This window comes from Lygodium microphyllum, chromosome 27 (assembly GCF_053477565.2).
Source record: "Lygodium microphyllum isolate KBCC chromosome 27, Lygodium_microphyllum_v1.1.10, whole genome shotgun sequence".
NCBI lineage: Eukaryota > Viridiplantae > Streptophyta > Polypodiopsida > Schizaeales > Lygodiaceae > Lygodium > Lygodium microphyllum.
Window position 1 is genome coordinate 45,067,048 of NC_141161.1, and position 72,089 is coordinate 45,139,136.

Below are 72,089 nucleotides of genomic sequence, written 5' to 3' on the forward strand. Positions count from 1 at the left end.
TGCAAGAACAAATTTTCCCTCTCGAGTGCCATTGAAAGTACGTAATTTGAAATTTCTTTTACTTATCTTTGATTCCTTGCGGATGGTTTGAGCTTCGAGGGTTGCATCGATGGTACGTCGGATAAGATCTTCAGATTGAGGTTCTTCTTTGTCGGTAGACGATCTTTGTAAATTTTCCAATTGAACTTGCAATGCTTGCCTAGCCCGTCGTTCTTCATCCAATTGCATCATAATTAAGTCCAGCTTTTGCTCCATCGTAGGTTCAGGTAGGTCGCCTTCAGCCATTAAATCATCCATATGTGATTCCGTCATCCTGCAAAACTCAAAAGACCTTTCACTCTCAAAATCAAGTTAGTGGGATGAGCGTAGCTCAAGTTCGGGAATACAAGGCTTATATGTTTTTTTTTTTTTTTTGGGTGTGGCTTTCACAATCTTCGAAAAGTCTGCGTTTTATCCTTCTTCGTATGTTGAAAATGCTTCAGCAAACCTGCGTATGCGTAGAGTACCTTCCAATGAACAACTTTACAGTTCGGAGTTTCTGCGCAGGAACAACCCTTCTATGAGTTTTGAACAGAAGTCAGTTTTGACTCCAGTTTCTTGTCTGACTTGCAGAGTACCAGACTAATGTGACTTGCAGAGTCTATTGACTTGCAGAACTTAGTTGCTTTGTGGAACTTGCAGGACTTCGACTTAGAATACTTGCAGAATCTGATTGGTTGTGTGTGACTTGAAGTTTGTTATGACTTGATTGATTGAAGCTTAAGTGATTAAGCTTGGTAGTATGGCAGGCAGCAAGTCGTCGAAATCGTGGGGGGGGGCATTTTTTTCAGCCGGCGCAAAAATCGGAGGTCTCTTCACAGCTCATGATGTCGTTTTGAAGCTTTTAAGCTTCTTTTAAGCTTCCTAAGCTTTAATTTTTAAAGCTTGAAGATATGGAGTTATAACTTATCTCTCTGTTCTTGACGACTTGATGTAGGAGATGTAGGAGTCGTCCTCCGTCTCTGCAGACCGGTCCCTCGCAGTTTGATGATGGAAACAGGGGTTCTTGATCGCCAGGAATCTGCCTGTATCGACCGTTCGTGACGAGATTGACCGTAGAGCCCGATCGTTCCAGGAGCTCCACCTTCGCACAAGATGGGTAGCGATTGGAAGCTCTTGATCTCATCTTTGCTCTGATACCACTGCTGCGTAGATCGGATGCTGTACGCTCGCGTAGTGAATGCCGGAAGGTCCCCAAGAACAATAGAACTCTACTTTTTGCACAAATTACAAGGTAAAAAGCATGAATGACATGAACAAGAGACCAATTGGGTGCAATCTCCCCCCATGCCTTGTGTGAGCGCTCCACAAAGCATGTATTTTATGTATTATTCATCTTCAAGCTCAAATAATAGCCCAAATTACAAAATAGCAAGCTTTTAGCTTTTGAGTTTGCTTTAACACAAAATAGGAATAAAGCTAATGGACGGTGCCCAAAGAGTCTGGCGTGCCCAATACAATGTCCAAGTAGAAATAACATAATCGTGCGCCCATGCGCATACAAAATAATAATAAATATCCAATGCCTCAATAAATAGGCGTGATAAAATATAGGCATGGCGCCCATCAAAATATAATCAATAAATCGAATACTCGCTATCCTCCAATGCTTTCCTCCGCCACTGCTGCTATCTCTACATATCAACTGAAGCATTCACAATCGTTAGTAAAATAATACAATTAAATCGACAAAAGTGAATACCTAGCAATCTTCAGCTACATAAATAAATCAACTGGTTAGAAATAAATCCTAACCTTAATTTATTACGAGTGCGCACTCTAAACTCATAAACGTTTATTAATTTAATATGCATTTTGCGGAATCACCCGCTATGGAATCACCCATGTACACACTAAATTAATGAAACGCCCGAAAAGGATAGGCGTCCCCATCAACTTCTTGCACAAAGAATCCACTTTGTGTATGAGCCCCGGTCATCAAAGTTTACGGAATCCACCGTAAAACCTCACGGAATCCACCGTGAAATATGCCTCCTGGCATTAGTATTCGTGAGTTTTCTACTAGCAAAGCTCACTGGATAGTCTAAATTGTGTTCACCCAGCTGGCACAACACAACAACCACAATAGACTTTGAGATGTCAATATGAATATGGTAGGTTTGTTGAGATATCGAGCTCCACTCGTGATATGCCAGGGTGACCGTTGTGCATTTATGTCACTGACGTGTCAGTTGCAGATGCGGTTGGTACACCGCCCATGAATAATAGCTACATGATAGCTATCCTTATCTATTCTAGTTTGTGGCTCAGTTAGTATGCCACCTTAGTTAGTTGAGTTTGGTTTGAGACCCACATATAGGGTTCTTCTATTTCTTTGTATGAGAGTTCTTTTGGCTTACATAAACTAAGAAGAGAAAAACTGTTTTCAGCCTCCACCCTTCTGTGTATTCCCCCATTGTGCAAGCAAGAAAGCTACAAGTGAGACTCCTTCCTTCTCTCCCACAATCTTGACATGGTATCAGAGCCTTGTTCGTGGTAAGGAGCTCAAGAAAGCAAGCCAAGCTCGCGGTGTTCTGGTAAGAGGAGCAGTGCTGCTTTCATTTTCTGTTTTGGGAGCAGATCTCTGCAGGTAGCACAGCCGGAAATTGCAAGAGTGCATTGTCTCAGGTTGAGACGCCCTTCGCGGTGAAGCAAGAGGGCAGTATATGCTGCGGGTGGGGGCTTTAGCCCTCAGCGACCCTGTTTTTTTGATTTGAGGCCATTTCGGGGCCTGTTTTGGAGGCGGAAGTTTTCTGCACGCACTCAGGAAAAGGCCCAGTTTTATGCTGTGCATCCACTGTTCTACAGGTCGGTGAAAAGTTACTGTAGAAATTGCATCGTATGCTTGTGCGCAGAGACATTGGGAGTTACAGAATCATCCCTGTTGCCTGTTGATGCAAAATCGTCACTAGGAAGTGACTGTGTGGTCAAATACCACTTTCGTCAGTTTTGCAGATTTGCCTTTGTGAGGCTGAAGCTGTGTTCTTTGCAGTGACATAATTTTTTGCAGTGTTCTGTAATGGCGTCTGATTCTCTTTCACAGATTGTCACTGAAAATCTTGACAAGAACAACTTCCAAGCATGGAAGTTTAGAATGACGAATTTCCTTATGGGAAAATGATATTGGGAATTTGTTGCAGGAAATGAAGAAGAACCAGTTCTTCCTGATGTTCCCAATCAACAGCAAATGCAGGCATTCAAAGCATGGCATGAGAGAGCCATAAAAGTTATGTATTGGCTGTCTATCAGCATTTCAGATTCTATGATTGTGCATATTCAGGATGCAAGTACGCCAAAGGAGGCATGGGATACTTTGTCAAAAATGTATAGCACAAATACGCAAGCCAGGAAAATGCAGCTCAAGCAAGAGTTACATAATGTGCAAAGAGAAAGTATGAGTATCAATGACTACCACATGAAGGTGAAGAAGATTGCAGATGCACTTGCTTCCATTGGGTCGCCAGTGGAAGATGATGATTTAGTTTCTGTGACCTTGAATGGTCTAGGAAAGGATTATGCACAGTTTTGGACATCCATTTCAGTTCGTGAAAGATTTCCTGATTTTGAGGAGTTGATTGCTCTTCTAATTTCTGAGGAGCAGAGAAATGGTGGTGCATCTTCTTCAGGAGGAACTTCAAAAGAAGCTGTCTTCTACTCAAATGCTGGAAGAGGTAGAGGCAGAGGTAGAGGAGGCCGATTTGGAGGCCGTGGTAGAAATCAGAATATGCAGCAAACTCAAGAAAACCAGTCCTATGGAGGAGAACGTGGTAACTCTAGAGGCAGGGGGAGCCAAAGAGGTCGTGGTGGATGGCAAAGAGGTCAAAATGCAAACAGTAATGTTGAATGCTACTACTGTGGTAAAATGGGTCATATGGCTAAAGACTGCTATAAAAAGCAGAATGACATCATGAATGGAAAACTGCAACAAGGGAATTATGCATCTTCTAGTAGACAGGGTGATGACAGAAATGAGCATTTGTTCATGGTGCAGCACATGAACAATTCTGTGACAAGTGCAGAAGAAAGCAATGATGTATGGTATGTTGACTCAGGTGCATCAAACCACATGACAGGTCATGCAGAATGGATGGAGGATGCAAGGAAAATGGAAAGACCAGGATTTGTGGAGACTGGTGATGATACTGCACATCCTATTGTGCAGATTGGAAAAATTCCTTTGTCTATGCAGGATGGGAAAAAGAAATACCTGTCCTATGTATTTCATGTCCCGAATATCACCAAGAATCTGGTTTCTGTTGGTCAAATGGTTGAGCAGGGCTTGCAGGTCAGATTTAATCCTCATGGATACTTTGTTGAGGATATGAAAAATAAAGGTCGCTTGATAGCAAAAGGAAAGAAGAAGGGCAGAATGTTTACATTGGATGTAGACATGCCTGAATTGAGTGCAGCAATGTTTGCACATGGGACCGGTGTAGTTGCAGATATTGATATCTGGCATAAACGCATTGGTCATGTTAATATACAATGACTTAAATCAATGCAGGCCCAAAAAGTTATTGCAGGATTGCCTAAGTTCAAGGTTGCAGAAATGCATAAGGTATGTGAAGCCTGTCAGTTTGGAAAACAGGCAAGGAAACCATTTCCTAGACATGTTCAAGAGAGTAAGAAGCCATTGGAATTAATCCACTCTGATGTGTGGACTACTAAAGCTGCATCTCTTGGAGGCTGTCATTATTTTGTCACTTTTATTGATGACTATAGCAGAAAAGTTTGGGTGTATTTTATGAAAAAGAAAAGTGAAGTTTTTGGGCATTTCAAAACTCTTAAAGCTATGGTTGAAAAAGAAACAGGTCTGCAGATAAAATGCCTAAGGTCAGATGGAGGGGGAGAGTACCTCTCAAATGAGTTTGCAAGGTTCTTGCAGGAGCATGGCATAAAGCAGCAATATTCATGCAGTCATACCCCACAGCAAAATGGAATTGCAGAAAGAAAAAACAGACATATTGGAGAGGTGTCTTGTGCCATGCTCAATGAAAAAGACCTGCCAGATTTTTATTGGGCTGAAGCAGTTGCTACATCAGTCTACATAATGAACAGGACTCCCACTGCAGCAATACATGGAATGACTCCAGAGGAGAGGTATATTGGTAGGAAACCAGATATTTCTCATTTGAAAATTTTTGGTTGCATTGCCTATGTACATGTGCCAGATGAGTTGAGATCCAAGTTGGATCCAAAAGCTGAGAAGTGCATCTTTATTGGTTACTCTCTGCAGCAAAAAGGGTATAGATGCTATAACCCTTCTACTCGTAAGTTTACAGTGAGCAGAGATGTTGTTTTTGATGAGATGAGTAGCTGGTATAAACCAGTAAATGTGATTGATGATGTAGATGCACAAAATGGTAATGCTGCACAGAATTCACAGCAGCAGTCACAAAATATTAGTGGACCTGGAGCGTCCTCTAGCAGTGGTTCACATTCTTCGCCATGGACAGGTAGATTGAGATCAGGAGAATCTTCTCAAAGCAATGCAGATAGTGGTATGCAGGTATCACGAAAAGGAAAAGAGAAGGTTGATCAGCCCATGTTTGATGTGAATGCAGGTCACTCTTATGTGGATGGTGAATCCAGTGGTTCAGAACAGAGCATTGATGATGAGTTGGGTATTCCTTCTATTGTTACACCTGGAGTAAGGAAGACCAGGGATGTTTTGAGAGCACCTGGGAGTGAACCAACTTTGCGCAGGTCTACCAGAGTTAGGTATCCTGTGGATAGGTTGAAATATGATGGATTTACAGCCATTCACTATGCATATATGGTCAAGGTGATACAGGAACCAGAACCCACTTCTTTTGAGCAAGCCATGGGAAAAGAAAAATGGGAGAAAGCCATGGATGAAGAAATGGATGCCTTGGAAGCAAATGCTACATGGGAATTGGTACCTTTGCCTAAAGGTAAGAATGCAATTGGCTGTAAGTGGGTTTATAAGGTGAAGCACAATGCAGATGGTTCTGTGAACAGATACAAGGCAAGATTAGTAGTCAAGGAGTATGCACAAACATATGGCATTGACTATGAAGAAACATTCAGTCCGGTTGCAAGGATGGCAACCGTAAGAGCAGTCATTGCTATGGCTGCATCAAAGGGATGGTCTTTACATCAGATGGATGTAAAGAATGCCTTCTTGCATGGTGATTTGCAAGAAGAGGTCTATATGGAGCAGCCACCAGGTTATGTGCATGCTGTTCATCCTGAGTTTGTTTGCAGGTTGAAGAAAGCCTTGTATGGCTTGAAGCAAGCACCTAGAGCATGGTCTGACAAGATAGGGCAGTATCTTGTCACTATTGGCTTTCAGATTTCCAAGGCAGATTTCTCACTTTATGTGAGAAAGACAGAGAAAGGTATTATGCTGCTTGTCATTTATGTTGATGATTTGATTATGACAGGTGACAGTGATGAAGATATCCTTCATGTGAAAATGCTATTGAAGCAAAAGTTTGAGATGAAGGATTTGGGAGAGCTGCGTTATTTCTTGGGCATTGAGGTGATTAGATCACCAAGTGGGATACAGCTCTTGCAGAGGCAGTATGGATTGGACATGCTGTCCAAATATGGAATGACAGGCTGTAAGCCTATTTCAGTTCCTTTGGAGCAGAATGTGAAGCTGAGCACAGATGCAGGTGAGCTTTTGGAAGACCCTACTATGTACAGACGCATAGTGGGAAGTTTGATTTATATGACTATTACCAGGCCAGATTTGAGCTATGCTGTTGGATTGGTAAGTCAGTTTATGCAGGCTCCAAGGAAACCGCATTTGGATGCGGCTAGACGCATACTCAGGTATGTGAAGTCCACATTGCAGTATGGACTATTTTATGAGACTGGGGTTCAGATACAGTTGCATGGATACACTGATGCTGATTGGGCTGGTATTATTTCTGATAGACGATCTACCAGTGGATATATGTTCTCTTTTGGGAGTGCTCCAGTCACTTGGAGCAGCAAGAAACAGCCTACAGTTGCCTTATCGAGTACAGAGGCTGAGTACAGGGGTGCAGCAATGGCTGCATGTGAGGTAGCTTGGTTGCATAAGCTACTTTATGATATGCATCAGTTTACAGATGGGCCAGTTGTCATTTATTGTGACAACATGAGTAGTATACACTTGGCAAATAACCCAGTCTATCATGCTAGAACAAAGCACATTGAGGTGCATTATCACTATGTGCGAGAGAGGGTTTTACTAGGTCTTATTGATCTAGTTTATGTCAGCACAGAGGATCAGGTAGTTGACATATTCACAAAGGCATTGGGCGCAGAGAAGTTGCGCAAGTTCAGAGACCTGCTTGGTGTGCAGGAATTGGGATTGAGCTCGAGGGGGAGTGTTGAGATATCGAGCTCCACTCGTGATATGCCAGGGTGACCGTTGTGCATTTATGTCACCGACATGTCAGTTGCAGATGTGGTTGGTACACCGCCCATGAATAATAGCTACATGATAGCTATCCTTATCTATTCTAGTTCGTGGCTCAGTTAGTATGCCACCTTAGTTAGTTGAGTTTGGTTTGAGACCCACATATAGGGTTCTTCTATTTCTTTGTATGAGAGTTCTTTTGGCTTACACAAACTAAGAAGAGAAAAACTGTTTTCAGCCTCCACCCTTGTGTGTATTCCCCCATTGTGCAAGCAAGAAAGCTACAAGTGAGACTCCTTCCTTCTCTCCCACAATCTTGACAAGGTTATGGTCCAATCTAGGGTTCATAAGATTGGTGTCGTGGTTAGAGCCTTCTTCACTTCTTTGTATGTGCATTGGCATTCCTCGGTCCATTCAAATATCACCAACAATTTGTATAGAGGTCGAGCGATCAATGCATAATTTAACACAAATCGTCAGTAGTATCCTGTATGCCCAAGGAAGCACTACACTCCTATAGTTGGCTGGTGGTGGAAGATTGACGTCAACCGTGGCTTTAGAGAAGTTGGTGGCAATGTCATTCTTTGACACCACGTGCCCTAGGATGCATTTCAACTTCATCCAGAACTGGAATTTCAAGGGGTTGTCACCGAGACACGATACAGTATACATCTATCAAAGAGACTACTTGGAGCTTGCCCAAGTATGCTTTCCAAGTGGAGTGGACACATAGATCGTTGATAAATACCTCTAACCCTTGTCAGAGCATGTCTTTGAAAATGGTACACATGAGCTTTTGAAATGTGGCTGATGTGTTTGTCAACCCAAAGGGCATGACTATGTAGGCAAAGACACCCCACTTAGTAGCAAAGGTGGTCTTGTGCCTAGCATCGGGATGTACTTGGATTTGGTTGTAACCAGAGAAGCTATCCAGGAAACTGTAGGCCCCTTTACTAGCCACCATCTTGAGCATATGCTTAGTGTATGGTAGCGGATAATTGTCTCTCTTTGTGGCATCATTGACTTTCTTATAGTTGATGCACACTGATTTTTCCATTCTTCTTCATTACAATCACTATCGGTGATGCCCAATCCGTGTCCTCAATCTCATAAATGAATCTTTCTCTTAGTATCTTATCAAATTTCTCATTGATAGCATGATCATGTTTGGGATTCATTGGATACAGTCACTGCTTTTGACTGGTGTTGCGTCGAATGTCATTGGGATGTTATTAGTCACTACACTTGAATCTACCCCTCTTAGCTTGTTCTAGGTGAATACGTCTATGTATTCTCGCAAGAGAGCAATGAGAGTTTCCTCCTCTTCCTTGGTCAAGTCATCAGCCACATAAAAATAGGCCGGGGTGTCTCCTCTTCCTCAGCTAGGTTGACCTCCTTGAATTTGGCAGGTCCTTCTATAGGCTCACTCACTTGCCCTCGTCTTTTGGCCCCTAGCAAGACCACCACCCTCTTGTCCTTCTTAAATCTCATGAATCATTTTGATAGGTCTTTCAGCTTCTTGTGCTCCTCAGCTTGCGGATCCCTAGGCTATTTCCTCTTTTTCTCCTTCAACCCTCAGTGCCTAGGTGAACTGGTAGGTCCCCTTTAATGTGCCTGGTCCTAGGTGGATCAAGGTATCTCAAGGTCACTATCTGAGCTTAGCTCTAACTCAGAGTCAAACTCTCTGTCCTTGCTAGAAGAAGAAGTGTCTCCAACGGGTCGTAGCTCAGATGGTGATTCCATTTTCTTCATTAGGAAAGATATGCTTGTTTGTAATCAATAGCTCTTATGTACTCCAACCAGGTGCGATCGCAACCCATTTGCATGATTCCTTTCACGATTGAACACTATATTAGGGAATTTGGGAATTCTCATATAGTTTGGGAATTTTCAATATAGTTAATATTTGGCCACATGGTCAAATCTTGTCCCCTTACTTGAAAGTGGAGTCTACCTTGATTACTGTATAGATTATCTTTCCAAGTCCCACTTTGAAACATGCATTAAGATTTAGCCACATGGCCAAATCTTTACCCCCTATTTGAAAGTGGGACTTGGGAGATTCCCAAATTCTCTAATATGGTGTTATTAAGAAGAGGATCTTTTTCTATGGTTTGGATTCTATCCGTATTTATTCAATCCCATGCCCCTTTGTGTCGTACTCTATCATGTTGATCTCTTCTCCACTCTCCTCTCATTGGAGGAACAACAGTCTTTGTACTCATCGTTGGACTCGTCCTCATCTGAGCACTTGTCATTTTCCACGTGCGGTTTCTTGTCATTAGTGGTTAGAGCCCGATTGTACATCAAGTTTAAGTCATGAACCTTGGTCCATTTCCACTTGGGTTCATCGAAGAGTTCCTTGAGTGGTTTAAGATTTGCAGCTAAGTTACCAGCTAATTTGTCTGTCATGTGCTCTAAGATCTCATGGAGGTCTCGTTTGTTGTTAGGGATGTGAAACATGATAGAGGCAGGTCACCCATGCAAGCTCCTAGCCATCATGGAGATTGCCACTAAGGGGATGTCTTTGAGCTAATTGACTGCCTTAGTAGCTTGCTTGTATTTCTCATTATATAAGAATGACAGATAGATTGTAGCTAACACATGCATCCAATCTTGCTCATCCTTCGGGCAAGGGATATACTTGGTCATATCCATCTCCACTCTTACCACTTCCATTTGATTGCCTAAGAAGATCAGACCATTACCCCAATCTTCTATGACTCATGTGTTGTGCATCCATGGTCGGTTGAACATGATATCATAGTCCACTCCTTTCATGACTATAAAGTCCACAAAGAACCAGACTCCTGCAATCCTCAATGGACAATTTCTCAGCACTCTAGATGGCTTCACTTTCATTTCATTAGCTAACATGACATTAAACATAGCACCCTCGACAAGTAGGTTACCCCAATCCTAGAGTATTGCGTGGCTGAGTACACTAACTCATGTCCTTGTGTCTACAATTCCTTTCCTCACAGTGTCACCTAGTGATAGGACTCGTAAGATTGGGTGCATTTCAATGCCTTCCTAGAAAGCACTAATATGCAATAATTTGGACACTGAGTGTAGCGTTAGGCTCAATATTTGCATTACTACTTCGTGGTCTTACAAGTTGATGGTAGCTTGCTCCCCGGATCCTTCCACCCACTGCTTTAACTCCTGCCACCATAGTGTCCGATGCTGCTACCTAAGCTGAGGGTTACAGGGGTGGTTACCAATGTTGTGAGAAGATTGATCACCATTTATTTGTCCCCTAATTCTGTGCTTCTTGGCCTATAGTCTCGAATGGTTTGCCAGCCCTTGGCTTCCAACCTCTATCTAGGCGGCACAATTTGAGGTGCAGACATGCCTCTCAGTCGTGTGGGAGAGACCCCTTGACCTTTTCTATGGTTTTGAGTTGGTGCTTTGGATTGGGGTAATCCCATACCTTAGTACTCCCATTTTTAGCTATCTTTGGGGCGAATGTTTCGGCCTCAGCATCTGTAACTTTCTTTCCAAGAGGCAGTGTCGTTGAACTCTCGATTTTCAATGTGCCCTTTGCCTCACTTCTCTTATTTTTTTGCCTATAACTTTTCTTTTTTATTGAGGCTGCATCCAAATTGCTAGGCCATGGCAATGTATGTCGTCCTGCCTCATCTTTGTGTGCAAGTAATGACATGCAATGTGATGGGCATGGCCTCCCATCACATGACTCGATGCCATTTTTCCACACACCAAAGACTGAGCTTTTCATTCACTTTTTGAGTTTATATACAAAACCCTAAATCCCTTGGGTAGACATCCCTTTTTTACATGTTCAAGCATATTGCCAAGGTCCTCTTTCTCCACTCCATTCTAGTTGCCTTATCCCTTCATCCATGTTTGTTTAGACCTTACAACTTGCGTAGGAGAAGGCCTGGTGCTCTTATAAAATGAATTACATTGCACCCCACACTTTCCTTGTGAGAGCCCTTGGAGGTTCTCCCTCATCCTTGAGAGAGCCTTGCTGGGATATTCAGTGCTCTCCTTCATCCTTGAGAGCACCTTTCTAGAATCTTTAGTGATTTCTTCATCTTGAGAGCACCTTGCTAGAATATTTAGTGGTCTCCCACATTTTTTCTTAGCTTTCCTTCTCCTCCACTTTTCCTACCTGGGCTGAATGAGCTTCTTCATTCACTTTTGACTTGGGCTTCCTTGGTCTTTCTCTGCTTCCTCTTGGCTGCATGATTCTTGTTTGTTTAATTTTATCATACAGGCTACCTTTTGACAAAATTTTCAACTCAAACGGTCCACTGGGTGAGCTGCTACAGCGAAAATATGAGGTTGCTATCCTGAAACTATAATTGGCAGCCATAACCACTTACCTTCAAGCTCATTTTTTCCTTCATTTTCTCTCTCTTGCCACTTAAACCAAACCTCTGCCACTCTGATCCACTGAGAATTGAAGTTTCAAGAAAGTTTTCAGTATCCAACAAGCAAGCCTTGGAAAGTTTTTGAAGATTTGAAACTTTCACTAAAGTACAAGCATCAAGCATAGTGAAAATTTATGCTACCATTGCTTGTGTTTTTCAACACACTGCAAGTCAACTTGCTTACTGATCAACCTCAATCAAGTGAAGCCATTTTGAAGCTATTTCTAGCAAGAATTTTCCATTAAATCAACAAGGAGGGGAGAAATCCAAGTATCCAAGCATCAAACTCAATTTCTTGAAAGCATAGTATCTATTGATACTTATCAAGTGTTATTTGACACTACATTCCTTGTGTCTCTTGACACAATTAAATCTTCTCTTGCTCAAATCTGAGTGTTTTGGTGCTGATTTGCTATTCCAACATGGTCAAATACTCTCCAACTATTCGGTTCAAAGGGGTTAGGTTTCACACTTGGCAAACCCGCATCAAGCTCATTCTGATAAAGAAGGGTCTTTGGGCCATTAACAATGGCAAGGAGAAGAAGCCTCAAGATACAGACCTTGCAGTTACTTGGAAAAAGAATGATGACAAAGCACAAGCCATCATAAAGCTAGAATTGGATGACAGCTACATCCACCATGTGGATACCTGTAAAACCTCTAATAATACATGGAAGAGATTAGATACTTTATTTGGTGCACAATCAAAGTCATCTAAGTATGGATTACTAGTTGAAATTTTTAGGCTAGATATGAAATCAAACACATCTCTTGCAACTCACTTAAACTAAATGGAAAGTCTCTTAACTCAGCTTCAAGAATTGATCTCGAGATAGATGAAGATATTTGTATTGGTGTGTTGTTAAAAAGCCTGCCTCTCCTAACTATAATAATGTGTCAACTACATTGATCAACATGCGTAGTCCTAAACTAGTTGACATTAAGGCCTCCCTACTAAAAGAAGAAAAGAATGTAAAATCCAAAGAATAACCAAGCACCTTTAAAGATGAAAAAATGTTATATATAGGTACCAAATACAAGGGTAAGAAAGATCAACTAGTATGTGACTGCTACAAAAGGATTGGACACATGGAGAAATTCTGTCATACCATGAAGAGGTCTCAAAAGGCCTATCTAATTGCTGTTAAAGAAGAAGAAGATGAAGAAGACCACCAGGAGACAAACCTCATCATCCCTTTTATTCGGATAGACTTTTTTAGCCTTGTATTGCCTAGCCCTAATGCTTTTGACATAAGCTTGTAAACTCCTCATGTAACCTTGTACTACAGCCTCTATACACTTTGTGAGACCCTTGTTATAGCCTTTGGATGTCCACCATGTCTTTGGTACCCACATTTAGCCTTTTTTGTGACAACCTCTAGTGTTTACCATGTTTATGGTGTGCCCACACTGTTTAGGTGGTTGCTCACTAAAGCCTCTACACGCTTTATGCTTCTCTGGTTGTGATTGAGGAGGGGTGTTGAGATATTGGCAATCACACTCAGCTTAGCCTCTTTGTATGGAGTAGTGTGGGCTCAGGATGCCGAATCCCATATGCACAGTGGTGGAAAATGCAGCCTAGTCTATTCCTATAAAGCATTGTATTGCTCTCTTTTTTAATGCAATGTCATAGTACTTTTGTATTCCAACAAAGTGTTTGTGTCATTGTTAGTCCATTACACAAGATTGTGTTTATGAGTTCAAGCTTCTATCTTGGAATCTAATTCACTTGTGTGACATTTGATTTTGATGTCTATTATCTCATGAGCTCACTCTTCTTCTTTCAAACTCCATAACCATGCTCTAGATCTGACATTTTCTACACATGGGTGAGGTAAGTGAGGACATCCATGAGGAAATCCTTGGAGTCTATTTGATTGGCAATGTGTAGCTCCTCCTCAGTCAACATGTGATCCAAGTAGGGGTGAGTCATAATGTGCTTTTCAAGGGGTCATTTGCGGATGGTGGTCAACACCCTATAGGAGGTTGGGGTGATATGAGTTGGGTCGTAGTTGGGGTTCTTGATTACATGTTTCTCCTCAGCATTGGTCATGATTCAGTAACCTTCTTCCTCCCATTGGAGTTTGAGAGCATACCATTAGCGTAGGAAGGAGGAGTTGTTAACAACAAGTTGTTTCAGCCTTGCTATTTTCTAGTTAGTGGCAAAGATTATTCCCTTGGTGTAAGACGTGATGAGGCATTGCTTATGTGCTTGTTCACGGAAAATCTTGGTGTTTATGAGGTTCTTAGTTGCTTGGGCGCCTTGATGAACACAAAATCCAATTCTTCCCATGAGCAATGTAGTGTGCGTACCTCTATCACTAAAGGTTTGTCTAATTGGCCTAGGTCTAATCGGTCATAGATTTTAGCAAGTGTGGTAAACGTGGCATCCAAATGCCACAGGCAACTAACCAGGTCATCCCCTATATTTTTAGCTAAATCTACAACCAATATAATAATAGAATGTTGTTTCTAAGAAGGATTAAATCCCACTAGAGGCTGGGATTTGAATTGACTCGATAGCTCAGCGATTGACGTTTACATTTTTGGCTGCTTTAGAGTGTGTGGTTTGGCCTCTCATGCTCTAGGCTCGGTTGGGGATTCTAACCTTGTGCTGCCAGATGTCTGTGAGGATTGGGTAGCACTAGCAATGCGAGGTGGGATTGTATTGGAGTTATTAGGCTACGATTTGGATTGATGGATTCGTTGAGGGTTTGGGTGGATAGGATTGGACTCTATAGGTTTCGCAGCTTGAGCTTTTTGTAGCCTTAGTGCTTGATCTGTCGCATAGCTCTACATTGGTAGGTTTGAGGGTGGCATTCGAGTAGTGCTACTAACCAAATTTAGGCACCCATATCCAAGAATTGCCCTCATAATAGCCTTGTGCTTGTAATAAGGTCTTGGGGACCCATTGCGGCTTGACTGCTCGTCGATGCCTATGTTGAGATGGCAAGCTCAACACGTACAAACATTGATGATGGACCACCGCCTAGCCAAATGGGTCTACACATCTAGACTTAGCACATTGGTGGTCAGTATGATACTCACATGGCCACTGACTTATCACCTATTATATTTAGTTTGTTACACCTACCTATAGTTGGCAAAGATATAGCACCAGTCGATTAGTGTAGTCTGTTATACACTATTTGAGTTTGTAGGTCACTTTCCTTTATATTGTATCTTATCTATAATTTGTGTACATTGTATTGTGTGTGTAAGAAGAAGAATAAATCATCAAGAAAAAATTTTAGTCTCCGTCTCTCTTCTTGTGTTCTTGAGTGAGCTTCCTCTTGTGTATATAGTGTGTGTTTGGCACAACAACTCAAGCAAGTCCCCCCACCACACCACTTTTAACATGGTATTAGAACATCACCATTAAGAGAGGCTGATTTTAAAGGTTTAAGTGAAGGAAAAGGAGCAAGGTTTGAGAAATCCAGCAACGGGTAAGAAGCTCTCCCATTCTTCTGCTCCATCTCTTGGGGATAGTGCCTGTGGAGGCACCAAAAGCAGGGTAGAGTGAAAATCTCACATTGTTGTGAGATTTGGTATGCAAGCAAAGCACTGTATATTCTATAGATTATCCCTTTAGGGCTCTTGGCAAATTTTTTGGGCATCTGAGATCGGTTTTAGAGCCACAAGGTTGCAGATAGCAGTTTCAGGGTATACTGTGATTTTAGCTGTATTAACCAAAAGTGGATACATAGGTTACATATTTCAAATTCATATTTTTTAAGGTATTTTCCATGAAGCAAACATAAGGTTTATCTACAAACAAGTTGTAGATTACATATACTATTGAGCAATTAGTGAAGAAGGTTGCTTGGTGTATTGTTGTGCACTTGTTGTGAAAGGTTGCAGAAGACTAGCTTATTGTGTTGTATCATTTTTTGTGATAATAGCAGAGAACAATGGAAATCCCATTATTGAGATGCTCGATAAGAAAAACTACCCTTCATGGAAGTTCTGTGTGACGAACTTCCTCATTGGAAAGGGCCTTTAGAAGCTTGTTTTAGGTAAAGAAAAGGAGATAGAGCCGAGTATCCCTCAAACTGCAGATTGTAAAAAATGGGATCTAGAGCATGGCAACTATGGAGGCTCGTAGACATAGACCAAACTCATATGTACAAACATGATAGAGACAAAGTGAATTAACTGAAGGACACAAACCAATCAGCATGTACACTAAAGCAAAATGACAGTGACATTACATTCATCTCATATGAAAGTGACAACCAAGTACAATATTATATAGAGATGGGTAGGTGCCAGCCTTTCCCTCTATGCTTATGGGATTCCTGTAGCAGTAGCCTGCATGTCCTTAGCCCATCTGCTTTTACAAAGAGGCAGCATGGATGTAATTGCAAGTCTCAACACCCCTCCTCAATCACAACCAAAAGTACAAAGTGTGTAGAGGCTTTAGTGAAAGCAACACCTACAAAGTGTGGGCACACCATAAAATGGAAAAACACTAGAGGCTATCGCAAAAAAGGCTAAGTGTGGGTACCACAAACATGGTGGACATCTAGAGACTGTAACAACGGCCTCACAAAGTGTACATAGGCTATAGTACAAGGCTACATGAGGAGTTTACAAGCTTATGATAGAAGCATTTGGGCTTTAGACATTACAAGGCTAAAACAATCTATCAAAGTAGGTGTAGAAGGACTGATGAGGCTTGTTGTCCTTCTCCTGGTGGTCTTCTTCTTCTTCCTTTGCTCCATATTCTTCTTCTTCTTTAACTATAGTAAGATAGGCCTTCTAGGACATTTTTTTTGGCATGGAAAAACTTCTTCGTGTATCCGGTCCTTTTGCAAAAATCACAAAATAGCTAGCCCTTCTTGCCTTTGTACATGTTGCCAACATATAACGCTTGTTAATCTCTAGAGGTGCTTGGTTCTTCCTTAGTTTTTAGCTTATTTTCCTCCTCTAACAATGATGCCTAGATATCAACAAGCTTAGGGTTTGGCATATTGATTAAGGTTGTTGATACATTATTATATTCAAGAGGCAAACTTTTAAGCAGAACACCAATGCAAACATCTTCTTCCATTTTAATGTTGATTCCTATAAGCTGGGTTAGAAGTCCTTCCATCATGTAATTTAAATGTGTGGCAAGTGATGTGCTGGACTTCATGTCAAGCCTGAAAAATTCAATCAAGATACCATACTTTGATGACTTAGACTGTGCACCAAACAAAGTGTCAAGTGTCATCCATGTATCATGTGAAGTATCACAGTTATCCACATGGTGGATATTGCTTTTTTCTAGCTCCAGTTTGATAATGACATGAGCCTTATCATCATTATTTTGCCAAGTGACTGCTAGGTTCACATCACAAGTTTTCTTTTCTTTGCCACTTGTGATGGCCCAAAGACCCTTCTTCATTAGGATAAGCTTGATGCGGGTCTGTCAGGGGTGTGAAACCAGACCCCCTTAAAGCAAACTATTGGAGAGCCCTTGCCCATGTTGGAGTTGTAGGAATAGTAGCAAATTAGCTCCAAAATTCTCAGATTTGAGCAACAGAAGAAATGATCTTGAGTGTGCTAACAAGCACAAGTTCCCAAAAAGTACTAAGTGACTAGTGTCAAGAGATACTTGTGGAGCTAGATGCTTGGGAAATCTTCAATAGGTCTTCAAGAACTTTTAGGATCTTCAATGTTGTATTCCCCTCCTTGATTTGATGCTTGAGTAGCACAAAAAATCTCAGATTTAATGTAAGCCAAAGCTAACATGAGTGACAAGAGTCACTGGATAAGTGTCAAGAGACACTATGCCTGAATCTTCTTGAAATGCTTGCAAATCTACCAAGATTTCCCCTCCTTGCTAACTCGATGCCAAAGTGATTTTCGAGAACTGAGTAGGATGTCAAATCAGAGTGGCAGGAGGTTGATTCAAGTGGCAAGAGAGAGAAAATGAAGGAGAGATGAAGCTTTTGAGTTTGGGCTATGGAGTTTACATTAGGGTTTTTGGGGGTGGCCTGGTTTTTCACTCTATGGGCAGTGTATACTCAACCATTTCCAAAAAAATTTATATGGAAATGAACCTTGGTTAATGGCTTCCAAAGCCCTATGATCTTCAACAAGATCATTGCGCATATGGATTGCATAGAGCATACGAATGAACTATAGGCACAAATAGGCAGCGAGGTCGAATTTTTGCAATGCTGGAGCATACGATCACCAATGTTAGCATTTGAAGTGCAAGGAAGAAGCATCCTAATTAGAGCAACAAGTTTCTAGAAGGAAGGGTGTTGATTAATGGCTTGTATCAAGAGATTTGAGGGATAAATTAGAGGTAGGTACTGTGTGGCTATGACTGCCATGGTAGATTGGTGAAGGAAGAGTTGAGAAATGAGGTCATTAGTTAGCCTTGAGCTGGTTGGGCTATGATGGAGGAGAGCTGAGAGAGAAGAGAGAGGACCTGCGACATGCTAAGCCATGCTCAATTGCACTTCGATACCATGTGAAAAATGGGATCTACAACATGGTAGCTATGGAGGCTCATCATAGACCAAACTCATATGTACTTGGACATGATAGAGACAAAGTGACTTGACTGAAGCACACAAACCAAGCAGCATGTAACTAAACTAAAAAGAAAAATGACAGTGACATTGCATTCATCTTATATGAAAGTGACAACCAAGTACAATGTTATATAGAGATGGGTAGGTGCTAGTCTTTTCCTCTATGCCTATGGGATTCCTACAACCTGCATGTCCTCAGCCTATCTGCTCTTACAAAGAGGCAACATGGATTTGATTGCAAATCTCAACATAGATGAATTAAAGGCATGGAAAGAATGGAATGAAAAAGACAAAAAGGTGATGTATTGGCTATCTACAGTAAGTGATAATATTATGCTGGGACATATCAAGGATGCAAAAACTTCACATGTAGCTTGGAAAATTTTTGAGAACATGTTTTCAGTAAATACAAAGGCACGAAAGATTCAACTCAAGTAAGATTTGAATACCTTGAAGAAAGGGAAAATGTCTTTCAATGACTATGTATTGAAGGTGAGGAGCATTGTAGATGCTTTAGTAGTGATTGATGCAATGCCGATGATGATGATTTGGTTTCATCCACTTTGAGTGCCCTTAATAATGAGAAGACATGGAAATCATGTGTTACTTCTGTGTATGTACATAAGCCATTTCTAGATTTTGATGAGCTAGTCTCTCTCATAGAGATCAATATGCAGGGTGACTCATTTGAAAGAAATGGTGAATAGGTCCAAGAATTTTACTCAAGATCAGGAAGGGGATGTGGTAGATCCTCTTCGAGAGGCCATGGTATGGGATGTGTTAGGGATAACCAAAAAAAAAGTTTAAATTAGCAATTTGGTGAAATGCAGGTTTTAGGAGACTGAGGAAACTTTAGAGGCAGGGGGAGATCTAGAGGAAGAGGTGGATGGCAAAACAGAGGTTCTAGAGATTTTGCTATTCTTTGTCATTATTGTGGCAAAATAGATCATATTTCAACCCATTGTTATGCTAAGAAGGATGATATTTGTAGTGATAAATTGCAACAAGGAAAGTATACATCGTCTTTACGATAGAATGAAGACAAAAAAGAGTGTCTGTTTGTTGTGCATCATATGATGAATGCAGATACAAGAAAGGAGACACATGATGATGTATGGTATGTCAATTCAAGTGCATCTAATCATATGACCAGTCATGTTGAATGGTTTGGAAGGATGCAGGACTTACAAAATCCAGGATATGTGCAAATGGGCGATGATTCATGCCACCCAATTTCACACATCTGACAGATGTATTACATGTGCCATCAATCACAAAGAATTTAGTGTTTATTGGCCAAATGGTAGAGCAAGGATTGCAAGTTCAATTCAATGCAAAAGGTTGTTTTGTAAAAGACTTTAATGATAAGTACAAGTTGGTCACAAAAGGAAGTAGAGTTGCATGTATGTTCACTTTAGATGCTAGAATTCCTAATGGATGTTGCTATGTATGCTAAAGGAAAAGGAGCGGTTTTGTAGACATTGAAAGATGGCATAAATGTATTGGATATGAAAATGTGCAAATGCTAAAATTAATGCAGTCCAAAGGATCGGTTACAGGGTTGCCTTCTTTTAGAGTTGCTGAATTTCATAAAGTCTGTGAAGCATGCCAATTTGGTAAGCAGGCACCCTTCTCGCATGACAGAGAAGTGAGCAAAAATATACTTTATGTAGTGCATACAGATGTTTGGGGGCCTACACAAAATGTATCTCTTGGTGGCAACAAATAATTTGTCACATTTATTGATGATAGTTCAAGGAAGCTATGGGTATATTTCATGAAGGAAAAGAGTGATGTCTTTGAGCACTTCGAATCTTTCAAGGCAACTGTTGAAATAGAAACATGCTTGAAAGTTAAGTGTTTGAGATCAGATGGAGGGGGAGAGTACCTGTTTAATGAATTTAGTCACTTCTTGAGGACTCATGGGATAAAAAGGCAATTTACTTTGCAGATATGCCAAGAATCCCATGGTGGGGGGACTTGCTTGAACTACTGCGCCAAACACACATTGTATACACAAGAGGAAGCTCACTGAAGCACACAAGAAGTTAGATGGAGGCCAAAACGTTTTCTTGATGATTTCTTCTTCTTCTTCTTCCACACAATATACAAAGTATAGATAAGATACAACATAAAGGAAAGTGGCCTATTAAGTCAAACAGTGCAAAACAGACTACACTAAAATCGACTGGTGCTATATCTTTGCCAGTTGTACGTAGGTGTAACAAACTAAATATACTAAGTGATAAGTCAATGGCCATGTGAGTATCATAATGACCACCAACATGCTAAGTGTAGACATGCGGACCCATCTAGCCAGGAGGTCCATCATCAATGTCTGCACATATTGAGCTTGCCATCTCAAAACTCCCCCTCAAGCTCAACTCTATCTCTGAAACTTCAAGTAAGCTTCGGAACATTCAAAGCTTCTCTGTACCCAATTCCTTTGTGAAAATTTCATCTATTTGATTCTCAGTGCTGACATATACCAAATCAATCTCTCCTGTAAGTACCTTCTCTCTCACAAAAAAGTGGTAGTGTACCTCAATGTGTGTTGTCCTAGCATGGACCACTAAATTCCTAGCTAACTGTATACTCATGTTGTCACAATGAATGACAACTGGACCATCTCCCTGCACATCCAAATCACCTAATAACTTTTGCAGCCATATCACCTCACATACTGCCATAGCAACACCTGTATACTCAGCCTATGTACTCTATAAAGCAACTGTAGGTTGCTTTTTGCTGCTCCATGTAATTGTTGCACTACTAAGGGAAAACATAAATCCACTAGTAGATCTTCTATTTAACATGCTACTAGCCCAATCTGCATCTGTGTATCCAAAGACCCATTCATCCTTATGTGCCTCATAAAAAAGTCCATAATGTAAAGTGGACTTCACATACCTCAATTGCAATATTCCACGCAATTAAAAATTAGTTAGTTAGTTCAAAAGTTAGTTAGTCAATTAATAAGTTAATAAGGTTACTAACTAAATAGTAACTAAAGTAAATACTAACTAAAATTAATAACTAATAATTTTTATTTTATTAAAAATATAAGAAAATCAAGACTTGTAATCCGACAGTTTTCCCGGATTGACAAGGATTGTAGCCACCATTCACGAAAGTTACAACGTGAACGAGAGTTATGAGCCATATTAATCACTAGTGTTAATGTGTATAGTATGGATGGTCCAAAAATATTAGATTTTTGGGCAAAACTAGCGTATTTTAGATATTACTTATTGTAAATATCTTAAAAAGCTATGGAGATTTCTAGAACATGATGGCATGTAAAAAAAGCAAGTGGTTTTTTCAGCTTATTTTGGAGATTTAATACAAAATAATAATAATTGGCGAAATCGCATGCGTCCGGATTGTAGTTTACAGGTAGCAAACATCACTCCAAACAGGAAAAAGGAGTGATTTGGAAGATTTCTAACCAAGTGTCTTGGTGTTTTACCTCCTTTTCAGAGCCAACAGAACTATCAAAATTGTGATTTGAGTATCAGATTGTTGATTTTTCCAAATCCCCTCCATAAAGAGGTATTCTTCTAGCCACCCTTCTTCTCTTGTTTAGCTATAAACATGAGGCATGGGGAGCAATTAGAAAGGCATAGGAGACCTTGATAGGCTGCAAGAAAGTGGTAGAGAGAGGGAGGTAGAAGGATACCCCTCCAAGATATTGCGAGACGGAGCTTGAGAGAGAGAGAGAGAGAGAGAGAGAGAGAGAGAGAGAGAGAGAGAGAGGAGTTACCTCGAGCAACTACGATGGAGAGAGTTAGCTCAATTCCCCCCTATCTTGATCTTCAACTAAGCCATATTCTCTTATACTCTCCCATCTCAAATCCATTCCTCCTTCTTTATCTCTTGAATCCACTTACGGAGGATGGCCCCTAAGCAAAAGATCTCTCCAAACAGTAAAACTCCCACCACAACCAATGGGACCGTGAGAACCAAGGGATTGCAACTACGGAAAATGCATTTTTTATGAATCAGGTGCGCCTCATTGTATTAGGGAAAAGAGATAAAAGAATGTTTACATAAATTATTAACTTAGTTGAGCATGTTTTGAGTTAATGAGTGTACTCGGAAAATTTTCTTCATGCCATTCAACTTAGGTGATCAATTAAAATTGCACTTAAAAGCTATTAAATTGCACATAAATTGCATGGAAATTTCATGCTTATATATATATATATACATATATATATATATGAAAAGTTTCAAGAATACGCATTAAACTAAAATTAAGCCAGATAGATGTTATGCATCCGCATCCATTTGCTTGGTTGAAATAATAGGAAATCATATTACATCTCACAAAACATAGATTGAACTTGTGATAGAATACATAGGGTTCCTAGGAAGTTAAAAGAATTTCAAACCCTAAAGAGTTGAAGAATTCTTCTCAAGGTCCACCTTGCTTGAAGTTGAAAGGAATTCAAAGTCCTTAAGTAACTATATGAATTATGTGGCAAACCCTAGTTCAAATGAATACGTAGAGTTTCGTTGTAGGGAAGTCAATTTCCTAAATTGCAATCAACTTGCAAGGATACTCCTTCATTCAAAAGAATGAGGATTCTAAACATGACCCACAATATTAGAAAATGATAAAGGAGATCCTATAAAAGGACCAAAGTTCTAAACTCAAAGTTAAATACCAAGAGTACTCTATCTATGAAGGCCTAGTCTACTTTAGGACAAGACTATGTATTCCTTCAAGCCAAAGACTTAAGCAATGGATACTTTGGGAAGCACATGATTCTCCTAAATTCTTTGTTCATCCAGGATACACCAATACTCTTAACATGTTTAGAGAGAACTATCATTGGAAAATACTTAAGGGAGATGTACTCAAATATGTCACGGAATGTTTATCTTGCCGACGCATCAAGGCAAAGCATGTCAAGATGTTTGGAAAGCTACAACCCCTTGATATCCCTCAGATGAAGTGGGAATTCATCAACATGGACTTTGTTGTTGGGTTACCTCCAGTTTCCAGGTGGGTACAACTCAATTATGGTTGTAGTAGATATGCTCACCAAGGTTGCACATCTCATCCCAATAAAGATAAATTATAAGGCTTTAGATATTGCCAAATTGTTCATTAAGGAGATATTTGGACTCCATGGTCTACCTAAAAGGATCATCAGTAATCGAGTCTTCTTTTCATATCTCATTTTTGGAGAGGGATATTTGAAGCTATTGGGACTCAGCTCTGTTTTGGTATGTCCTATCATCCTCAAACTGATGGCCAAACAGAAGGGGTCAATCAAGTGATTGAACATATGCTTAGATCATATTGCTATCACAAACACAAGAAGTGGATCCAATATCTAATCTTGGTGGAATTTGCCTACAATGCTTCTTGCCACCATCAAAGCATTCAAATGACACCTTTCCAAGCATTGTATGGGCATGATTGCCGTTCTCCATTAAATTTCTCGAACCCTAATTTAAGGATAGAGGCTTCCAAGAAGATGCTAGAAGAAATTGATGAACAGGTTAAGGCAAGACATCAAAGCCGCCAAGGATAGGCAGAAGGCTTATGCGGATTTGAACAGGAAAGAGAAGCTCTTCTCAAGGAGGGGGATATGGTTTTCATTCATGTATGACCCAAGAAGAGTTCCTTATTCTTGGGATAATTTAAAAAGCTTATCCCAAGGTATTGCGGGCCTTACAAGATCCTCAAAAGCCTAGGACCTAATGCTTACAAACTTCAAAAATGTAAAAGTTCACAATGTATTTCATGTTAGTCTACTAAAGAAATATGTGCTAATCCGAGCCATATATTGAGTGATGAACAAATTATAATGCCTAGCCAAGGAGTCCTTGAGCTGCAGCCAAATAAAATCCTAGATACTAGGGAGAGACAATTGAGGAGTAGAACCCCTAAAGAATATCTTGTCTAGTGGAAGGATTATCCTGAAGAAGATGCTACATGGATAGATGAGAATGCTCTTCATCAACAATACCCATGGTTTCTCTTGAGATGAGGACATCTTGATTTCTCTAAGGGGAGGAGGATGTAATACTTCCATGCAATTAAAAATTAGTTGGTTAGTTCGAAAGTTAGTTAGTCAATTAATAAGTTAGTAAGGTTACTAACTAAAGTAAAAACTAACAATTTTTATTTAATTGGATGTAATACTTCCATGAAATTAAAAATTAGTTCGTTAGTTCAAAAGTTAGTTAGTCAATTATTAATCTAGTAAGGTTACTAACTAAAGTAAACTAACTAACATTAATAACTAACCATTTTTATTTAATTAAAAATATTAAAAAAACTTAGAGTCGTCATCTAAAAATTTTCTCGGATTGACAAGGATTGTAGCCACCCTTCACGAAAGTTACAATGTGAATGAGAGTTATGAGCCATACTAATCACTAGTGTTAATGTGCATAGTATGGATGGTCCAAAAATATTAGATTTTTGGGTAAAACTAGCATATTTTAGATATTACTTATTGTAAATATCCTAAAAAACTATGGAGATTTCTAGAACTGGATGTCATGTAAAAAAAACAAGTCATTTTTTCAACTTGTTTTGGAATTTAATACAAAAAAAAAAAAGATTGGCGAAATCGTGCGCGTCGCGATTGTAGTTTACACGCAGTAAACATTACTTCGAATAGGGAAAAGGAGTGATCTCGAAGATTTCTAATCAAGTGTCTTGGGTGTTTACCCCCCTTTTGAAGCCAACTAAACTATCAAATTCGTGATTTGAGTATCAGATTGTTGATTTTTCCAAAATCCCCTCCATAAAGAGGTCTTCTTAGCCACAACCCTTCTTCTCTTGTTTAGCTATAAACATGAGGCATGGGGAGTAGTTAGAAAGGCACAAGGAGACCCCGAGAGGCTGCAAGAGAGAGGTAGAGAGAGGGAGGTAGAAGGATACCCCTCCAAGAGATTGCAAGAAGGATCTTGAGAAAGAGAGAGAGAGAGAGAGGAGTTACCCCGAGAAGCTACGAGGGAGAGAGTTAGCTCGATTCCCCCTATCTTGGTCTTCGACTAGGCCATCTTCTCTTATGCTCTCCCATCTGAAATCCATTCCTCCTCTATCTCTCGAATTCACTTGCGGATGATGGCTCCCAAGCAAAAGATCTCTCCAAACGTTGAAACTTCCACCACAACCAACGGGATCACGAACCAAGGGACCAAAACTATGGGAAACACATTTCTAATGAATTGGGTGTGCACCCCATTGTATTAGGGAAAAGAAATTGGGAGAAATAAATGTTTACATTAATTATTACAACTTAATTGAGCATGTTTCAAGATAATGAGTGTACTAGGAAAAATTTGTTCATCGCATTCATCTTAGGTGATCAATTAAAATTGCACTTAGAAGCCGTTAAATTGCACATAAATTACATGGAAATTCATGCTAATATATATGAAAAGTTTTAAGAATACGCATTAAACTGCAACTAATCCTGATAGATTTTATGCATCCGCATGTTGAAATAATAGGAAATCCTATTACATCTCACAAAACATAGATTGAACTTGTGATAGAATACATAGGGTTCCTAGGAAGTTGAAAGAATTTCAAACCCAAAAGAGTTGAAGGATTCTTCTCAAGACCCACCTTGATTGAAAAGCTAAAAGGATATCAAAGCCCTTAACTATATGAATTAGCGACAAACCCTAGCTTAAATGAATACGTAGGGTTTCGTTGTAGGGAAGCCAATGTCCCAAATTGCAATCAACATTGCAAGGATACTCCTTCATTCAAAAGAATGAGTAAGTTAAATTAGGTTATCTCTGGAAATCTCAAACAATAACTGGGATAAAGCCGAGACTAGATGTTATCACATCAAATCAAAATTTCCTTCGATAGAGAGAACAAAGAATTATCTTGTACATATTGTGCACTTCTGCTTGTGTTTGTACTTAGGAACACCTGTTTGGAAAAGGAGTCATCTAACAAAGGAATTGATAAGAAGAAAACCTTTCAAATTGGATTCAAGTTGAAACACTTGGAAAAGGCATGTTGAGTACCACCAACTAGCCACCAACCCTATCCAAGGGGGTTTTTGTTAGCCACATCGAGAATATGGACCGAACCCGTCATGAAGGTCTCTCTGTACAAATGTATGTTCATAGGAGGATGCTCAGGTGCCAAGGGGGGCTTTGGCTATAAATCCCCTACCTCCAGGTCCTACTGAGATGGTCTACGTGACTCGAGAGGGAATCTCAAGGCCCTGTTACTAGTGCAAGGGTCTCGAGAGGGAATCTCGAGGCCCTCTTACCAGTGCAAGGGGAAAAACTTGGAGGAAAATAAGACACATCCTTACGGATTGTGGGAATCGTCCCACGAAAGGAATTTGTATCTTAGTTGAAATTTTAATATAAAGTTTTACTTTCAAGAAATTTGTCTGATCTGTTTTTCTGTCAATGCATAAAAATATGTAAAGGAACATGTGACTAACGGGTTAATTAAGGAAGCTGTATGTATGTGTTACCACTAATGTGCCCTTAAGTAAGTAGGAAACTAAAGCTATCAAGGAAAGCGGGTGGGCAGAACTCTTGATGGGTCCGTCCTATGGCAGTCTAATATTCCCACTATAACACTTTATATCAAGAAACAAATTCAGGCTTGAAATGTTTTAAAAATTATCATTGAGTTATCACATAAGTGACCGCACGTAATATTGAGTCTCGCATTAAATCAATTCCACAATCCAATACGAGAAGACGCCTCAATGTTCCCAACCAACAAGAAGCAAAGACGCCTCATAAATAATATTACAACGGCTTGATCATAATATTTTCCACATTATATTTGATTTAGCATTACTGATTCCATTTTTAAAAAGGGACACACTTAGACCTAATTATCAGAACAAACCCACCAATAGGAGGCAACACTCAAACCTAGATAGGGGATCAAGTGACCCCGATTGGTAGAGCCAAGTGAGAGACACAACACAAAAGGCCAGATGCATCAAAGGAGCAACACCATTGGAAGCACAATGCAACTGGACCACCTAATCAACCTCATCGACAACTTGGTAGAGCAGGAAACTAGAGACAAGGCAGAACCTAGTGTAAACCGCAAAAACAAGGAGCTTTTAGTGGATGGTGAATGCATACGACACATAAATCAGGGTAGATTACCATGGCAGACCATCAGAAGACATCATAGTAGAACTTGAAGAGGAATGAAAGCTAGCACAGAAAGTCCTGCATGCTATAGCAGAATACCACCAGCAACAATAGGCTAGGAGATTTCGACAGGAGATAGAAATGTGAGAAGTCCAACAGGTGCTAGCCCTAGCAAATAGAAACTGAATAGGACCAAATGCAGAAAAGGAGAGAACACTAGAGGTAGACTTAACGCTCAGTGAACTTCTCATGAAGTGACTTATAGACAACACATTGGCAGATCAAAGCGGTGTAGCACTAGCAACATCAATGCTGGTAGGATTAGGAGTTACCCACCATGACACTAAGAGCAAGTCAAGGATCCCTATGGTTGCGAAACAACTAGACAAGTACCAACTAAGAAACGACCTATATAGTTTTGTAGAGCAGCTTGAGTAGGTTTGCAAGGCTACCAGCCTCACAGATCTTCCCCATCACTCGCAAGCTTTTGGCCTATGCCTAGGAAACAAAGGACGAATGTGGTACACTAGTTTGTGTTGAACTCAATGACTTCAACATCTGCCAAAAAGAAATCAACGAAGCATACATACAAGATACCTGATCAACTCGGTCACACTCGCATTGCTCCACCCGTATTTTGCTTGCACACTTAGGAGTGCAAGCAGTGTCTTCAAGTGAGATACTCAGCACCCATCATATAATGGTATGGATGCTTCCTCTCTAAGTGGATTAGAAGTCTCGACATCCATGGGAATCAATGCATCGATCATTGCCTCCATCTCAAGCTCCAAGATTGTAGGTAAGTCTCGAAGGCTGTCTGTTTCCTCTGCTATTGGCAGTATAGATTGGGTAGTACCTTCCAAGTAGTGGATTGGCTCAGGCGCTCGATCCATCACATGCCCACAAACTCTTCTAATTGGTCGCAAAGGGTGCACTCCTCCTTGGGACGAGACGTCACCTCCCTGGATAGAAAATTTGCCAGCCACACCCAATCTTTTTGTATGTGGTATTCAATTAGCTTGCGAGTACAATGCATGATTGATATTAACTTTTCTTACCATTTGCTGAAAATCCAAGATCACCTGATCAATGATCTCAGATTGAAACTCCCCGAAGCGTCATACGTGTTCTATAGATAATCGACGTTTTCGTCGAATTGCCAGCTTGCATTGAGAGCAAGGACATGGGACACACTGATTAAGATACACCTCATGATCTTGAACATCAAGACCTTCATCGTTTTCCATTTTGTCTATGTTACGACAAACAATTTGTTTTTGCTATCATTCTTTTTTTCTTTGTTAAATTGTTTGAGAAGGAATTTCTTCTCTTATAACTCAGCAAAAATTAACGTGTTAAAAGTCTCAATCCACCCACCCATAAATTAACATATGTCGGAGTGTTTCCCGTCTCCTGGTGTTGCACCGGACCTCAATGGACCTCGCCACCACTCTCTCTTTGTTTTTTATCCATTCATTATCTCCTCTCCTTCCATCTCTCTCTCTTTTTCTCTTTCTTTATTATGCTGTATGTTTATTCCCTCTCTCTCATTCCTTCTTCTTTTTTCTCTTCCTCCCCCTCTCTCATTTTCTTTAACAAAACATCTCTCTCTCTCTCTCTCTCTCTACTACTACTACTACTACTACTACTACTACTACTACTACTACTACTACTACTACTACTACTACTACTACTACTACTACTACTACTACTACTACTACTACTACTACTACTACTACTACTACTACTACTACTACTACTACTACTACTACTACTACTACTACTACTACTACTACTACTACTACTACTACTACTACTACTACTACAACAACAACAACAACTACTACTACTACTACTACTACTACTACTACTACTACTTTTTTCTCATTCCTTCTTCTTTTTTCTCTCTCTCTCTCTCATTCCTTCTTCTTTTTTCTCTTCCTCCCCCTCTCTCATTTTCTTTAACAAAACATCTCTCTCTCTCTCTACTACTACTACTACTACTACTACTACTACTACTACTACTACAACAACAACAACAACAACAACAACAACAACAACAACAACTACTACTACTACTACTACTACTACTACTACTACTACTACTACTACTACTACTACTACTACTACTACTACTACTACTACTACTACTACTACTACTACTACTACTACTACTACTACTACTACTACTACTACTACTACTACTACTACTACTACTACTACTACTACTACTACTACTACTACTACTACTACTACTACTACTACTACTACTACTACTACTACTACTACTACTACTACTACTACTACAACAACAACAAACAAGAAAAGAAAAAAAAACTATGATTACTATAACTACTATAACAACAACAACAAATAAGAAAACTAGATAACGATAAACAAGAAAACAAAAAAAACCATTACTACAACAATAACAACAACAAACAAGAAAACCACTACTACTACTACAACCACGCCTACGAGGACTATGACTACAACCACGACTATGACTATGACCACGACCACGACCACGACTACCACTACCACTACCACTACCACTACCACTACCACTACCATTACCACTATAATAAACAAGAAAAAACAACAACAACAACAACTACTACTACTACTACTACAATAATCATGACCATGACCACGACTACCACTACCACTACCACTACCACTATAATAAACAAGAAAAGAATAAAAAACAACAACAACAACAACAACAACAATAACTACTACTACAAAAAAAAAAAACAAGAGCACTAAACAACAATAAACAAGAAAAAAAAAACTACTACTACTACTACTACAGCAAAAAAGAAAACAACAACCTCTCCCTCCTTCTCTCTCTCTCCCTCCCTCTCCCTCTCCCTCTCTTTCTCTCTTTCCCTATTATGTTTAATGTTTTTTCTCTCTTTGTCTCTCTCATCTCCCTCTCTCATTTCCTTTTCTCTCTTCCTCTCCCTCTCTCATTTCTTCTCCCTCCCTCGCCCTCTCCTCTCTTTCTCTCTTTTCCTCTTATGCTTAATGTTTTTTCTCTCTTTTTCTCTTTCCTCTCCCTCTCTCATTTCCTTTTCTCTCTTCCTCTCTCATTTTCTCTCTTCCTCTCCCTCTCTCATTTCCTCTCCCTCCCTCACCCTCACCCTCACCCTCTCTTTTTCTCTTTCCTTATTATGTTTAATGTTTTTTCTCTCTTTTTCTCTCTCCTCTGCCTCTCTCATTTCCTTTTCTCTCTTCCTCTTCCTCTCTCATTTCCTCTCCCTTCCGCACCCTCACCCTCTCTTTCTTTCTTTCCCTATTATGTCTCCTCTCCCTCTCTCATTTCCTTTTCTCTCTTCCTCTCCCTCTCTCATTTCCTCTCCCTCCCTCACCCTCACCCTCTCTTTCTCTCTTTCCCTATTATGTTTAATGTTTTTTCTCTCTCCTCTCCCTCTCTAATTTCTTCTCCCTCTCTCACCCTCACCCTCACCCTCTCTTTCTCTCTTTCCCTATTATATTTAATGTTTTTTGTCTCTTTTTCTCTCTCCTCTCCCTCTCTTTCTTCCTTTCTCTATTATGTTTAATGTTTTTCCCTATTATGTTTAATTTTTTTTCTCTCTTCCTCTCCCTCTCTCATTTCCTCTCTCTCCCTCTCCCTCTCCCTCTCTTTCTTTCTTTCCCTATTATGTTTAATGTTTCCCTCTCTTTCCTCCTCCTCTTCCTCTCCTTCCCTCTCTCATTTCTTCTCCCTCCCTCTCCCTCTCCCTCTCTTTCTCTCTTTCCCTATTATGTTTAATGTTTCCCTCTCTTCATCTCCCTCCCTCTCTCATTTCCTCTTCCTCCCTCTCCCTCTCCCTCTCCCTATCCCTCTCTCATTTCCTCTTCCTCCCTCTCCCTCTCCCTCTCCCTCTCTTGCTCTCTCATTTCCTCTCCCTCTCTCAATATGTTGAGTGTTGAAATGACTTGTTTTTTGGCTGATTTTTGTTGTTTTTGAGAGCTGAATGGTTGATTTTATGGGATGATTGATTGATTAGGAAGTGGTTTAAGAGTGTTTTGGATGATATTGATTGTGTTTTGGAAGATCATGATATTTGTTGATGGTTTTGTGATGTTCTGATAGGTTCTGATTGGTTCTGTATACCTTCTGTTTTATTCTGTTTTGGTCTGATTTGATCTGATTGTCTTCTATAAGGAGGGATGGAGTATGGATTGATGAAGAATGAGATATTGTGAAAGCTTATTGAATGTTTTGTGAGAGTTTGAAATGGTTTGAGAGTGAGTTAAGTAGTTCTGATGACCTTCTGTAACCTTCTGTAGGTCTTCTGTAGAGCTTCTGCTTCTGTTCTGTTACTGTTCTGTTTCTGTACTGTAGCTGTTCTGGTACTGTTCTGTAGACTGTTCTGTAAGTGTTCTGTGGAATGTATGTGTGACTTTGGGGAAAGTTTTCTAGCCTTGGAAAGAGGTGAATACAAGTGTAAAAGAGCTGAAGGAAGTGGAAGAAGTAGCTGTTGAAGACTCAAGAGAAGACTACAGTGAAGTGACAGTAGTGAGCTGTGAAGAGACACTGTAGTGGCTCTGGTGACCTTTCATATCAGACATACCTCTTGGGAGGGGTATCCACGACCTAAGAGTGATTATTGAAAGTGATTTTTGAGAGATTGTAGTGAGGATATGATGTATTATTGATGGAGTGTGTGAGAGAGAGTCAGAGATAGCCAATTCTATTGAAACAAAGTGATTGTATATGAGAGATTGAGAGAGAAGACTATGAAGATATTGAAGATGAATACTATGTGATGTATTTCCATTCAAAGATGGTGTATTTCTTTGCTTTCTTTGTTCTATTGATGGATTTTGTGAAGATGTTGAAGAATATGGTTGATTCTATTAAAAACCGTGGGAGATTTACATGATGCTGCATGAAGATTTGTTGTGCCTGGTGTTCTTTTCTTCATTGTGATCATATGAAACATGATAAACAAGCTTGTTGATGTTACAAGATATATTTTCTTGCAAGAGAATTCCCTTTTCCTTGGTGTTCCTCTCGGGGCTCCATGTTTTTGGTGCGCAGCCGGGGAATCTTGCCATCAACAAGCACCAGAAGAGGCTGAAAATGAAGGAATTGGCATTGCCAAGAAGAGAAGAATTCAATGGATGTTTGTAAAATTCCTTCTTCCACTGAAGAGTTGGAATTTCTCATAATCAAAGCCACTTTCCACAAGAAGTTCATCCCACAATGGCGGAAACACATCACCATTATGATGCATGCTCTATGTGGTGGACAGTTTCCTCTTCCTGTTGAAGCAGCAGAAACTTGCATCTTGGTGGCAAACTGTTTGGAAAAAAACTGAAGAGCAGAAACAGAGAGAATGACCATCCATGGAAGATTTGGCATTCATTGAGAAGTTTCCAGACAACATCAAGTGGGAGATTGTGAAGAAGCTTCAGGAGTCTTGGTCTGTAGAGGTTCACAAAGACAAGAAGGAAAAGAGTTGGAATTTGTTCGTGGATGCTCAACAGCAAGATACATGGGATGCTTGGTGTACTGATAATCTTCTGTTTGTTCAATTAGCAACCCATTGGAAGTTGGTAGACAGAGTGTTTTTCACAACATACACTATTGAAACCATCAGAAGCTGGCATTACTATGATGATGGCACCACCACCATGCTCAGACGTATGCATTTTGACACCTTCAGAACCGAATACCTTCCTCTGTGTAGTGGCATGAAAGCAGAATTCAAGGACGTTGAGAGGAAAGAAGTAGAAGAAATGTTGGCAAGAGAGTCCTCCAGAGACTGAAGCCTTCTGTTAACCCTCTGTGGAGCACTAACAACATAGTGGAGTCAACCCCCTGATGAATGACGCAATAAAAAGGCAAGCGTTAGAACGAGTCCAGAGGTACGTAAGAAGAGAGAAAGCAAGAATCAGAGCCGAGAGCGAGCTCGCAGCAGAAGCCGCCTTTGACGCCCTTGCGGAACTCTTTACAGAAGTCCCAATGGCACATCAAGCCCTTCCTCCTCCTGCTGGAGGTCCACTTCCAAGCCAGATCCGTCCTGGAAATATTGATGACAGACCAGCGAATGTAGTCCCATTGCCAGTTTTTAAGGGAGAATACAATGAAGACCCCGATCTTCATGTAGCAGAGTTTATGGTAGCGTGTGTGGCTAACAATGCCAGAACCCCTGAGCATTGGTTAGCAATATTCCCCGCCACTTTCAAGGGCGCGGCGTTTCAGTGGTATGAGAGACAAGCAGCAGGAACTTTTGGCACATGGGACGACCTGAAGTTGGCCTTCCTCACTAAATTCAGGCGTGAAGGTTTTGAAGAGCGGATGAGAGAGGAATTTATGAACCTAAGTCAGTCCTCTGGAGAAAGAGTGGAAGCCTATGTCTCACGAATGGAATCCATCCTGAAGAGATGGACTAACCATAATCTAGATGATGGCATTCAGAAGGGAGTGTTTCTCAGAGGATTACAACCAGAAGTCCGTAAGTTTGTGGAGCTACAAAGACCAGCCACACTGCAAGCTGCAACAGAAGGTGCAAGACTGTACGATGAAGTGGAAGCTCGATTGGCGATGAATTCAGGAAGAGGAGTCCTACCTCCTCTGATGCCAGGAATGATGTACCCACCAAATGCAGTTCCAGGGACTGTTCCCTATCCCTACCAACAGATGCCCCCGGTATCACAGTACAATGCACCAAATCCACAGTGGCCACAATCCATGCCTCAAATGGTGGTTCCACCACAACAACCATGGTCTCAACCAATCTCCTCAATGCAAAATCAGCAGCAACAGTGGAACCCTACCAACTGGAGTCAACAGCCAACAGTTCAAACAGGAGCTCTGAATCAGAACCAGAACAGAGACCCCTCTGTACCAACCCAACCAGTTTATGCAGTGATTACAGAGACTCCTCAAAACCCTCCTGCCAGTACGTCCGGAGGAGAAAGCTTGAAGGATTATTTATCCAACTCAGTTGCAAACATCAAAAAGGAGTTGATGGATGTGATTACAGAGCAACTACAGACGCTGAAAGTGAACACCGCTAGCATATCCAACGTTGCAGGAGCAGGAAGAGATGTGATGCGGTCAAATACTTGGTGTGGTAAGTGTCATCAAGCAGGCCATTTAGCCACTGAATGTACACAGAAACCAACCATCCCTGGAGCCTTCTGTTCCTACTGTTTGCGGAAGAATCATACAGAGGACATTTGCTCTCTGAAGGAGATGCATGATAGGAGAAGAAAGGAAGAAGACGCAAGATTCAACTTGTTGGAATCCAAAATGACAACACAAGATATTGGACCCAAGCCTAGAGAGTTTGGTCCTAATTTCGGACCCAGAAGATTTCCTTCCCAAAGTTACAGAGGAAGACAGTCTGGCGGTGGTCAGAGATCAGAAGTGGAGTGTTACAGATGTGGAGAAAAGGGACACATCTCACCAAATTGTCCAAATCCTCGAAGGTCAGTGGATTACAAGCCCTTATGCAGTCGATGCAAAGGAGAAGGCCACACTGCAAAAGACTGTCCAAGCCCAGCCCCAATGAAAAATAGTGCTACTGATAGTCCATCTAAGGCCCAAGAGCCTACCTCCAATTTGGTAGAATTGGAAGTTGCTGCCATCACGCGTGCAAAGCAGAAGGAACCACCTACCCAGAAAGAAAATAACCCTCCTGCCAGAACAGTGAAGTTCAGTCTTCCACCAGAAGAACAGAACAGAACAGAGCCTAACAGTGCCGTACAGAGCCCTACAGAGCCACAGAGAGTTACAGAGACAGTTACAGAGACAGGACCAGAGGTCCAGGATACAGAAGAGGAGGACGTGCCAGAAGTGGCAGAAGAAGTTTCTGTAATGCCTCTGTTGGAAGAAAGAGGGAAAATGAAAATGGGTGTTGCCCCATTCCCTAACCGATTAGAAAAGCCAGTGGATCCTATTAAAGAATACGATCTAGTTAGAGATCTAGATACCTTTAAACCAAACCTCACATTCCGACAATTATTGATGTTGTCTCCCAGTTGCCGGAAAAGATTCAAAAGCATACTGACAAAAAGACGTGGTTTAAGGATTGCTCCCTCCACAGTGACAAAGTCCAACAAGGCTACAGAGCCTGTAAAAGAAGTGGACGTGGCTAATGCTTTTTTAGATCCGGGTACCCCAGAGACTGGCGTGTGGATAGAAGGCTGCTTCATTGCAAATGCACTGATTGATGGTGGTTCATCAGTGAACATTATGACGGATGTGACGATGAAGGATTTAGGCTTACAAGGTGTGCAACCAACCCAATGGCTCATCAGACTGGCGGATCAGAGCAGAATCAAGCCTTTGGGCATTCTCCCATATGTGAAGACTACAGTGGCTGGAAAAGATTATTGGCTAACCTATCTGGTGGTGAAGCCAAACTCTTATGGTACATCCTATCCTCTGTTACTAGGTAGACCATGGCTTTTTGAAGCCCGAGCAAGGACGGATTGGTTTAAAGGAACTTTGACCTTGGGCAGAGGACCCAACAAAGTGGTGCTGAAACTGTATGGTTCTCAAAAAGGACATGGATCCACCTCCTTGGAATTATCTTCTGACTCCCCTAACGAGGCTACAGATGGAACGTCAGCAGACGAAGATGCTGTCAAACAGATCCTTCCTAAGAAAACAGTGGCACATTCTTTAACAGTGGATACTGTAAGCCGACTTCCAAAGGATGCAAAGCCATTATCAATGGGTGAATACTTCCTGCCTGAACCAGGCATGACTTCTGAAATCACTTCTGATAGTGAGATAGAAGCATGGATGTACTGCTCTCCCTGTTACATGGCCACAGCAGAGACAGAGGATGGAGAGGAACCAGAGAATCTGTTCTTCTGTTACAGAGCTCCTACAGAAGCAGAAGCAGAGACAGAAGCAGAGACAGAAGCAGAAGCAGAGACAGAAGCAGACGCAGAGACAGAGACAGAGACAGACGAGGATGAATATGATATGGACGAAGAAGATTATGAAAGTGAGCCAGAGGAGTCTATCCCACCTGAAGAGGATACATTTGGGGAAGAAGTTCCAGAAGCATCAGAAGCCGATGAGCTCATGCTATGGGACAGAATGGCGATGGTACCATTTGGTTTGGTAAATGGATCTTCTCATATGCAAAACCTTTATAAGAAATGGATTAAGAAGAGCAAGCCGTTTTTTAGCAGTGGCTCATGCCGTCCTAACCTATCCTTGCCAAAGAAAGATGATGATGATGCACCATGCCAACAAGCACCAGTCCCACAAACCCAACAGGCATTAGTAGGTCCATGTTATGTGACGTTCCTGGATGTATCATCAGAAGATGAGTCTTCAAGCCAAGAGGTAATTAACTTTGAAACCAAACCCGAAACGGCGCTTATTCCATTCCAACGTCTTAAGGAGCAACCTAAGTCTCCACCAAAAGAGGAAGTTGGTTCTAGTGGGACATCAGAAGAGGACACCACTCCCTTGAAGGAGTCGGATCTGTATCCAGAAGCAGTCCGTGGGACCTTCATCCGTGAAGTAGAAGGTGAAAGGCAGTTAACCTTTGTGGATTCAGAAGGCACTGAACGCCACTTGAAGGTGGGTAGCAGTCTCCCAGAAGAGGAGTTGTCAACCTTGTACAACTTGTTGAAAGAAAATTTGGACGTGTTTGCGTGGTCTTACAAAGACCTAAAGGGGATTGATCCCACAATATGCCAACATCATATTGACTTGGAGCCTGATGCCAAGCCAGTACGGCAACGACAGAGGCGAATGAACCCGAATTATTCCACATTGGTGAAAGCGGAGCTGCTGAAGCTTCTGGAGGCCGAGTTCATTTATCCAGTGGCAAACAGTGAATGGGTTTCACCCATCGTGGTTGTACCCAAGAAGAATGGCAAATTGCGCATATGTGTGGATTTCCGAAAGCTTAATTCCAAGACAAAGAAGGATCATTTTCCTATCCCTTTCACAGACCAACTGTTGGACACAGTGGCAGGACATGAACTTTATTCTCTTCTGGATGGGTTCAGTGGATACAACCAAGTGCAGATCGCAGAAGAAGACCAGTCCAAAACAACCTTCACCACAGAATGGGGGACCTATGCTTACCGAGTGATGCCATTTGGGCTCTGCAATGCCCCTGCTACTTTCCAACGAGTCATGATGGCCGCATTTCAAAATCATCTGCATGATTTTATTGAGGTATATTTGGATGACTTTTGTGTCTATAGTTTGATCCGTGAACACTGGGACCACCTGGAACAATGCTTTGATCGATGCCGGGAGTATGGGATTTCCCTTAACCCCGACAAATGCATCTTTGGGGTCTCTTCTGGAGTTCTGTTGGGACACATTGTCTCAGCACAAGGGATATCAACAGACCCTGCAAAGATCGAAAAGATCTCAGCTCTGCAAGCACCCACCAACCTCAAACAGTTGAGGGGATTCCTAGGCCATGTGGGTTACTACAGAAGGTTCATAGCCCATTTTGCGACAAAGGCAACCTCCTTGCACAAGCTCCTGAGGAAAGATGCAGAGTTTACTTGGACAGAAGAATGTGACAAAGCCTTCCACACTCTGAAGCAGTGTCTGATAGAGGCACCCATCCTGCAACCTCCTGATTGGACGAAAGAGTTCCATGTACACACTGATGCATCAATTGAAGGCTTAGGCGCAGTCCTTTGCCAAAAGGGCTCCTCGAAGCTGGATCAACCGATCTATTATGCAAGCCGAAAAGTCACTGATAGGGAACGGAACTATACAGTGACCGAGTTGGAGTGCTTGGCAATGGTGTTTGCCCTGGAGAAGTTCCGCCATTACCTCCTATCTACCCACTTTAAATTTTATGTGGATCATGAGGCCCTATCCTTCTTGATGAACAAAGCAGATGTGAAAGGACGGATGATGAGATGGCTCCTTTTATTCCAGGAGTTCGACTTTGAGGTGATTACTAAGCCTGGTCGTTCCCATGTTCTGGCTGATCATCTGTCGCGTATCCCACAAACTGCAGACGAGGAGCAGGATGATCCAGACCTCCCTGATGCTTCCCTATTCTTGGTGGAAACTGTAACTCCCTGGTATGCGGACATCGCCAATCTGCTGGCAACCCAACAGTACCCTCCTGGTATTTCTAGTCGGGAAAGGAAGAAGCTCATGCTAGAATCAGCCCCCTACACCCTGCTAGGTGGTGCACTGTACAAGAAAGGCAAAGATGAAATGCTCAGAAGATGTGTTGCAGGAGACGAGATTGGGATTGTTTTGAAGGCTTGCCACGACGAGCCATGTGGAGGTCACTTTGCAGGAGAAGCTACAGCCAGGAAGGCTCTGCTAGCAGGATATTGGTGGCCTACCATTCACAAAGATTCCTATGATTACTGTAAAAGATGTGATGCTTGTCAAAGAATGGGGAAACCCACCAAGACAAGTGCCATGCCACTGCACCCTATCCTTCCTTTAAAGCCATTTGAGAAGTGGGGCATCGACTTCGTAGGTCCAATCGATCCTCCTACTAGAAGGAAACAGAACAGATACATCCTCGTATGTACGGATTATGTCACAAAGTGGTGTGAAGCTAAAGCTCTCAAGCGGGACGATGGTAACAGCGTGGCCCTGTTCATGTACGAGAATATCATCACCCGTTTTGGCAGTCCCTTAGAGCTGGTAAGTGACAGAGGCACTCATTTCCTTAACAAAGTCATGGAAGAGTTGACAGAGTTGTATAAGATCCGCCATCGCAAGTCCACTCCTTATTACCCCAGAGCCAACGGCCAAGTCGAAGTCACCAATCGCATCCTTTGCTCGATTCTGACAAGGACGATTGCCGCACATCGTCGTGATTGGGACGATCGACTTACAGAGGCCCTCTGGGCGTACAGAATCTCCCATAAAGCAGCAACGGGACAAACACCCTTCCAGCTGGTGTATGGTACAGAAGCAGTTTTTCCTGTTGAACTAGAACTACCCTCTTTGAGAGTGGCGATCAAAGAGCGTTTGGGGGATGACGATTCACTGCAACGCCGTCTCCTGCACTTGGAATGTTTGGACGAAATTCGTAGGATGGCTCTACAGTGCATGGAAGCCACGCAAGCCCGACGCAAGGCTTACCATGATAGTTTCATCAAGCACAAGGAGTTCAAAGAAGGTGGTTTGGTCCTAGTCTATGATTCACGCTTTGGCAAGTTTCCTGGCAAGCTCCAACAGCGGTGGATGGGCCCCTATAAGGTACTTGCAGTCAACCCGAATGGTTCTATTCAAGTGCAGACCGTTGATGCCTCTGATGATCCCTTTCTGATCAATGGATATCGCCTGAAGAAGTACTTCCCTCCTTGGGGATCTTGACAATTACGGATACTTGATCCTTTCCCTCGTTGGCGCGGCACTGTACTTCTTATGATGCTACTTCTGATAGCCGTTCTTCAATCACTCCTGCTGAAGTGGATGCAACCCTCTGTTCCCTCAAAACCTCCTTTCAGCCTTGATCTCTTATCTTCTATTTTCCACCAGCGACAGTACAGAGGTTGGTTCTGACACATGGTCTTTCTACCATTCCCTTGCTCACTTTGAAAAAAAAAAAACAAAAAAAAAACAAACAAAACATGTCGGTCATGGGAGAAAAGGACTTAGGTCCCTGTCATGCCGACCTATTCTTCGAGAAAAGGTGGAAACACCCTCGGGAATAGGGGAAAACAAGAAAACGAAGAAAAAGGAAAAAAAAAAAAACAAATATACAAATCTGTTATGAGAGAAAAGGAAGAAATTCCCTGTCATAGCAGGCCTCGTTCCAAGAAAAGGTGATAAACACCCTTGGGCGAGAAGCTGGCTGTGGAAAAGGTGGTAACACCCAGCAGTCCAGAAAGTGGATTCATTGATTGATATCCCTCGGATCTAACTCCGAAGCTGCCTCCCTTGGTACGCTATGTCCGGGGTCTCTCTACAAAATGAGTACCTGTCCTCCAGCAGACGACATGTTCCTATCCAATACAACGTTCGAATTTGATGGCTACCTCCCTGGGTACGCCTCCTCAACAACTGATGACGCGATCTTCATCGACAACCCCTTGAGTGATGTGAGCTTTCATCCTAACCGGATGGGGACGTGAGTATGGTTGCCCTCCGTATCTATCTACCGAACGTGAGACAGAGGGTGGGGCGAGAGACCAGTCTTTTCCCTTCAAATCGAATGAGAGGTGAGAAGTGTGAATGAAGAGTTGCACGCACGGGATGGGCCTCTCAATGCACAAAGCACAATTTGTCCCTGTGCACTGCACCATAAGGCTCCCTTGCCTTCCTTCTTGCACCGTATGCCGACACAGGGCGGGATGCACAATTGCACCATCAAATGCGCACAAGGCATACACCCTTTGCACAAGTGATTGTGAGGATTACATTAATGGGTTTCAGGAAAAGGCTACCCTCTTGTATCTATCAACAGAGCGTGAGACAGAGGGTGGGTTGAGTGTGACTGGAGTTTCTTCAATCAATTACTGAGAGGTGAGATTGAGGGACGTTACGACACTTGGAGTCAGGTATGTTCCCGTTTCCCTATGCACCCACGGGATGGGTCTTTACCATCAACACAAGACACATCACCCTGTTCTGTGCACTGCACCATAAGGCTCCCTTGCCTTTCTCCTTGCACCTATGCCAGACGGGTTGGACGCACTAATGCACCGTCAATCGTGCACCCTGGCATACTCCTTCTGCACCATTCCCCCTTGTTGATTCCTCAACCGGGTATGAGTTACGGGTTTTAATCATTCTTTCTCGTGTGATATTAGTCATGGGGCGAGTGACTGTTCTTTCATTTCGTTTGAGTGACTGTGAGTTGAGTGCAATATCCCTCATCATCGACGGATTTCCTACGATTCCTTCCATCAGCTACCTCCCTGGGTACGAACGCGTGGTCTCTGCCATGACGAACGTGTGCCAAGAAGATGCCTTGGTCCCTCCAGCGCCGACAACCACACTGGACGTGCCGTTGACACTCAACCTTGATTCTTGACGAAACGGGCCAAGTTTTTCTAACCCTACAACTTCTGTTTCTTAGTGATGTTCATGTTTTAAGTGTGGGGAAGTTAGTGGATGGTCTGTGGCATGGTCCTGGGTCCCTAATGCTCGGTTAACCCTATCCATTAAGGTCTTAAGTGTGGGGACGCGTCCCTGCGCGTCTACATTGCATACTCATTTACATATGCCTTATCTTGCTCATGCATGTATACCATGACTTGCTTTTACCCTCCTGGGGTCCCTTCCCACCCGCCCGGTTATGTTTCACCCACCCTTGGGGCTGTTCCTTTGCCGTTTTCCTTCATTCCCTGATTTTGAGGTCCTGCTATGTGAATGCCTCTTACGTTCACCAAAGTCCTCTTCCAACATTATAGCCCTGTTCCTCCCTTTGAACTGACCATTTTTCCTTTTTACCTACTCCTGTTCCGGTGCACGGTTTTTGCGTTATTAATTTTTGAAGCATTTTATACGATTCAGACGGTTTTCCATGTGAACGCCCTTTTCTTGCTTCGAAACCATGATCTGACGTCATAGCCCTGACCAACGCTTTTTCCCTGACATTTTTCCTTTTTATATCGCATCATTTCGATACACGGTTTGTCCGTTATTAATTTTCCGGGTTTTTAAGACTTTTTCGTGCGTATTTTTGACATTTTTCCATGTGAACCTGCCCTATTTGCATCGGAATTCCAATTTGATTTGACAGCCATGTCCCCTATGCCTTCCCCTACCTTTTTCCTTTTTCCTCCACCCTTTTTCGACTTCTCGATTTTTACTTATTAATTTTTAAATGACTTTTCGGGCGTATTTTTGGAGTTTTTCACATGTGAACCCCTCCTATTTCTGTCGGAACTACGTTTTCACGTGATCACTCTGTGCCACTCCTTCCTGCGGACATTTTTCCCTCTTAGTGCATGTCATTCCGGTAAACGGTTCGTCCGATATTAATTTCTGATCCCATTTTCGGGTTTGTTTTTTGGGTTTTCCCCATGTGAACGCATCTTATTTCAGTCGGAATTATGTTTTGATAGGATAGGATTGTCGGGCACATCTTTTTGCACCGTTTTCCTTTTTGCTGCACCTCATTCCGATGCACGGATCTTTCGATATTAATTTTTAAATTGCGTTTTTGGTTTGTTTTTTGTGTTTTTTGCACGTGAACGCCCTTTACCCCTCCCGGAACCCCCGTTCCGTATTTTCCCTGTTTCCCTCCTGTCGTCCTGCCCACTTTTCGTTTTTACGCTATTTCGTTTTGACATCCGGCTTGGGAATTATTAATTTTTCTGTATTTTTGCGTTTTTTTTTTCTTGCGCTCGTTTTGCGCGTGCACGCGCCCGTTTTCGATTTAACGCGTCTCCACGCGCCCCGGTCGTGTCCGCGTACCCCGTACCGTCCTCCCCGTGTCGTTTCAATCCCGTCACGGCAAATTTTTTTTACCCCGCCCCGCGCACGTGCGCGGGACGGGGATCCGTCCCCTCTTGACCCCGCCCATCCTCCCTAGCCCCTGCTTCTCCCTCCTGCCCGCCCACCCATTTTATTATTATTTTCTTTTTGTTTATTTTTTTTAAAAAAAATAAATAATAAAACAAAACAACCTCCTCTCCCGCCTCAACCGTCTCTTTCTCTCTCTCTCTCTTTCTTTCTCTCTCTCTCTCTCTGTGCGTCCACCTCCCGTTCTTCTCCCTCCTCCCTCTTCTCCCTCCATCTCCACCTTCACTCCTTCTCTCCCCTTCCTCCCCCCACTCCATCTCCTCCCACTCTTCTTCTCCCTCTCCTTCTTCTCCTCCCTTCCTTCTCCCTTTCCTCCCCTCCTCCTACTTCTTCTTCCTCTTCCACCTTCCCTTTTCCTCCTTCTCCCTCCCTGCCCGCCATCGCTCCTCCCTTCCCTTTTCCTCCTTCCTCCTCCCTCGACCTCCTCCACTCCCTCTTCTCCTTCCCTCTCCCTCCTTCTCTCCTCCCTCTTCCTCCCCTTCTCCTTCCTCCCCTCTGCGCCGCCCCGCCGTCTGCCCCGTCGGCCGCGCCCGCAGCGCCCCCGTCGGCCGCGCCTGCAGCGCCCTCGTCGCCACTGAAGCCGCCCTCGTCGCCCCCGAGCCCAGCAGCGCCTTCGCCGTTCGCGCCACGACCGCCCCGTCGTCCGTCGTCGCCGCCCGTCGTCGTCACCGTCGCCGCCGCCCGCCCACGCCAACGCCACCTCTCCCACCTCCTGCCTCCACCTCCTACCCCACCTCCTTAGGTTAGATACTAACCTCAGTTAAACATTAATTAACTAACCTAAGTTAACCACTAACTTAACTAGACTTAACTTAACTAGACTTAAGTTAACTGACCTAACTAACCTAGTTAAACACTGACTTAACTGACTTAGGTAAACACTAACCTAACTGACTTAGGTAAACACTAACCTAACTGACTTAGGTAGACTTAACCTAACTGACTTAGGTAGTGTAGACTTAACTGATTAGCTTTACTTAAGTGACTTATGTGACTTGTGCTAATGTGACTTATGTGATTTATGTGATTAATGTGACTTACTTAATCACAACATTCATTTTTTCATAAAAAAATTTCAAAAAAATTTCTAAAAATTCCTTCTGTCTTTTGTTAATTTTTGGACCTTTGTCTGCTAGGAATTGCCTTTCCTATAATTTTAGAAAAATCCATCTTTTCTAAAATTACCCATAAATTGCCAAAAAAATAGGAAAAATCATTTAAAACTTGTAAAAAATTCTAAAAACCTTCTAAAAAATTTCCCTCACCTCCCTTGCTCATTTTCCATTTATTCCAACATTAAAAAATCACAACTAAAAATAAAATAAAATAAATAAAAATAAAAAACCCAACATCAATCAACTTAATACATCTGCTAAGGTGTTCATTGTTGTTTCATCAGTGCTTTTTGCTTTTCCTTTCCTGGGACTCTTACGTGCGCATTCCTGCATTTCATACACACCCTTCCAGGTATTTATTTTCTGTTATTTATTTATTTATTTTCCCCCTTAATCACCATTAATTGTTAAAATTAATTCTTTAATTCACCCACCGTTTCCACGCGCATTCGCGCTAAACACACATTTTTTTTAAATTAAAATAAACCAGCCGTTCACTTCGCACGCGCTACGTGCGCTACAGAGGCACTCTAAAATTTTTATTAAAAAGAACCAGCCGTCACATGAGCACGCGCTGGCAAAAAAGCGCTCCACATCACTTTAATTATAATCAATGAATTGCATTTAGAGACCCAGTCGGGAATCGAAGTCCGGGAATCGCATAAAAGCACCGGTTTAACCTAATAATTGCTAATTAAATTTGTAATAAGGAACCGCCGTTTTCTTATTAAGGTTTATCACCTAATAAAAATTCACCCATTTTTAATAATTGATTAAAATCAATCCTTCATTAAATTAATTCCCTCCTCACTGCACTTAATTCCCTTTTTAATGAAGCGTTTCGTGGGATGGGTATACGCAGTCATTAGTGTTATTTTCGATGGTCCAGTCTTGGTTCTATCACAGATGTCGTATTGATATGTGTCGGATATGGTATGGTTTTGGTTTCATGTCTTTGTTACGGTTACGGGTACGGTATGTAGTTTTTTTCTTTTATTGCCTGATACGGGGTTCAGGGTGTTTGTCTGATGCATCGCATGAAGCTTTCGGTCGCATTTGTCTCAGGGTCATGTCAAATTTTTTCTAGGATGTGGTTTGCCTGGGGTTAGTAGGTCGGGTCACGTTTTATTTGGTAATCCTCTTATCCTTCGTTTTTTGTCTGTTGGTTTGCAGGCATTCTCTTTGATTGTCTGTGTTTGTGGTGTGTGTGTAACCATCTGAATGGCGCCTTCTCATGCTCCTCCCCCTATCCAGTACGTCCCACTAGTCAGTAGGGATTACTCGTCCCTACTTACTTTTGAGCCCCTCACGAAGGCAGGACTTGCTGCTTTTGTGGCCACTCCTTTTCCATTACTTCCAGAGGATCCGTCCGTATGTGATGAGTTCCTGGCCTCTTACAGCAAGAAGACAGGAGTAGTCCAAGGCATGTCTATGACATTGACGTCTCGAGGCTTAGGGAAGGCTTTGTCCTTACCCTCTAAAGGAGAACCTTTTGTGACCACTCGACAGCTCTTCTCTACTGAAGAGATTCTCAAACTGTTGCAGAAGCAGACAAGGGAGGTCCTTGATGTTAAGAAAGTGATAAACTCTTCAGGAGTTTCGTTTTCGATGATCACTGATCCTGTATGGAAGACCATGTGCCAGTTCCTTCAGGACAGGTTCATGCCTGCCAAAACGCCATCCCACTATTTGTCCAAAGAGCTTTTCACAGCTTCCAGGATGGTGCTAAAAGGAGTTGCCATTGATTGGAGCACATACCTCCTTACTAAGATGGATCAGCATTTTGTTAAAGTTACGAGGGGTACTGTTACCAATGTTACCTACGGATCCTATTTGTCTGCCTTCTTGACCTATTCAGGTTTACAGAAGACTGTACCTCCACCTCCTCCTTCAGATCCAGTACTACCTCCTCCACCTTCAGAAGAGTCAGCACCTATTGACATTGAGGATGATGATTCTCCGCCTCCCCTGGTCATACAACGCAAACGCTTGAAGAGGGTAGCGGACAAAGCCCCTGCTGTACTTCCCTCAGTGCCTATCCCTGCTACTTCTGGCAGTGAACTCCCTGGGTTTCTCACTTGCAATAACCTATTCAGGGCACATAGAGAAGGATCCTTGGAGATCTCAGTTCCTTCCCTGAACAGTCTCGTTTCAGGAGATGCCATTCCTTTCCTCTGCAAGGATATTCAAAGTTCCATTGAGTTGTCAGTGACAGCCTGTGTTCAACAGCTGTACGCATCTTTCTATGAGGAGCTCATGCAGTCCAAAGACCAGTTGCATAAGGCAACATCTGAGTTAGCATCTGCTAAGGATACCCTAGCAGATCTATTCAAGCAAATGGAACAGCAAACCCAACTGGTTGCCATTCAAAGTGATGAGATTTCTTCTTTAAAAACCCAGTTACTAGAGGCTCAGTCACAGGTTACTAGCCTTTCAGCAGAGAAGGAGAGGATGTCCAGTGAAGCGAAAGAATTCCAAGTTCAATTAGATGACAAGCTTTCAGCTTTACAAATGGCTAATGCCACAGTGGCCAACCAAGCCTCCCAAATCCAGCAGTTGCAAGATCAGCTTGCAAAGTCCCGCTCTGTTCCTCCAAGCCCTCCTGTTCCATTATTTCCTTCTCTTTCACAGCAGGACTTGGCTGCCTTACAGAGACAGGCTACTTTGTGCCCTTTATTCCAAGACAAAGTGGAAAGATTGCAGTCCAGAATGGACTTGTTATGGTCTACCTTTGAACAGTTTCAGGAATATGTCTTACCTGACCATTCTTTCTTTGTCCACTACCACTTACAGAAGCTGGTCTTCTATATGAAGCTTTCCACGATGGATTTACCTTTTCCAGAGGATGGCTGGAGTGGGGCTTGGTCTGCTGAGTTGTTGACAGAGGTAGTCAGAATGCTCTTTGAAGATTCTGTTACGCCAGACACCATGCTGATGTCATACATGTATATCCGCGGAGATTTGTTAATTCCAGATGAGGTAGATATGGCATGGTATGTGGGGGATGTGGTCTTACAGGCTGTTCTCTATGTCAATCATTTGGAGTTGCACATAGCTGATATGTTCCAGAGATATTCCTCCAAAGTGGCTGATTGTCAGGATAATTCGTGGCATCCCATGATTGATTCAGTGGTCCTCAATCACCGACAAAACACAGCTCCTACCTTTGTACAGAGTACTAACCAACTGAGGATGGATCTCTTAACCTATCTTTCCAAACATAATCCATTTGATGCTACCTTCTTTGATGCCTATCAGAGACGCTCTCTCTTAGGACCTTCTGTTCCTACCCTCCTTTATTATCAACAATTGGCTCACCGTTATGCTATATATTTTTCCCTTTGTCAAACTCATTCCACAGTAATTTTACCACTTCTTTTCCAACCTTCATCTTCCCCTCAAATTCCTATTTTCACTTACTGTTCCTTTATTGAGGATCGGGTATTTTCCCCTTCTCCACCCTGTCCTTCACCCCTCATAAATGTACCCTCCACATTTCCTATTTATCAGTTAACACCTTTCCTTAGTGATTCCTTACAAATTTCTGCCACTCCTTCTTTAACCTTTTCTTCCTTTTATGATTTTTCCTATCCTTCCCTACATCCACTTTCCCTTATTCCATTACCCTCTCCTAGCACTTCCATCTCTCAACCACCTCAGTTGGTTAGTGACTGTGACGGTTTTGATACTCAGATTTCCAGAAGAAGGGGATGGAGTTCGGATGATTGCCTTACAGGACCGCAAATTAATTGGCCCATAATTCCAGGGGAATGGACAGTTTCAAGTCAAGCTTATCAAAACTATGTTCATTTTGCCCAACAATATTCACAGTCTGCAGATCCCTCAGTGAGATTAACTGCTCACTTTGCTTGGTACCTGGCGTATATGCATAGGCACTCTCATACTGATTCAAAGCCTATCCCAAAGTTGTGCATGAATGTCAATGTTAGCATTGATTCTCAACAGTTGGAGATACTGTATTTTCATGCCCTTTGTTTGCCTAGCAGATACCTAGTCCTGTTGGAAAGGATGTGCTGTCTCCAATTTTTTCAAAATCCTCCTAAAAACTTTGTAGATGAATCCTTATCTATGGATCGATTCAGACAACATCAATCTTTTAAGAGGGATCATCTTCATTGATGCCTTTCCAATGTATGGTGCAAGCTTTTTAATGCCAAACTCTTCTCTTTTTGAAGAAGTCATTCAGATGGTTGTGTTGTGTATTAGTGTTGTGAGTTCATGTATGTCAAACGAACGTATTGGATCTTGTGTACGAGCTATGTTTTGGAGATTTGTCGAGATGGGGTCGTGGCTGGAGAGTTGAAGCAGATGAAGATGATGAAGAAGAAGCAAACTCTTATATCCTTTACAAATTTGTGATGATTTTTAGTTTGATAAGAGGTGTTAATGTATACAGAGTTTTCCTTTCTTTGTATTTTTATATCAGAAACAGGTTATGAGTTGGGGTCGTGGTGGATGGATTCTTTGTAAGAAGATATTGAAGATCAAAGTGATTCGTTTCTATGAACTTGTATTACCTTTTTCCTGGGTCGCGAGGACGCTTCCTTATTAAGTGTGGGGATATGTTGAGTGTTGAAATGACTTGTTTTTTGGCTGATTTTTGTTGTTTTTGAGAGCTGAATGGTTGATTTTATGGGATGATTGATTGATTAGGAAGTGGTTTAAGAGTGTTTTGGATGATATTGATTGTGTTTTGGAAGATCATGATATTTGTTGATGGTTTTGTGATGTTCTGATAGGTTCTGATTGGTTCTGTATACCTTCTGTTTTGTTCTGTTTTGGTCTGATTTGATCTGATTGTCTTCTATAAGGAGGGATGGAGTATGGATTGATGAAGAATGAGATATTGTGAAAGCTTATTGAATGTTTTGTGAGAGTTTGAAATGGTTTGAGAGTGAGTTAAGTAGTTCTGATGACCTTCTGTAACCTTCTGTAGGTCTTCTGTAGAGCTTCTGCTTCTGTTCTGTTACTGTTCTGTTTCTGTACTGTAGCTGTTCTGGTACTGTTCTGTAGACTGTTCTGTAAGTGTTCTGTGGAATGTATGTGTGACTTTGGGGAAAGTTTTCTAGCCTTGGAAAGAGGTGAATACAAGTGTAAAAGAGCTGAAGGAAGTGGAAGAAGTAGCTGTTGAAGACTCAAGAGAAGACTACAGTGAAGTGACAGTAGTGAGCTGTGAAGAGACACTGTAGTGGCTCTGGTGACCTTTCATATCAGACATACCTCTTGGGAGGGGTATCCACGACCTAAGAGTGATTATTGAAAGTTATTTTTGAGAGATTGTAGTGAGGATATGATGTATTATTGATGGAGTGTGTGAGAGAGAGTCAGAGATAGCCAATTCTATTGAAACAAAGTGATTGTATATGAGAGATTGAGAGAGAAGACTATGAAGATATTGAAGATGAATACTATGTGATGTATTTCCATTCAAAGATGGTGTATTTCTTTGCTTTCTTTGTTCTATTGATGGATTTTGTGAAGATGTTGAAGAATATGGTTGATTCTATTAAAAACCGTGGGAGATTTACATGATGCTACATGAAGATTTGTTGTGCCTGGTGTTCTTTTCTTCATTGTGATCATATGAAACATGATAAACAAGCTTGTTGATGTTACAAGATAGATTTTCTTGCAAGAGAATTCCCTTTTCCTTGGTGTTCCTCTCGGGGCTCCACAATACACATGAATTTTAACAAAAACAAGTAAAAGAGAAAGACAAAACACAAAAACAAAGCAAGAAAGAACAATGCACTCACCGTAAAGGCTCTCGAAGAAGGGTTTGGCGGCTCCTCTTTGCCCTCCTTATACTTCCTCCTCTTCTTCGCGAATGGCGGTGGCAATGGTGAGAAACTTTCCTTCTCCTTCTTTCTCTTTTTCTCTCCCTCTCCCTCTCAAATGCAAGATTTTTGCTCTCCCTTTCGCTCTCTCTTTCGTGTATGTGCGCAAAATAATGCGCTCGAGTTTTGGCCTGCGTTTTTTTTGTCTGAGCTGTACCATCGCTATTTGCGTCGCTATTAGCGTCGCACGATGTCACTATTTTGTGTCGAAAACCACCGTTGCTATACCTCCATATCCTTGTAGTGTTCTCACAAGGATTTATCATCGGGTTGAATTTAGGTATTGTTAAGTTAGAGTGCGATTCATGCCATTTTAGGGGACCGGAATGGGACTATGCTCTATCGGCAGAGAGGTTGAGTGGCGTATTCCTCTCATTTCCCATTCTCTTTGAACCAAGTGCGGTATGGATTTGCTTCGGATTGGGTATCTCTACGTAAAGTAGGATGTCCAAAACCCAATACTAGAATGTTGTTAGAAGACCTTGACAACTAGGAACCCAGATTTCAGGTTGATCCTAGTGGATTCAACCGCGAACGTTCCATTGTGAGACGGACTCGGGAAACCCCATGCGACAAACCCTGGAACATTCCATGGGAGTGCCGAGTGGTGATGCTTAGATTTGGCTGATAGAACATGCTTAGATAGCCAATAGGTAGGCACATTACAGTTGGTATCAGAGCAAAACTTCATGATGATGCGTGATTGATTAATATTTGGTTGATAGACATATCCTAAACAGAAATAACTTGAGTGGTATGGCTTGATTGTCAGGCACCTCCTGCACCCACAAATTAAGGTACACAAGTTTGATGGAGAAGAAATAGACGTTGCAGAGCAGAGACAGAGATATGGATTGAGTCGATGGATGATTATTTCTCTACTTTGGGAACTACCTCCGTGAATCAAGAAATGATAGCCAAACTTAAGCTAGTTGGCCATGCTCGGTTATGGTGGAAGCAATGGTGCAAAGATCAAGAAGCCACTGTCACTTGGGCTCAGCTGAAAGATACTGCATGCGGACGATACCTTCCACCAACCTACCAAACTTGAAAGATGAATAAATTCTTAAAGCTCAAGCTAGAATTAACCCTGGAAGCTTATTACTCAAATTTTGTAACCCTACTAAAATATGCGCCACCTATGGATATTGCACAGCAAGTGTCCAAGTTTTGCCATGGCATGAACACTCCTCTGAATCACTATCTTGAAGCCATACGTCCAACGAACTTGTAGGATGCAAAACGCTAGCAAAATTTTTTTGGACAACCACCAAGTCTCGCTGAACTACAATGTTAATTTCACCTAACATCCATGGTTCCACGAGGTCGCAAAAATTCAAGAAGCCCATTTGAAGCAAGAGAAGCAAGAAACATGGCCGATGGAGAAAATGACACGGTAGGAATTGGCGAAACCCCTGTTACTACAAACCTGATAGAGGTAACATATTTTCGGTATTTAAAAAAAATTAATGTTTTATAAGCTTATAGCTATATTTGGCTTTAAATGATTATAAACGCATTTTAAAGAAAATACATAAGAACTGTCACTTAGGAAAATAGCCTAAGTAATATAATAATTAAGTATTCAATGAAAATACTCTTTCACTTGGAAAAGGATTATATGTCTATCATTAAGAAAATATAGTGATTATGGTTTATTTCGTGAAATTTATTGTTATTTCGTTAATGACACATGTGATTATAATAAATGAAAAAAGGTAGACGGTGTTAGGAAAGGGAATATTTTATAATTTTTTCCTAAAAATGACTAACTCTATTTCATTTTGCTAATGATTAACAGACACATATGAGTTTTATAATAATTTATAGAAAATTATTTAGATAATATCATGAAATAATCAATGCATTAAATCAACAGAAAATTGTATAGAAAAATATGTATTAGATACGCATAAATTAGGTGCATAGTAATATAATTCGATGTCTGAAAGATAAAATAAAAATTACACTTATGATTTTTATATTTCTTAGAATATAGTTTTCAGAAAAACAATCAGCATTGCACTTAGGACATAGCTAAATGAAAATTGATCTTTCTAGATAACATTGAAAGTTTGATAAATGGTCAAACATCGTCGATTAAACCATAGAATATGAGTAGAATAAAATAAAACTTGTTTTTTATTGAAAACACACGCAATGTTAATATTAATGGTTATATTAGCAAGAGCATCAATATCATGAGTTGACCCATATATGAGTCATCAAGAAAACCTTACCTAAAATATTGAGAATGTTGAAGATAAAATAACTATGAAATACTTGACAACCCTGAAACTATAAGTATCAGGAAATTAAATAAATATTGGAAGTCTGTAGGACTTACTGGTCATTGATAAGAATTTGTCGATACAAATTCTAATGTCTAAACAAACTTGAAAAAGCATTTGAAATCTTGCTAAGTGCGGGTCAGGGCAGGGCAGCGCATGAATTACCTGCCATAGGTATAAATGCCCATGTTATCTTTTAGGGTGAAAATACCAAGTTTTCATAAGGATAAAATAGACTTTAGATTCGTGAAATAACTTGCGAAGAAGAGTTGCAAGTAGGAAGAAAAACCCTAAGATTAAGGTGAAACCTTAAAAGAGAAACCCTAGATTTAGGTGGGGTTGCTTCCCATGCTAAAAACACTTGTTGCTATTTCTTTTTTTAATGTGTGCATGCATTGATGGTTGCACAGGAAAGATTAATTGTGATTGCAGCAGTTAGATATGATTGTAAATATATGATTAGGATAATAAGAGGAAAGATCACGCTATGCCTCCCCCACAGCTAGACGTGGAACCCTACACTAAGGGGGATTGTTTTGTACCGCCGCCAGGAGCTTTGGACCCTGGCCCCAACGGGAGGCCACTCGGTGAGCAATCTGTTAGGCAAGAGGAGGTGGGAGTGTTAGGGGGGCTATCTGACCCTCACGCGAATCAGGATGGGATCCCAAAGTTCTCGGTACTAATGAAGGGATGGAAATCTTGGAGGGTTTGTTTTCCTTTGCGTAGACATAAGGGATTTTTCGGTGAAGGGAGGTTTATCTTTTGCATAGATAGAAGGGGAAAATCATTGTAAATAACTTTGCAAACTAATAAATAAATATGTTTTGCCAAAAGATTGTTTTTCTCTATCTTTGTGTTGTATCATAAAATTACGTGAAGGAACTTATGATAATAGGTTAATTAACGACGTTGCTTTCATATGTCATAACTTAATGTGATAGGTAATTAGAAAACTAAAGAAAACCATTTGTTGGAAGTGGGTGGGCAAGATCCCTAACGGATCCGTCCTATAGATGGGTGGTCTTGATAAGCTGGGAGCTTCTCTCGAGAGATTGAACGTAACATTAATTAGGAAAAATTAGGTAGAGCCGAGCGTTGACTTACATAGGGTCAGGTTTTAAAACCTTGATCAGTAATTATCTTAGAGGAAAGGTGTGGCGGTTGTGCCAAAACTCTGTTAAGATTCCCTGAATCCTAACTAGTTGTTGGAAAAAAGCATTGCACTCCATGAACCAAGGGTAACTACGATCACTCTAGTCGGACAAGAAGCCCTTATGGGACACCTCTTATGGAGATAATTGATGCTTCAAAACCTCAGTTGTCAAATTAGGACCCCGAGCTTGCAGGTTGATCCTTGTGGGGATGGCCGGTACCTTCTGTTTCGGGGTGGACTCTAGCAAACCTAGGCGATAGACTTTGTGCATTCTTGTGAGTACCGGGTGTAGCCGTCAAGGATAGTTCCCCAATGGACTGTTAAAACGTGCTACCAGGGAATTGATAGGTAGGCATGTGACAAGAAGGGTGGTCCCAAAGAACTGGGAGGCTTCTCAACATTTAAATCACTATAACGTATTGACCTTAGATAATACAGGTAGAACCTTGGCTCATATTGTTTTAGGGGACTGAAATGGGACTTTACCCTACGGGTAGAGATGTTGAGTGATGCATCCCTCTCGTTTCCCATTCTCTTTGAACCAAGTGCGATATGAGTCCACCTTGGTTTAGATGCTCTGCACAAACACTAGAAGGATGTAGAACGACTTGATCATTAGAAACTAAGAAAGATTCAGGTCAAACCTAACAAGGTTGGCCGATACGTTTTGTTACAGAGTAGACTTGGGATTTGCTAACCGAAAAACCCTATGATATTTCATGGGAGTTCCAAGCAATGTCTTTTAGATCAAACTCTCAATGGACTACTAAAATGTGTCGCGACCCAGGCACACTACATCAATATATGTCTAACTGCATCCAAATAAGGCTTTCTAGGCATATGCATAAAGTGATTGACACGGCTAATAGTATAGCTCAAGTTTAGAGCCTTGTGATAGTTATGTAAACCAAACTCCCTACTATCCTCCTAAACATAGTAGGGTCTTCTATCTCATCCCCAATATCAGCACTCAACTTCACATTTTGCTCCAATGGTACTGAAGGAGGCTTACATGCTATCATACCATACTTGGATAACATATCCAAGCCATATTGCCTTTGGGATGGCTATATACCATCATCACATCTAACCACCTGAATATAAAGAAAGTATCTCAGCTCACCCAAATCCTTCATCTCAAACTTCTTCTTCAAGAAGTCATTAACTTCAGCAATCCCATTGTCACTATCACCTATAATAATCAAGTCATCCACATAAATGACTATGATGACCAAACTTGCATCTCCCCTTCTCACATAAAGTGAGTGATCAACATCAGAAATACAAAATCTAATATTGATAAGATACTCTCCAATATTATTAGACCATGCTCTAGGTGCTTGCTTTAGCCCATAGAGTGCCTTCTTTAACCTGCACACATATGTGGGATACTCTAAATCCTCATAACCTACTGGCTGCTCCATATACACTACTTCTTGCAATTTACCATGCAAGAAGGCATTCTTAACATCGATTTGCTAGAATGCATCTAATAGCTGCCATCCTAGCAACTGGACAAAATGTCTCTTTATAATCTATGCCATATGTTTAAGCGTAGCCTTTTGCAACCAACCTAGCCTTATACCTGCTAATGGAACCATCTACATTATGCTTTACTTTGTAAATCCACTTACTGCCAATAACTTTCTTACCCTTAGGAAAGGGTACCAATTTCCAAGTCTTATTGGCTTCTAATATAGCCATCTCCTCATTCATTGCTGCATCCCAATGAGCATGACCAACAGCATTCTCAAAAGAAGCGGGTTCAACATCCTCAACTAGTTTCACCATATAAGTATAGTGGTGAGTTGTATAACCTTCAAAATAAAATCTTTTAATAGGGTATTTGACCGTGCTAGACCTGCATACCACTGGATCACTCAATGGAGCTTTACATTACTATGAGATCTCCTGACTAAAGGAATACCAAGTTCATCATCCAAACTCTCTAACCACTAGAATCTCCATCAAATCCAAAATTACTAGTAGATGCATCATTACATTCATCACTTTCTTCTTTTCTTTGTCTTTTCCTGCAATACTTATAGATCTACCTGAAGATGTGAGGCTACTTATTAGTCTCCCAGACCAAGGGCTCACTGTAGGTGTATTAGTAGATGATGTTTTTGGTCCACTAAGACTCGATGATTCTTGATTTTCTTTCTGCACATAGCTATCATGATCATTATCATCATCTAATACATCACCAATAGGTGCATACCAACTTCTAATCTCATAAAAAATAACATCCATGCTCACTCTGAACTCACTTATGACAAGATTATAACAACGATACCCTTTCTGCTCTAACGAATATCAAATAAAAATACATTTTTTAGCCTTTGGATCAAGCTTCTTTTGTAGCTCATCTGGCACATGAACATATGCAACACAACCAAATACCTTCAAGTGTGATACATCCGACTTCTTACTAGTAAAACATTCTTCCGGAGTCATCCCATGAATTGCAACTGTGGGAGTTCTATTCATAATATAGACAATAGTATGGACAGCTTCAAACCAAAAATGTTTTGGCAAATGCTTTTCAACCATTAATGCACGTGCAACTTCTACAATATGCCTATTTTTTCTTTTTGCAACCCCATTTTGCTGTGTGGTATACTTGCAAAGTAAATTGTCTCTTTATCCCATGAGTCCTCAAGAAGCCACTAAACTCATTAGAGAGGTACTCTTCCCCTTCGTCTGATCTCACGCACTTCACTTTCAAGCCTATTTATGTTTCAATAGATGCCTTGAAAGATTTGAAGTGCTCAAATACATCACTCTTTTCCTTCATGAAATATACCCATAGCTTCCTTGAACAGTCAACAATAAATGTGACAAAGTATTTGCTGCCACCAATAGATACATTCCGTGTAGGCTCCCAAACATTTATAAGCACTACATCAAGTATATTTCTGCTCACTTATTTATCATGCAAAAAGGATTGTCTTGCCTGCTTACCAAACTGGCACGCTTCACAGACTTTATCAAATTTTGCAACTCTAAAAGAAGGCAACCCAGTAACCAATTCTCTGGACTGCATTAATTTTAGCCTTTGCAAATTTGCATGTCCAATACGTTTATGCCATATTTCAATGTCTACAACCACTCTTTTTTCAACATCTAAAGTGAACATGCGGCATCCAGACAACAGTATGCTATGGTCACTGAAGGACGATGATAGATTGACCGGAGATGTGGTGGTTGGAAATGGGGTAGAAAAAAGATTGGATGCTGCAATGGAGGAGAAAGTGAATCGCTTTTGTATGTTGCACCATGCCTCTATGGAGACGTGGCTCGCCAGGTACCAGCAAGCTAGGCAAGATTGAGAGGAAGGGCGATCTGAATTTCGATGTAGTATGTGCCATCGACCGATTTGATATCCCGAGGGCATGGAGGAGATGCTGCGGTTTATGTCAATGTGATGGTTGCATGGAGCTTTGACCGCAACGTCTCGCAAAGGGGCGGAGGTCTCAACCGAGGAGTGGGAATTCTCTAGGGGATGTAGTCCAAAGGTGATGACGTATTTAGGATTTGTCATATCTATATTTTATATGTGACAAATAATTAAGTGTTTCAATGTATAGTACAAAGTATATAGTGCAGTGTGGTTGCGCAGACGGTGGAGCGTATTGACAAAATGCGCTCCACAATAGACTATGGTATCATGGCAAGGTTCAAGCAAGAGAGCCGACGACGAGCAACGGATCCAAACACGGTTATAGATGAGATGGAGTATTTTGGAAACTTACAAAGTATTGTTACGGTGGATTACTATAGCTTCTCCATGATACTATTCGATGTGCAATGGTTCAAAGTGGTACTCAAAGGAGTTGGAGCAACAGTTCGACGAGGTCCATCTAGATTTCTCGAAATAGATTCCAAAAAAAAATGGACGGATTTACGCGACACCTTTGTGTTGCTGGCCCATTGTGAACAGGTGCATGAACTCATTTGTTTGTTAATTGTATTACAACATGGTACATGTCCCAATAGTTAAATCTCTCTTGTACGTGTTTGTGAACATGTAATCTTCTATCCAAACCCCGACAACCTCGATGGTGGTATGTTATACCTTCAGCTCCTCGAAGTGCGAGAGTATATGATCAAAGCGATGTTCCGAGCATAGATGAGGACAATATGCAAATAGAGGGGTCGATATTGCAAGGGGTGGAGGCCACTAAAAGCTTGGAGCATGTAGAGGAGCCAACATTGGGTAACAATGATGGAAATATAGGAGTCCAAGAATTCTTTGAGAACGAGGTGGACTCATGCTTTTGTGGTGACATGCCTATCGACCTTCCAATTTATGTCGAGTTGTGTCAGGAGATTGACATGGGACCATAGGATACTTCATAGTTGGAGCATCCACTTACTCAATTTGTTGACTAATCGCTTATAAGGATACATAAAATATGCATTTTAAGTAAGATCATTTTTGTAAGATTTATATTACCGTGCTTTGTATGATTTAAATTGATTATGCTAACATCATTTTTTATCAGTGCAGGTGATCTTTGCGGATACTTAGATCATCAGGATGAGTCGAGGGATGAGTGATGAGGAGTTACAGGATATCTTCATGCGCATGTCTTCAGATCAAATGGCGAGATTCAGAGACATGGCGGACCAAGAGCTGTCTCGGACATCGTCAGGCCACTCTATTAGATCTAATTTGGCGTGATCAGATGCTTCAGCTTCGAGCAGATGAGGTCGACGCTCTAGACTTGGGCCAGGCAAAGGGAGTGCTTCAGGGTCAGGGGGATACTATAGAGATATGGATGTAGTGAGCCCACGGTTGGCTCGGGATACAGGTGCTACTCCTTGCTCTCATGGTGGTTCCAGAGAGCGTGGCTCAAGTGGTTGCTGTGGAGGCATGGACCCGGTGTCTTTGTCTCATCGTTCTGCTGCTGGAGTTGCATCACCTTTGGAATTTGTTACACCTATAAGGATGTCTACTCCAGTTACTCCGGCTTTTGCTCATCCATCCGCAAGTGGCACCCCTATGGGTGCTACTCCGATAGATACTACCCCGGTCGGTACACCAGATGTATAGGGGTCTCCTGGATATGCCCAGGAGCATGGTCGTAGGCGGGAGAGGACCCATCTTAGGCATACCCTAGAGAGATATGCCTATCTTGTAGATGATAGGTCAGGAGCCATCATCATGAACGATGAGGAAAGGAGGGTGATGGCTTGCATGAGAGAGTTGTACCAACAAGTTTTTTGGCACAACATCTTGGATCATTCGAAAAACATACCGAAGGGGAGCAAGGACTACATAGTAGCATCCTTGCATGAGGAGTTTTTGTTACCAGCCACAACAGATAGGTTTTCTACGGGCTGGATGATGGACTGCATGCGTGCATATATGTTACACACATGATCGGACGCACGCAACTCACAATCGTGTTTCTAACAGTTAGTATTTTGTTTCCTTTGCAGCACTCCATTACAAATCGCGATCCGACTGGCCTTGAGAATCGATATGCAGAGAGGCACGGTCTCACTGCATTGATCGATCAATTGTATAGACGCGACGGCCCTGTAAGTCACTCATCTTTCTTGTCCGTAGTTACCATGTTTAATTAGAATGCATTATTGTATGGTGGACTGATGTGTAGCTGTTTCTTTTTTTGCAGAGTCTGTTCGATGCTCCTTTGCGACGAGACGAGCTTTCAAATGGCGAGGATCTATAGCTCGCCCTTGGATCCCTGGAGCTCACACACCCTTCTTTTTTGGTCACCTGATCTGTGTAGACATTTTCTATGTAGTAGTGATATCTCGCCATGATTGTACCAGTCGCTTTCATTATGTGATCATGTATTTATTTCATGTATCAGTGTTATGATTTAAGTACACTTTATCTTTATTTACATGAGCATTGTACACAGTGCAGAAACTATTTTCTATAGCCCAAATAAAGCACATAGTGCTATCTTCCACAAAAAAAATTTTTCACTGTTATCGTCGCTATTAGCGTCCCAAATTTACCTACACGTGTTGTTATTGGCATTGTTATTAGCGTCGCAAAGCGTTGTTATCAGCGTCATTATTTGCGTTGTTATCAACTGATACCGAGCAAATAGCGACACTGATAATGACACTAATACCGACTGTTCTATGGCGTCGTCAATAACGATGCTTTTTGCGATGACAGGGACAAATTTCTTTATTTACATTTTCGTCACTTTTAACAATGGTATAAGGCCCATATCTTGTAGTGAAAGCCTCCCAGTTCTCTGGGACCACCTCGTCGTAGGATGAACATGTCAAGGATTCTGTCCACCCGCTTTCCTTGATAGCTTTAGTTTCCTAATTAGGTCCTATCACATTTATGTGCGACATTTAAAATCAGCTTCATTAATTAAGCCTTATAGGAAACATGGTTTGTTCGCATCAAAACAAGCAATCCTTTTGAAAAACAAGTTCCTTAACTTATCTTCAAGTTAATTTTTATCTCCTGCCCATACAGGAGAATTATGAATTGCTTCTGTTCAACATAAATACCTGGTCCAAATCACATGGCACCAAAATTTCCATCCTTTATCTAGAATAGGATCTTCCAACGTCCTAGACATTGGGCTCACGATAGTCTACAGCTCCATTCCAGACTTCGCAAGGGGTTTCTAGAGCTCCACTGACCCCAAGCGACCTAGGAGTGAGACACAACTTCAGTGGTTGGCCTTTTCACCACTCCACCTTTGGCCCGTGAATCGATCAATGCCCTCTTGGGGTAATCCACGGTGCGATCTTGGAGATGATCCACCCGTGCAAATATCCTTCCTTAATTAACCAATAATAATTAAGCATAATCAAGGCAATCAATCCTAATATCATCTTCTAGGAAAATATTCCTTTATTCCCATGGCAACTTGTCATTACAGACCCCTGCCATGCATTTACCATCAAACATAAGCACTTGAACTAATCATCCAAACCACAATCCAACAAACAGTCGATTGTAAAAGCATTCAACATGTTGTTCGATCAGCCACAAAAACCAATTGTATTTTTTTCCAAACAATACAAGAATAGATGCGATAATAACTCCATCGCATATTTACTCTCCCCCTTGGGATCAAAGAGCGATTCTATGCAAATTTTACTTGATACTTGTATGCACAATTCTAATGTCATTCTTTTTACGATTATGCTATTCATAACCCTTGATTGATTGCTCTATCAAAACGAATAAGCCATATGCACTAAGTGCAATTCACTTCCCTTAATACATGCATTTTGCAAATTCCATCATTCAAATATGTGAGAAGAGGCCTATCCCTTCCCATGACCTATTCTCGTCCATCATAGTATGGAGCCTAATGTATCTCATGCGAGAATCAAAACAAGCATATATCAATTTGAAAATACATTACTTATGACCGGTACCGCAATTGGATTGACAATGATGCCTTCGCCCGAAGCTTCGTTGCTCGTTGTAGGATTTCCATCCGTATGCGACATTCTTCGCTTAGAGGCCATCGTCCGCAAGTAGATTCAAGAGATTAAGAAAGTAGAATAGGTTCGAGATGGGAGAGGGTAAGAGAAGATGGCTAAGTCAAGGATCAAGATAGAGGAAATTGTACAGTCTCTCAGGGTAACTCTTCTCTCTCTCTCTCTCTCTCTCTCTCTCCCTCTCTCTCTCTCTCTCTCTCTCTCTCTCTCTCTCTCAAGCTCTCTTTCACATTCTCTTGGAGGGGGTATCCTTCTCTCTACCTCTCCCTCGCAGCCTCTCGGGGTCTCCTAATGCTCCCTTGTGCCTTATAATGAATTAGAAAGGAGGGGATAAGGCTGAGAACAATGATCTGATGCTCAGATCATAAATCTAATGGTTGCATTTGCTCCAAAAGGGGGCTAGAACCCCAAGACACTTGCTTAGAAAGCTCTCAAGTCACTCCTTCTTCTTTTCTCTATTCGAAGTGCTGTCTATTGCATGTAGACTCCGATCGCAGTGCGCGCAATTTCGCCAGTTACTTTTTTGTATTTTTTTTTAAATAAAATCTTCAAAACTAACTAAAACATCACTTTTCTTTTCTTTTAAATCACTTTCAGTTCTATCTTTTTAGGATAATATCTAAATATATACTAGTTTTTTTAATGCCCAAAAATCTAATATTTTTAGACTATCCAAACTATACACATTAATACTAGTGATTAATATGGCTCATAAGTCTTGTTCACATTGTAACTTCCGTGAGAAGGGTGGCTGCGGTCCTTGTCAATCCGAGAAAAATGTCAGATTATGACTCTAGATTTATTTTAAAATATATTTTTAATTAAATAAAAAGTATTAGTTATTAATGTTAGTTAGTTTTTGTCTTAGTTAGTCTTTAGTTAGTAATCTTACTAACTTATTAATTGACTAACTAACTTTCGAACTAACTGACTAACTTTTAAAGCGTGGAAATATTACATCCTCCTCCCCTTAGAGAAATTGAGATGCCCTCATCTTGAGATAAACCAGGGGTATCATTTTGGAACCTATGGGTTATGGGCCCACTACTCTTTCGTTGCGCTACTCTTAATGTTTCAAGTACTGTAACTTATATTATTCCAATTAACCATAGGTACAAGAGTAGGACTTATTCTCAATTGTGTTACATGTTGACTAAGCTTCTAGGATTTTTAGTCATCTTGATAAGGTTTAGTGGGTTCTAGGTCTTTATCTTCATCTGATTCCTCTATATATTCATAGAGTGCACCTGTGTAGCTTCATTTTCTTGGAGGCTCAATTTCTTCTAGACTTAGATCAGGGTAGTCTGCTTCGATGTGTCCTAGCTCATTACAATGGAAGCATTGACGGTAGGGATATCTCCTACGGATGTGCCCTATCTCTCTGCACGTATGACATCTCTTACCCTGATCTCGGGAGTAATCTTTGCTACAATGGCCAATTTAAGTTCTTGGATGATTGGACTCGCTCGGAGTAATGCATCCTACAAGTCGGTTGGACGCATGGCTTCAAGACAGTGGTTCAGAGGAGTGTTTAGGCCATGGCAAATCTTGGACACTTGTTGTGCAATATCCATAGGTGGCACATATTTTAGTAGGGTTACAAACTTTGAGTAGTAAGCTTCCAGGGTTAATTCAAGCTGCTTGAGCTTGAAGAATTTATTCATCTTTAAAGTTTGGTAGGTTGGCGGAAGGTATCGTCTGTGTACAACATCATACAACTGAGCCCAAGTGAGAGCTACTTCAGAAATTCCTTGATCTTTGCACCATTGCTTCCACTATAACCGAGCCTGGCCAACTAGCTTAAGTTTGGCTATCATTACTTGATTCATGGAGGTGGTTCCTGAAGCAAAGACATAATCATCCATCGACTCAATCCATATCTCTGCCTCTATTGCAACGTCGATTCCTTCTCCACCAAACTCGTGTACCTTAATTTGCTTGAGAAGGAATTTTTTATCTTGCATATCAGCATTTGTGGGTCTAGGAGGTGCCTGACAATCAAGCCATACCACTGAGGTTATTTCTCTTTAGGATATGTCCATGAACGAAATATTAATCGATCAGGCATCGTCATGAGGTTTTGCTCTGATACCCATAGTAACGTGCCCGCCTATTGGGTATCTAAGCACGTTTTAGTAGTCAAATCTAAGCGTCGCCGCCCGACACTCCCATGGAATGTTCCGAGACTTGTCGCCTAGGGTTTTCGGAGTCTGCCTCGCAACAGAATGTTTGTGGCTGAACCCACTAGGATTGACCTGAAATCTGGGCTCCTAGTTGTCAAGGTCTACTAACAGCATTCTACCGTCAAGTTTAGGACATCCTACTTTACATAGATATACCCAATCCGAAGCAAATCCTTATCGCACTTGGTTCAAAGAGAATGGGAAACGAGAGGGATATGTCGCTCAACCTCTCTACCCATAGGGCATAGTCCCATTTCGGTCCCCTAAAATGGCATGAATTGCGCTCTAACTTAATAATACCTAAAGTCAACCCGGCGATAAATCCTTGTGAGAAGCCTCCCAGTTCTCTGGGACCACCTTGCCATAGAACAGACCCATTGAGGATTCCGTCCACCCACTTCCCTTGATAGTTTTAGTTTCCTGATTAGGTCCTATCACATTTATGTGCGACATTTAAAATCAGCTTCATTAATTAAGCCTTCTAGGAAACATGGTTTGTTCGTGTAATTTAGAGCATAGACATGAAAACAAAACAAGCTGTCCTTTTGAAAAACAAGTTCTTTAACTTATCTTCAAGTTAATCTTTGTCTCTTGCCCATACAGGGGAATTATGAATCGCTTCTGTCCAACAGAAATACCTAGTCCAAATCACATGGCACCAAAATTTCCATCCTTTATCTAGAATAGGATCAAGCATATCAAGGCAATTAAGAATAGGCCTATCCGTTCCCATGACCTATTCTAGATAAAGAATAGACCAATTAAGAATCAAGCATAATCAAGGCAATCAGCGCAAATATCATCTTCTAGGAAAACACTCCTTTATTCCCATGGCAACTTATCATTACAGACCCCTACCATGCATTTACCATCAAACACAAGCACTTGAAATAATCATCCAAACCACAGTCCAACAAACAATTGATTGTAAAACCATTCAGCCAACAAAAACCAATTGTATTTTTTTTCCAAACAATACAAGAATAGACGCGATAATAATTCCATCGCATATTTACTCTCCCTCTTGGGATCAAAGAGCGATCCTATGCAAAATTTTCTTAATACTTGTATGCACAATTCTAATGACATTCTTTTTATGATTATGCTATTCATAACCCTTGATCGATTGCTCTATCAAAACGAATAAGCCATACGCACTAAGTGCAATTAACATCCCTTGATACATGCATTTTGTAAATTCCATCTTTCAAATATGTGAGAAGAGGCCTATCTGTTCCCATGACCTATTCTCATCCATCATAGTAGGGAGCCTAATGTATCTCATGCGAGAATCAAAACAAGCATCTATCAATTTAAAAATACATTACTCAAGACCCGTACCGCAATTGGATTAACAATGATGCCTTCGCCCGAAGCTTCATTGCTGGTTGTAGGATTGCCATACACATGCGACATTCTGTAATATATTACATAAATAAAAGGGAAATTTTTTTTCCGCCCTCATGGCGGCGCATGTGCTGTGCCGGATGCCGCGAAAGCTACGTGTATCGATTTGGAATAGAGGGGAGGGGGGGCCAGCAAGCTCCTCGCTGGAGCTTGCTCAGGGCCCTCTCCATGCTGACTGACAGGCAAGGGGGGAGGATTCCCTCCCCTCCCCTATTTAGAGAGGGAGGGTTGCTCAGATAAAGAAAGAAGAGAGGAAAAAGGCTGGGATTATCAGGTTTTGCTGTGAGGAGCTCGTGAGGCTGTCGTAACGGCGACTCTGGGAGGTCCATTGAGTGGAGTGAAGGAGGAGGGAGCTGCATCGCGACACCTACCCCGAGCCCAAACGCCGCCTGCTTTCGTGAGGGTTGGCCGCCGTCGTCAAGCGCCTGTTCGCCACGTGCTGCAGGCCCCTAAGTCTTAGAAGCTTCTTAGAAGCTTCTAAGGGGACTAAACAAGCCCCCTTTCACCCCCCTTATAACCTTTTAACCCTTTCACCCCCCTTATAACCCTTTTAACCCTTTTCACCCCCCGCCCCGATAACTCTTTCTTTTTTTCACAACCTCCTAAGCTTTTTCTTAATTCCCCGTGTCCCTATTACTTCTTTCTTTTTCCCCCCCTGGACCCCAAATCTAAACCATAATCATGGGCCCGGATGTTGTCCCGTGAGGCAAAAGTAGCCCGTGAGCAAGAATAAAAGAGGGAAAGTAGAGGGAGTGAAAAGAAGGAGTGGAGTAAAAGAGGAAGAGTAGGGAAAAGATAAAGAAAAGGAGTGGAGTGAAGGAGGAAGAGTGGGAAAAAGATAAAAGATAAGGAAGGAAAGTAGAGGATAAGGAAGGGAAGTAAAATATAAGGAAGGGAAGTAGGGAGGAGTGAAGGAGAAAGGAGTAGTGTGAAAGAAGTAGAGGGTGAGGAAAAGATATAGAAGAGTAAGAAAGGAGTAAAAGAGGTAGAGTAGAGAAGGAATAGAGGGAGGTAGAAGGGTAAAAAGGGAGGAAAAAAAGAGGAGTGAAGGAGAAGGAGTAGGGAAGGAGAAGAAAAAATATATATATATAGAGGAAGTGCAAGGAAGGAGAATAAGTGCCTTCTATACCTTTTACCCCAAGTTAAAGTTCTCCAAGGGTTCTTGTGGTTGCAAAACCACACTCACCCATAAACGTTTTTTCCAAGTATAGACCCTATAGGACCTTCTTAGGCTTTGTAAATCTTTTCTTCTCCGAAGAGTCTAAGAATCTAAAGGTCCTATCATTCCTTCTTGTGACCAACCGTTTTAACGACACCTTGCCTCGAAAGAGAGACGGTGGAATTCCAGAAGAAAGAGTAAAAGGATACCTCACATTCGAACTACGATGCCGCCTAAGAAAGTCCAAGGTGCAGCTGCGGGAGGGTCATCTCTCGGTATCCATGTGGATATCTCACCCCAAAACCAGGTTTTTCTTCTTGGCTTTAATTCGGTTTTAAGTCAATCATGCAAAGAGAAATTATTAGGGATAGGATATATTTGTCCGAGTTATTTGTAATGAAGGAGTTTAGCTTATTTGAATGAATGATAATGTATAGAACTTAGTTTCCTTCGAATAGCATCATGCATTATAAATTACAAGCAAGATTATCTATTTACTATAGTAGTATATTTCAGTTAAATCCTAAAGGTATAGAAATTGTATCTTGCACCATTAGTCCTATTCCTTTTTGCAACGAATCATTGTAAATGATTAAATTCATGAAAGGTTTCTTTCGTTGCTCAAATTACTAGGAAGTTATCATTGCTAATTGCACATCTTAGCAAGGGAAATGATTGTTATTTGGCATGAGTTCGTCTGCAAGGAAAAAGGAAGATTAAATTGAATTGTATTGACTGAAAAGTAAATTGCCACAAGGATAGCAAAACCGTGGCAAGGCGATCAATATTACCTTCCAAAAGATAACCAAACCAATCTAAACATAGAAATACCATGCTGAAGAGAAAAATATGCCTTGGAAATGATTTAAAGACCAAAGAAATATTCATACCCTAAGCACTTGACTACTTTCCTTATTGTAAGGTCAATAAATTCGTAAAGATAAAGAACTAGGGTTGTCCCTGAGATTCTTAAAAAGAAACCCTAGGTTCGACATACGTCAGCTTAAAGAAACCTAAACGGATTATTTCAACGTAGAACGTGCGCAGCAAGTTTGAAGTCATTTAGTCTTGTGACTGGTTCACAAGACGAAAGGATAAATAACCTCAACAAGGATGATAAATCCTTACGCAAGTTATCTTGAAAAAGGACGTATTCGTGAATATCCTTCTAAATAAGGAAAGTTATAAACCCGAAACTAAAGTATCTAATGAACTTTAGGGTTGACCAAGTTGGGTTAATAAGGTACGCCCTAATCCGGACTATAAAGGATCTCGCCAAGTTACAAGACACCTTGGGAAGGAGTACTGATACACTCAAAAGGAAAGAATAATTCCTTAGCAGTTTGCCAAACAACACGGTTGTTTACTGGAAATGTTTGTGTTTGCTAGAGATTTTAGAGCACTATTTGAATTATGAATTACAAATTAAATGAATACCTTTACTTCAGGTTAAAGGCCTGAAGGGAGAGGCAGTTTTAGTTACCCCCGACTGCCTGCCTAACCCTAACCAAGGGAGTTGTTGACCGGCCGGGAACATGGACCGAACCCACCGCGAGAGGTCTCTCCGTTGAGCTCTACTTGGAGCAGGAGGACGCTTGGGTGCCAGGGGGGGCTCTGGCCATAAATCCCTCACCTTTCGGGTCCTGCACAAGAGGCTAACGTGACTCGGGACTGGATCTCGAGGCCCGCATACTAGTTTACGGGCGGACGCTTGGAATAGTGATCCCTGCGGATTACTGGATAGCCTTCGGGCGGATTATGGACAAGCCTACAGGCGGAACTCATTGTATTTCAAACATAAAATGATGAAATGTTAATAAAGAACTTGCTTGATATTGTTTTTCTATGTCACGTGATAAGATTACGTGAAGGAACCAGTGCTTAATGGTTTAATTAAAGAAGCTGATTGTTATATGTCAAATCAATGTGTTAGATAATTACATAACTAAAAACAAACCGAGGAAAGTGTGGAGGATGGGCCATGGGTCCGTCCTACGGTTGGGTGGTCCTGGTTAGCCGGGAACTTTTCTCAAAGAACAACAAGATGATCGTCAAAGAAAACGAATAACGGAAGAAATGACCTAGAGTTATGTCTTACCCGATTTATGTTGTTTTAGGGGAACGGAATGGGACTATGCCTTATGGCAGAGAGATTGAGCTTTGTATCCCTCTCGTTTCCCATTCTCCTTGAACCAAGTGCTACGTGAATCCGCTTCGGACCTGGCATTTCTGCGTAAAGTAGTTCGCTCGGGTCCGACGCTAGTTGCTGTTAGTTAATGACCAGTCAGGAAAATCCTAATTCCGGTCGATTCTAAGTGGGAACGGCTAGGATACTTCCGCTACATGGCAGACGCGGGAAGACCTAGATCGCAAATCCCGTAACATTCCATGGGAGTGCCGGGCGGAGCTTTCTAGACATCCTTTCCGATGGACTGCTAAGACGTGTCCTGGATGATACTAAGAGGACACGTTACAGTTGGTATCAGAGCCGACCAACAACGGAATTGTTTTTATAAGATCTCAATAAATTGAAGTAAATAAATTGTTGCTGTCCAAACATTTCATTACCTTCAATGCTGTCTTGCAGAATTATGAAGCGTGGAACAAGTTTTTGGTATTTCGGGTCATGTTTATGACTGCAATGCATTCTCCGCTTTACAGACAAAGAATTGGGATGATGAACATCCTGGAGCAAATTTATAATCCATCACCTTTATACATAGAACGAAGATGGACGGGGTCTTCAGGAATCCACTATATAGCCGCCCACCGGTTTGCTTATCTACAGACCAACCTAAAGAGGATCAAGTGGTTGGAAGACTTGAAAATCGTGAAGCTGTTCGTCTTTGTGGAAGCTCACGTAAATTTGACTTTACATATCCAGGGTCGGAGGATTGAGATGAACTCATATGTATATGAGGAAGTAACCCGTGTAATCCCAGCCGACAGGATTAAAGTGTTGGGCCGCCATGAGAAGTATGGATTCCAAAGGAAAGGGTATCCTGAACTTCCAATGAATTATTGATTCCTAAAGATCCATGACCCAAAACCCTACTATTACACAGTTCCAGTAGACAAATGCAATACAACATTGTTCTCCCCAAACTAAATGTAACGATTGGCTTATCATTACATGAAACGTTGTATTCAAAAAGACTATGCCCATGTAAATACAAATAAAGACTTCTTTTTATCAATATCTGGCTGTGCATAAGAGTTGTTAAAAAGTTAAGTAGCTACATTGTTTACGAGATAGCTGAACTTTAAAAAAAATGAAAGATAAGCTAACGTCGATTATCATATAATAACGTTAAGAAAACCTTTATCCAGGCACAACCCCAGGTACAGGTTCCAAATTCGCCTCCTACATCAAGTACTGCTGTGATCTAGGAGAAGAAGTTCCTCCTCAAGCAAATAAAGCCACCCGAGTTTGATGGGAGAGGCAGATTCGTCCAGGCTGATGCTGAAATTTGGATTGAATCCATGGAGGATTACTTTGAATCAGCTGGTACTGCACCTACCAATCAGGCCATGCTCGCCAAGTTAAAGCTCACCGGCGAAGCTAGACTTTGGTGGAAGCAATGGTGCAGGGATCAAGGGATTTCAGAGGGATCCGTTACCTGGGAGAAGCTGAAGAAAGCCGTGCAGGGAAGATACTTACCACCTGCATATCGTACGCAGAAAATGAATGAGTTCTACGAGCTAAAACAGCTAGGACTCACTCTTGACGCATACTACTCTAAATTCGTCTCACTTTTAAAGTATGCGCCACAGATGGACATGACGCAGCAGGTGTCCAAATTTTGTGCGGGCTTAAATCCACCAGTAAATACCCGTCTCGAATCTATGCGTCCATCAAATCTTCAGGATGCACTCATTCGGGCGGCGCCTATAATTCAAGAGGTGCAAGCTAGACGAAGGGGTAATAAAACTTGGTCTTATAGTGACCCGAACAGAGGAGCATTCAGACCTCAAATGAAGAGAGTTCAAGGTCATAATCAGGGACAAAGAAAGAAAGCAAGGACAAATAACGTCAACAACTTTGTTCCTATGGCCGAAACCTCCGTTGTTTCCACTGCATTGAACCCGGTCACTTCAAGAGGCAATGTCCCAAGCTCAGCGGAGAACATCGTCAAATGCCTTTCCAAGGAGCAGGCCGTGGTCAAGGAGCCGCTACCCGTGGAAGAGGAAGAACCGCCTGCATTGCCAATAGGCAAAGATGCGAAGAAGAAGAAGAGGAAGATCTGACTATGGAAGCAGAATTCGAAAGAGCGACAGTCCATGTCGCTTTACACAAGAAAGGGCCGAATCACCAGTTCTCGATGATTCAGACACCGTTGGACTATCAAGGTAAAGGTTTCAAAACCTTGATTGATTGTGGCAGTACACATTTCTTTATCTCACCAGCATGTGCAAAAAGATTAGGAATAGCCACAATAGAAGCACCTACCTTGCTTGTGGAATTGGCAAATGGTCGTGAGGTAACTTGTACCAGGCAAACTACTAAGGTGGAATTCTTTATGGGAGGAAAGAAGACTTCAGTCATATTCAAAGTCATGAATTAAGGTATCCATGAGTGTCTACTCGGGATGGATTGGCTTAAGCCCAACGACGCCCACATTCACTGTGGAAAGGGTCAAGTTTCCTTTCGAAACTCTGAAAGGGAATTTGTCACAACTCAAGGTGAGGCAGGAGTGCCAAGAATCCAATTGGCCAAAGTATCTCGGATCATAAAAGGAGTCAGAAAAGGATTACCCGTTTACCTGATCAAACTCAACAAGTTAGATCAAAAGCAAGAGTCTCATGAAGGACCTTCTTGGCTAAAGGAATACGCTGACATATTCCCTGAGGAATTGACTGAACTTCCGCCTCAAAGAGAAGTAGATCATGAGATTAGGCTAGTGCCTGGAGCTGCACCAATTGCAAAGAGACCTTATAGAATGTCCATACCAGAAGCAATTGAGTTGAAGGAACAACTCAAGCAACTGTTAGATCAGGGTTACATCCGGCCTAGCAATTCACCGTGGGGAGCTCCATACTATTCCAGAAAAAGAAAGATGGGACACTTCGACTATGTATTGATTACCGAGGGTTGAATCAATCAACAGTCAAGAACAAGTATCCTATTCCTAGAATAGATGAGCTTCTTGATCGTCTTCAGGGTGCAAAGATCTTCTTCAAGATTGATCTCAGGTCAGGTTACTATCAGATAAGGATCAAGGAAGATGATATTCCAAAGACGGCCTTCAATACAAGATATGGGCACTTTGAGTTCCTGGTTATGTCATTCGGGCTTACAAATGCATCTGCCACCTTCAATAGATTAATGCAGGATATTTTTAGACCATATCTTGATGATTTCGTGCTTGTCTTTTTCGATGACACTTTAGTCTATTCTAAATAGGAAGAAGATCATGAACCTCAACTTCGGATTGTCCTTGAGACAATGAGGTCACATAAGCTGTATGCAAAAATGAATAAGTGTGCATTCTTCAAGCGTCAGATTGAATATTTGGGATTCATAGTGTCATCAGAAGGAATATCAATAGACCCAGCCAAGGTCAGAGATGTGCTTGAATGGCCAACACCAGTATCTGTCAAAGAAGTACGCAACTTTCTTGGATTGGCAGGATGGTATAGGGTCTTCATCAAAAACTATGCTTTGATTGCAGCACCTCTTATAGACTTACTAAAGAAGCAGACTTCCATTATATGGTCAACTTCCGAACAAAATAGCTTCGACAAATTGAAGCAAAGTTTGGTATCAACACCTATTCTAAAACTTCTTGACCTCAATAAAGAGTTCGAGGTAGTAACTGATGCTAGCATTCTTGCCTTGGGGTGTGTACTTATGCAGGAAGGTCATCTAGTAGCATACTCTTCAAGGAAATTGAAGAGTCATGAAAAGAATTATGCCACGCATGATCTAGAATTACTAGTTGTCATCCATGCTCTAAAGCTTTGGAGACACTACCTGTTGGGTAACAAGTTTACTTTAGTAACCGATAATAAGAGTCTCCAATGGATTTTTACCCAGAACGAGCTCAACATGAGGCAACGTCGGTGGATTGAAGTATTGGAGGAATATGATTTTGAAATCAAGTACCGACCAGGGAAGGAAAATGTAATTGCCGATGCACTCAGTCGCAAGGCATTCCTAAATTCCCTAATCTTGCAGAATCCATCAACGGCTAGATCTCTGGCTACAAAAGTATCTATGCCAAACAACCCTATACTTGAACTAGCTAGAGAGGAAGCATGCCATGATTTGTCCTACCAAACAATGCTAAAGGAAATATCTATCAAGGTGCAGAATCAAAAGTTGCAAGCTAAGTATCAGGAATTTTCCATTGATAATGGACTTGTCTACTACAGAACAAGGCTGTGTATACCAGCAAGCCAGTCACTTAAGTAGAAGATAATATGGGAAGCTCATGATTCCTCTTTCGCAGGACATCCTGGCTATGCTAAGACTCTTAATGCAGTTAGAAAAATCTACCATTGGGAGAGGCTTAAAGGTGACATTCTCAAA